Source organism: Numenius arquata, chromosome 8 (genome assembly GCF_964106895.1).
Source record: "Numenius arquata chromosome 8, bNumArq3.hap1.1, whole genome shotgun sequence".
Taxonomy (NCBI): domain Eukaryota; kingdom Metazoa; phylum Chordata; class Aves; order Charadriiformes; family Scolopacidae; genus Numenius; species Numenius arquata.
The window spans coordinates 45,592,851-45,663,942 of NC_133583.1; the positions used below are offsets into that span (position 1 = coordinate 45,592,851).

General features: G+C 37.7%; 2 protein-coding genes across 2 annotated transcripts; one reads left to right on the forward strand and one right to left on the reverse strand.

Annotated features, from left to right (window-relative positions):
* Positions 1–914: 914 nt before the first annotated feature.
* Positions 915–17,665, reverse strand: LOC141467642 (calcium-activated chloride channel regulator 1-like). The gene is made up of 14 exons (XM_074152268.1): positions 17,507–17,665; positions 15,834–15,974; positions 15,447–15,597; positions 14,671–14,788; positions 13,773–13,944; positions 12,076–12,303; positions 10,363–10,587; positions 8,701–8,878; positions 6,767–6,873; positions 5,696–5,920; positions 5,253–5,520; positions 3,904–4,068; positions 2,792–3,019; positions 915–1,444 (listed from the first exon to the last, which is right to left on the reverse strand). The coding sequence occupies exons 1-14, from the start codon at positions 17,663–17,665 to the stop codon at positions 915–917; spliced, it is 2,895 nt and encodes a 964-aa protein (XP_074008369.1).
* Positions 17,666–30,861: 13,196 nt separating this feature from the next.
* Positions 30,862–49,970, forward strand: ODF2L (outer dense fiber of sperm tails 2 like). The gene is made up of 14 exons (XM_074151896.1): positions 30,862–30,932; positions 34,308–34,377; positions 34,605–34,676; positions 36,500–36,616; positions 38,743–38,928; positions 39,420–39,529; positions 41,091–41,226; positions 41,787–41,897; positions 43,019–43,123; positions 44,288–44,446; positions 46,497–46,618; positions 46,705–46,867; positions 47,764–47,889; positions 49,807–49,970. Exons 1-14 carry the CDS (start codon positions 30,862–30,864, stop codon positions 49,933–49,935), a joined length of 1,677 nt encoding a protein of 558 aa, XP_074007997.1. The 3' UTR covers positions 49,936–49,970.
* Positions 49,971–71,092: the final 21,122 nt, after the last annotated feature.

Genomic DNA, 71,092 nt, shown 5'->3' on the forward strand with positions numbered 1-71,092 from the left:
AATTTGACTGTTGAATTTAACGTTTTTCCTGGTTTTTGGAAGGCAGAGGTAAAAAGTACTAGGCCATGTAAGAAGTCTCTGAAGCATTCTTGTTTGAGCCACTGTTAATTTGCTAGTCAGCAACCCAAGAGTCATGCAGATCACCCTTCTCCCTGTATCCCTCACACTCCTTCTCCATTAGCAGCCTTTAAATTACCTCTTGATATATAAAGGTTTGTTCTAGCTCCAAACTTATAGCTTTGTTTATTTTCCACCTAGGGTACATCTTCTGTGTGCTCATTTGCATATTCTCTGCAACTCTCATTCTGAAAGTATTTATATACTGAACTGTTCTACACACCTGTAGATATGCATACTTAAATATTTTTTTAAAAAAGTAATCAGCCTGGACATACGTATTTAAAAATATTTTTTAAAAAAAATAAACAGCCTGGAGGTGCATATTTTTGTTCTTGGCTCACAAAGCCTAACTGAAAACATGAGAAAGATACATAGGAAATCATTGCACTACTTGAAGATTTTTCTGATCTTTTTCACACTTTGCCTTACTTGATTGTTATGTGGAGAATAAAAATAAGGAAAGTATCTTATTCCTTTGCCTTCTTTATTTAAGAAAAAAACCCACACTACATTGGAAAAATCTTGCAGATAACAGAAGAGTTAAGTATTTTTATTACATAGATACAAATGACGATACACGTATTCTTTACTGTATTTCTGAGTACGCGCTTTCATGTTTAACATTTAATCAGTGTACATGTACTTGAATATATGGCACGCTTTTGATAATCTACATCTATAAGCCTCTTTAAAATCATTGCACTAATTTTTTTAATGTACAAATACCCCTTTCCCTGCTTTGAAACTTGTGTAGCAAAAATTACAGTAAATTCCTTCTATTCTTTAATTTTATTTTACACAAGCTTTTGCATTGCTTCAATATTCAGACTTCCCCTTTTCTTTCGTGAAACATACAGAGTTGAAGTTACAGTAGTACAAACAACTGCTACACACAGAGCTACTATTGCCGCTGTTACCGTACTGTTATCATTGTTGGCGTCATAATCTAAAGGCACCACTATTACCTTACTGTTAGTACTATCATTGTTGCTGTTGTAATTTAAAGGCACCGCTATAACTGTACTGTTAGCACTATCATTGTTGCCGTCATAATTTAAACGCACAGATGCTTTTGGAGGAATGAACCATGTGGCTTGTGCTATATTAGACACCTCTGAAATCAAGTTGATATCATCAACAGCACGTATAGCAAAGTAGATTATGGTGCCATTTTGTATTACGGAATGTTCTGGTTCAATTTTAAATGATTCTTCTCTACCAGCCTCCTTTGGTATGAGATTAGAGCAATCCACAGAAGTAGCATGATCAAAGTGATTTCTTAGGTCCAGAAGATTTTCACTGCTTTTTATTATGTAGTGATCAGCTAGGGAAAAAAAAAAAGCATGTTAAGAACAAATTAATATAGATGTTTTAATATCTCTGCTTGTGGTGACAGTATAGGATTTCTAGAGCCATTTTGTAAAAAAATGTGCTAATGATTCCTATTTCTGTACTGACTGTGTTGCTCAGCATGGATGGTTGGCAAGTTTGCTTTTAAACCTTAATTTACGCTGTCAAAGGTCTACTGTTGCTTATTCTGGGAATCCTTCTTTTCACTGGCCTTAAAAGTATTGTTTCACCAACACTCTTAGCTTTGGGCAGACCAGTACAAAATGTAGCTGAATGGGAAACTGTGCTGTCCAAATACAGACATAAGATGAAATGGCAATTTAAATATATGTGTAGACAGCAGGGGCGGGCCTTGCATCTGATCTGTATTTTCTCTCTCAGCATGAGGTTTTGATAGCAAAAACTGAAAGACACAAAATTATTCTCCCATTTGTAATCAAAGAATTGGTAGGTACATTGCTGTAAACATGTTTGATTAATTTTGGGGTGTTCTGCTGTTTTTATTTCAAGTCTGTAGCTTTTCAAGACTTTCTTTTCTTCCCTCTCTCTTCCTATTAAGCATATCTTTTCCTCTTCAGATAGTAGAAAGATGTGTATGGTATACCCAGCACCAAACAAGTGCTATCTTAAACTATAATGCAATAACTGACCACTTTAGCTATAAATGGTTTTAGATATATAGTTGGTAAATAGCAATAAAAGAAGTTGAGATTCTTTTTTTTTTTTTTTACTTTTTTCATTGTGTTGCTGGTTATTAAAAATTTTAGATAAATGTAACATTTTAATCTGAAATTCTAATCTGCATAACTGTAGATTGTATATTTTAACATACAAGACATAAAACTTTTTAAGTCTCTGCCTTATGCAAGGAAAGGCTTGTACATTTCATCTGGAATTTGATTTTTCCTGTACAACAACCTTAAAATGAGTATTTTTGATAGAACATTACTGCATCTCTCTAGTCCATTTACATCCTTGAAAATAGACTAAAGCTTTTTATTGTCCATGTTGGCTGATTTTTAAATTTTTTTTAATTTTGCACAGACTTGAACTTAGACACGTTGCTAAAGTCTCTGGTGCTTCTGTTATAATTTTATTTATTTGATTTGTTTGTTATAGTCCTTGGTTTACCTGGTTTGGCTTTTTTTAACATGAAAAAGTAGGGACTAAAACAGGTATCATGCAACAGGGTAACTTTCTGTTTGGTTACATTTTCAGGTGAGAAAGATGTAGCCCTCATCCCTGAGTGGTGGTCCTCAGGGTATGTCCTTTCAGACAAAAATATTAACCTCATCTCACAAAACTGTAGTGTCTCACTCACCTTTTCCATTGTCTAAGTCACCTCCTGGAGCTGTCCAAGACAAGACTATTGTTTTGTTTTCTATACGAGCACGAAGGTCTGTAATTTTACAGGGTGGATAAATAGGAGAAGAATCTTCTCTTGTCTTCACTACAAGGGAACTTACTGAAATTCTGCTGAAACTTCCCAGCTTGGCTTGGATTTCTTTATCAGTAAATTCAGGTCTTGGTGCATTCATATAAATTTTACCTGTTTAAAACATTTTTCAACTTTCATCATGACAGAACTCTGGATTGCATTTTCTTTTACTATGTGTTATTGGCTTTTCTTATCCTATAAGTTTCCTTTAGCTTATTCAAATTTAGTGGAAAATTAGTGAGGTAAAGACAGAAAATAAGGTCATCTCAAGATTCTCAGCACAAAATTTAGGACACCCAAAAAGCAGACAAAGTCTGAGATGTGTAAAAGTTGGAAATGATGCAACCAGTAAAGCAGGTTGCAGATGTTTATGAGCTGTGCCTGAAATAAGGTAGTTCTATCCATCTCTTCACCCACACTGAAGGCATTAAGAGAGTTTCAGTTATACAGGCCATACTTGTGAGCTTTTTAGCCAATTTTTATGCTGTTTTTTCTAAATTTCGCAATGCATAAGTGTGAGAATGTTAAATTGCAACAACTAATATTTTTTTAAGCATTAAGATGAAAAAGTACTAAAAAATCAAGAAACCTCAAAAGCTAAGCTTTCTAGCAGCATTAGTTTGTATACTAATGCTGCAAACTGAATTTATTTACCCCCAATCCCTGTTTTAAAGTCTCAAGGATAATTACAGATTTGAAATTCCTGTTATGAGATGCTGAAATATATATTCTGAGCAATGTTTATCCTTCTCATGGCTGTAAGAGAAAATAATTTTTACATTAAAGACAACATTTTATGCTATTCTCATACACAAGAAACTGTAGTTGCAGCTGGTTTGTTTTGTTTGGGCTTTTTTGTAGTGGAAATGGTAGAAGGAACATCTTTTAACATAAAATGGAATTTTTGTGAATCTAAATGAGCCCATTTGCTAAAGCGTTATGCTCCCCTACATCAAATCATGCAAAGAATTGTCTGATTCATAAATGCACTTTACCATGTTCTCTGTAGCCTGGTAAATATGACGCTCGATTTTGCCTGAGGCCAAATCTGGTGGTTATATTTCTCCCATGGGCATTCACTTTTACACTATATCTTCCAGTGCCTTGTAAAGCAGTAAAGTATCTTGAGTAAATTCCATCATTCTTTATCGTGTCAGCACCTTGGTATAGAATTATTGAGGATTAATACTTCAAAGAAGATGCCTGCTGGTAAACAAGGTTATTTTTGCTGTTCATACATAAAAACAAAACCTGAACATTACAATGCAGAAAGTCTGGCAGTGTTTTTGTAATGTAGACATCTTTAAAAATGGGTGTGGTCCCACCATGACAGTCATATGTATTTTGTTAAAAAGAACCATTTTGCATTATCACTTTAAACTCGGTATGTTGTTACTATATGAAACCACCAAGTTAATACTTATTTGCTATCTACTACATAAAGCACCTGTAAAATAGAAAAATGTCATGGTTTAACCTTTGGCCAGGAATTCATCAAGACAGGATTCCTTCTCTTTAAGCTAACTTGTGAACTTGTACCTGACTGGCAGCAGTAGATGATCTGCTGGTGGCATTCAAGCTAACTATTTTAAAGCTTGGCAGCAATGTAAAAATAACCTCATGGGTTCAGAAAATAGAAGATGTTTAAGAAACACAGGATAATACATTGAAAACTTATTTTTTTAAGTACAGCAATGTGAAAGCAAGGACAGAATGAGACACTGTTGGCTACTACTGAACTCATAAAGCTACAGACCTGCAGCAGTGGTAAGAGAAAAGAGGAAAGATGAAAGGAGATCAAGAGATGCTGAATTCCATAAATGTCTTGCTATTGCTCTAAGAAAGAGGATTCTTGAAAAGAATAATGCACATACTTAACATACAAAAGAGATAAAGCTAACGTTTGTTGAGCTTTAATGTTAAGACTGTAGTCCAGCTTCATAGTGTATGAGATGGACTAACAAACCAGCTTATTTTCTTTTTGCCGTGCCTCTTGAGGGCAGCTGACTACATGAAGCACACTTTCAGAAAGTAGATATGAGCAATGTACCCTCTACCATGCACATTTCTTATGGTTTCAGCCTCAATAACAGCACAGGAAAGAATGCAGAAAAATTTTTCAGGTAAAGGCCCATGTCTTTGTTTTCCTTACCAAGAAAACGCTTTGTAGCTTACTTCCATCCTAAAGCAAGCAGTAGGATTCTTTGTCTCCCTTTTATTTTTTTTTCTTAATTTAGGGCATAGCTATGACTCAGTCCTTAGTGATAAATCTGAGGGAAGCATGCAGACTTGGATTCCAAAGTGCATAAATGTAAAGGTTTTTACTATGTGTATGAAACCTTACCTGCTCCGTTATCAAGAAGTTCAAGGGTTACTGCTGCAGCACCATCCTTCTCTATGGTGGCTATCACAGCTGCACCAAGAAGAGGCAAAGACCCTTGGCTAACCTCTGCATAAACAACAACTGGATTAAATGCGCTATTTGCCCTGCTCACGTGAGCTGCAGTCCTCACAGGAGGAACATCAGAAGATGCTGGTCGAGAGGTAGCTGTTACTGATATACTTTGAGTTGCTGTATGAACATTTTTAATACAAAACTGCCAGTCACCCACCTGCAAATAAAATACAAAAGTTATAAAAAACTAAAAAACTAGTGAAAAAGCTTCATGTTCTAACAGGGTCTAACATTGTTTCCCTTACATAATAAAAAAATAATTAAAGAAAAGCTGTAGTCTAGTTTATAGGAAATGTTAATTCAGAAAATAAAAGAAAATGTTCAGTCTTTACCTCTGCACTGCCACTTATACTGAGTCTAGCTGTTTTTCGGTTTGAATTATTGATTGTAAAGTCTAAGCTTCCATATTCTCTTCCTTTGGGGTCCCTCAGGAAAAAAAAAGGCTGAGATTGACTCCACGAAATGCTGAAGAAGGTGTCATTTCCCACAGTTCTGTCAACAGGCACAGTAGCATTCATCCATCCAGAATGCTGAACAACTAGCTCTGTGTTTTCAAGCTGGTGTTAGAGAAATAAAATTTGTCTTATTGCTATTTAGTAAAGAAGCATGTAACATATTTTCAGAGTGATTCCTCATCCATTGTACAATATTGTATCCATTCATTGCTGACTTAAAATGGATTAGTCTTGGAGGAGAGAACTGAACAGCATTTATGCCTTTTGGAAACTACCATGAGCAAAAGGTCTCTGCTTACTTATTTAGAACTCAGAACAATATAGAGAAGATGGCAGGCTTTCTAGTTCTGCTGTCTCTACCCACAGGAAAAGAGCCATTTGACACAACTATTGAATGAAGAAAACTAATAAAACCCCAGATTCACTTTATGAGATGGCTGCTTGCATAGTAACTGATTTTAAGTGTAAACTTATGGTAAACAATAAGTTACAGTAAGGGTAAGTCCTTATGTATTGATTGTTCATAAATAATCCTTTAGACATAAACTGTTGACCAAATCTGGGACTAGGATTGGATCCAGCCATACCTGGCCTACTCTCTGAGAAGGAGTTTAGAAAGCAAGGGGGTCCTTTCTGAAACCTTGTCTCAACGGAAGGATCTCCCTGACAGTTCTGTCTGACCCTGTTCTCTCTGCAGTGAATAACCAAGTGTGCCTTGCCATCAAATCTTGTTAAAACACTGTCTCTTTTACCATCAAATTTTCTTAAATCCCTGTTTTATATTAATAAATGTATTGCTGCTTCTCTCTATGGGTGAAGTGCGTCGCTCCATCAGAAAATGCTCCTATTTCCACATTGAGCCACTGAGAATTATGATCATTAATGTCTAGATTAATTCAGTTACTGATCTAGTAAAAGCTTAGGAGTAAAAAGTGTTGAAATTCAGACCTGAATAGATTGTTCAGAAATATCTCCGCTCCCTGATGTAATTGCACTGAATATCCTGGATAATTTACTGGGGGTGGCTCCATCTGCAGCAAAAAGCATTAAACCTCCTGAAAGACAAGAGAAAAAGAATTAGAAATACTATTTTTTTAACTCTAAAATTGCTAAATTTTATGTGAGTTCTGGTACTGAATCTTCAAATGAGACAGCCAATTTGTTACAAAATTCAAAAAAAGAAATGTATCTTTTTATTATTGTGTTAATGCATGTGTCATAGTAAATTCTGGATCGTGTGATCAACTCATTTTATCTGTCATTGGCATAGTTTGTAAAAAAATCACTCCCTGAAGCATATCATCAACTTTTCAGATTTTTAAATTTTAAAGTTTTAAACTTTTCCTAGTACAGTTGGGTCACATATTATCCCTTTAGGGAAATTCTGCTCTGAAAATACCTCTGTAGAAAAGACACAGTGACATTCCGTGGTTTTTGATTCTTAAAATCCAGGTCATCTTTATTTCCAAATGTGAAGTTTAGATCTCTTTTCATGCATACTTTCATGTTCAGGTAGCTCTAGTCCATTGGAGGTTCTCATACTCGGCACAGGTCCGTTAATGACTATGGTTTCATACTGCTCTACTGAATGAATATTGCAAACAGGACTTCATACTGCTCTACTGAAGCATCTGTGCTTCATGCATTTGTGTCAATTCTCTCTCAAACTTGGATCATATGTGCCAGACATAAATTGAACCACCACTGTGCTCCTAAGGCACAGGTCACTGGAATCCCAGAGCAGGGGAGAGACTGCTGTACCCTGGGGAGCCTACTCGGGGTGTGCCAAGGCTACCCACAGCTTCTCCCTACCACCAAACGCCTCTCGCCCTTCTCCCTCGCGCACAGATTGACATAAGGTGTGCAGGTTATATCAGGTGTATGGCTCTGTCTCATGAGAGAACATGTGGAGTCATATGGGCTGGAGGAGGTGTTAGCTCAGAGATCTATTCAGTCTCTTTGGAAAAATGATTTTGTTTTTCCTAAGCAGGGAGGCCTGCTGGTTGAAGACTACGTGCTGAAGGACCACCTAGGTTCTTCTGGCTCACAAATCATTCTTAAAAAATACTCTGCATGTGAGCTTAAACAAATTCTGTCTTAAAACAGACCAGATTCAACTGTGGACTCTTCCTTAGTCATGTTGATCTAATGATGTTGAAGAGTGCATAAGGGCACTCCAAGTTATTTAAATTGCTAAAACAAGTGGATTGTGGTCTGAAAATGCACAGCATGGGCACCTCTCAAAAAAGAATACTTATTCACCATATTTGTTTGGAGTCAGCTTGCTTTCTAGATCTACGCAAGGAGTTTTCATTCTTCCATGGCATTTGCAGGTGCTGTAGCATGAAACATCACCCCTACAGATAGTTTTTATATGGTTGTTTTCAAACTAATTATGTAGCTCCAGCTCAGCCGAGAGCTATGCTTGCTAATGACAAGGGTAGTCACTGTGTTTACAATTTTCTAGCCAGTGCACTCCAGCTGCAACAGTTGGAGAAAATTATTATTCCTTATGTAATAAAAATACTTAGAAGTTGAAGAATATAAAATGTTCTAGTCATTGCATGTAATGCCAGAGATAAAATTCTAGAGATTTCCTTTTTATGTTGTATAACAATATCATAATTAAATCTCCTTAGTGATAGGGTATTGTCATGTTATTGCATTTTTTAAATCAAGACAGCTTTTGAAGCAAATCTATGGTTCTAAAGAGTTTTGCTTGTTTGTATTAAAACAGCCTGCTATGAAAACCAGATTTCTTTAACATTAAATTTGTTTTAAATTTCTTAAATTTATTTTTTCTAGAGCAATGAATTGCCATGCTTTTACGTTTTCATACTTGAATATGCATGCCAGAAAAAGAGTGGACTTAGAATATTTACCTGTTAGTTTTGAAAATTCTTCTAATTCTTTGGCTGCCTCTGGCCCCAGTGCAATGGTGTGAATTTTTGCCCCGCTTTGTTTCACCAAATCAAGGCAAGCTGCCATACGTGTGTCCTCTCCATCTGTCAGTAACAAAATTTCTGAACCATGTGTAGTAGTCATTTTATCTGCAATTAACTGCATCAAGAAAAGGATTATTTATATAAGCACCAGAATAGTTTTTAAATACTAGTTTATCCCAGAGCAGTCAATGTATGCGTTTAAAACTATTAACTTCAAATACAAGACAAATTTATTCTTTAATAAGCATTTGAATTTTTAACACTAAAACTATTACAATATTTATTGCAATTGATATTGCAACATCTAATTGAGTAGATTTAGTAAGCATTATTTATAAAAATAATGAGTATTGAATATATATTTTCCTAGAGAAGGAACCTGGCCCAAAGTGAAGATGTCAGAAGCATTTTGCCTGTATATGCTTTGCCGGCTCAGGGACTAGATGTTTAAGGACATCATATTAAAAATTTATGTCCACTGTCTGGAACTACTTTTTATTCTCCAATCAAAATTTCAGGAGTGAAAAAGGACAGACTTGTGTCCAAGGGTGGACTCTGAGGTAACTGAAGGTGGGGCAGAAAGGGGTAAGGAGTACCCATGGTGTAGGCCTCTGTCCTGGCTGTTCCATCCCTGTCTGGTTGTCAGGCTTCCATCTGACAATGCCCCTGTCCTGAGCCTCCTCTCTGCCCTGGACTCTCAGCTACCTCAGCAGTCTCATCCTTCTTTGTGCAATTTCTCTCTTTCTCTTTCTTCCCTTTTCCTACACGTTGCTCCTGATTTTCAGTTTGCATCTGAATTAGGTGATATCTTCTGGGACTTAAGACTGCCAGGCCAAGGAAGTAAAACAGACAAATAAATAATATCTATCCATCACTATTTCCCAATCTCATGATTCGTATGGGGTTTCACAGTTTTCATGATTAGTGAACTGTGGGAATTAACAATACTACCATTGCACAGCTTTCCACTTTAACGCTTATTTATTCTATATGTTCATTGTAATTCATGAGTCAGATCTCTGGTTTTTCCCCGGTCCACATTTTGCCAGAAAAAAATCTTTGCAGCAATACAATATGAGGTGCATTGGTGTGTTGGTCTGCAGTCTTTTCTCTGTATATACAACCAGAAATGTGACTGGGCTGTGAGTTTATCCAGTCATGTGAGACTTTGGACTGCAGTACTGCATATTTCTTTCCACTAGAAGTAATTAAATAACTGTATTACAATAACCTCTTAACTTTCTCTTAAGCAACTAAATAGAATAAGCTTCATATGTTTCCAACTAGAAATTTGATTTTCCAAAATTTAGATCATTCTTTTAGTTAATTTTGGAATTTAATCCTATTTTTCAATATCATTTTTGAAGCATTGACATCACATCTGGCCTGTTTTCTGGTAATACTCTTTCTAATGCCATATAATGGTAATGCCAAATAGTTTCTATAGCAAATTTTTTCCTGATATATTCAAGAATCATATTATCTTTCTTAATTCTGCCATTGCATAAGAAATCCATGTTCAGTGAGCTATCAAGTATGTTTCTAGCTTCTTCCTCATTTTCCATACATTCCAGGAGATATTTCCACATTGTACTTTACCTCAAGTCCTTTACGTATGCCTGCACAGATATTGGTTTTTCCTCTAGCAACTGTGGGCAAATATTGAACAAGTTTTTGGCGTGCTGCATCATTGGTTATTTGTTGCAAAGGAGCTTTTTCAGATGCATCAGAGTCAAATGTGACAATTGCAACCCAGGAAGTTATTTCAATAATACGGAGCAGAAAATCCTCTGCAGCAATATAGAGATGTCCGATGCGGTCATGCTGTATGTGAAGAAAAACAACATCCTTAGAATGCAATCTCTTCTGAAAAGCTATGACTATGAACAAAATACAGGATTTTTGGATGATGATCAGGTTGCAATTAGGAATTGAAAACTATCTCTCATAAGATAATTCATATCTTATGAATATACGCTCAGCGGTATGCAAACCGTATTCTGGCATTTGTGAAAGTGCAGTAAACCTGCAGTTTACAGAAAAGATGTCACCAGGCCAAGTCCATCTTCTGATGCTAGGACTTCATTCCTAATCAAGATTTTTGTCACTTTTTTTTTTTTTCGATAGCGTAATGACAATGCAAAAGGACAACACCTATGATGATGCCTGAGGAGTAGGTTAGTCTAGAGCCTAAGTATTTTGAAAATATCAGTTATATTAAAATAAAAGTATGGCTATTTTAATACAAATATTCAAAGGGATTACTGAGAAAAAAAAAAAAGGTTATATTTGAAAACATTTATCTCTAGAGCTAGCTATTCTTGCAGTACTCATTTCATAATTACATAATTTTGCTTTTTGGCATTCCATTATTTACTAACTGATTTACTAAAATGTACTATGATAGGTAGACACATGTATTATAAAAAGAATATAATTTATTACAGTTGCAGGTCTTTGCTGAACATCAGTCTCAAGGACAGCTCTGGACTAGAACAGAATGTCTGGAAATAGGTCTGTTGATGGAGCACTATGGGAGAATCCCACAATTATTGCATGTATGCCACAACTAAAGAATTGGAGCATATACTACTTTATGTTTCTTCATGTATATTTTAGTTTAAGGTATGACTGTCAAATATTTAAGAATATTTCTCAACGTTTGAGCTTTTTGAATTACCTTCTTTAGATGAATAGTTTTATTTTTAGGCTTGAATTCCTGTGAGAAATGAAACACTGAACTTGCAGTATTTTCAATGAGAGGGTAATGGTCATTGGCTCACTACAGAACAGCGGAAGAGGTAAGTTACGGATAAGAAAATGCAGTATGCCATCAAAAGAACATATAGGCTGATTTTTAAAAGCTGTTAGAGTATGCATGGAGGTTTGAAGTCTATTCATAAATCATGAGATAGCTGCCTTACCTAGGCAGATAATTTTGTCATATTTACTTTAAATTTTAGAATCATTCATAACAAAAATACAATGTGAAACTCCATCTATGATACATTTTCTGCTTGGAAGAAATATAATGGCATTGTCATCCTAGGTCTGAAACAGAGGAAAGAAAGTATATAAAATTGAGATTTTACAAGGAAAAAAAAAAGACCAAGTCTGGCCTACAACTCTCAGTATTTTTGTGTAATATCTTGTAGGAATTCCTAAATGAAATTACCAAGGAGAATGAGAGCAGTACACTTTTTTTTTTTCCTAAAATAATCAAGTTAATTACAGAATTGACTGGTTTTTTTTCTTTTGTAAATTTTTCTTACATTTTTGGCTAAAAATTGCTTATAAAATAAGTATTCATACCACTGACATGCTTGCAGAAACATCCAGTACTAAAGCAACTGCTCTGTCTTGAGTCTGCAGTAATGTGAAGGTAGTCTCAGAGGGGGGTGCAGGAGCATTTACAGCAGCCGAGTTGCGAAAGTCGTCAGATTCCATTATTACTTCCCACGTGCTTTTGTAGTTGCATATCTTATTCTGCATATTTGGAGCCTCACTATTGTGAGTGTTTTTATCACAAAATTCAACCACCTAAAAAGTCAGATAATAATTCTGAAGCCAACAGTATGAGCATAAGAAAATATCTCAGAAAATATGACGTTTATGGTGGGGGACAGGACAAATGGAGGTGGTGTTCTCCAGTGAATGGCCTCTGTGCCATGGTACCTGGCCAGCTAGGGTCTTAGAAAAGGCAAGCAAAGAAAGTGCTCCCAAAGAACTTATCTCAGATTTTACATAAACACAAGCATGTTGTGACATGCAGAAACAAAGCTTTCAGTCTATGAGTACTGAGATCCTTGGAGTGACTGATTCATGAAAGTCCTACTAGATTTAAGCCTACTAACATAGGTAGTGTAGCTGAACAGCATGCATAAGTTAGCATGCTCCTTCCCTGTAGGACAGTAGAAGAGGAAAGAAAGAATAGAAGAAAAAACCTTTAGAGTCAAGATAAAACATACAAACAAAAAAGCAAAAAGGCCTTTTTAATAAGTGAAGGATAAGTGAAAAAGAGAGAAGAAACAAAAAAAGTGATGCGAAGACTATGAGTCACCACCTCCCATGGGTAGACCAATGCCCAGCCAGTTCCCAAGCATAAGATAACTAACCCTACTAAAAACCCCTTTTTTCCTTTTAATGCTGAGCATGACTTTATATGGTGTAGAATATCTCTTAGGTTAGTGCGGGTCATCTGCCTGGTTATGTCCCCTTCCAGCCTTCTGCACACCCCCTGGTCTATTCACTAGGTGGGGCAGGGTGAGAAACAGAGGCAGCCTTGATGCTATTCAGCTGAATCTCGAACATTAGTGTGATATCGGTATTGCTTTGGTCAAAAATCTAAAACACAGCAGCATATGATCCATTATGAAGAAAATTAATTGTATCCTAGCCAGGCCTAGTACACCCATAAAGTTCTTGGAAAGAGCTTGCCCAAAGAAATAAGGTCAATAGCTGGAGGAATTGTGATCCTGTACCACAGACCTCTAGCCTGCAGGGAGACTGTCTGTCCTGCTAATCCCTGTCCCAGCACACTCCGCCAGACACTGGAACAGTACAGAACAGGCATGAAGAGGCTGGCCTAGTTGTCCTGGCTGCTTTCAAGAGAGGTGGGCTGCTTCTTCTGTGTTAGGGGTAGACAGAGAGGCTCAGTTGCTCTGCAATGGAGTGTAATAGAGCTAACCAGGTAACACAGTTCAGGTGCCAGTTTACATAAGGAGTGATGAAAAGCTACAGTTTTTGATCTTATGGACAAGGCATTTGTCATTCTATACTTCATTTTTATGCCTGTTGACCTGATTCTCCAAACATGGAGCAAGAAGAATGCTGAGACTGAAGTACATCTCACCCTCATTGACAGGAAACAGCTGTTAAATCATTTCCAATAGTCCTTTGTCTTTCTTTTTGAACAGATTTCAATAGAACTGATTCTCCCCATCAGAAATAACTGACTAGACCCCAAATGTTACTAAACTCTCAGTCCAGAAAGGAATAGTAATACTTACAGGACGTATGCTTTGCATCCACATAACAGAACATGAGACATTTTGTTGTATATCTGGAATAAATACACATCCTTTTTCATATAGCTGACCATCGTATCTACAGTCTCTTGGCTCACACTTGTTTCCACTGCACTCTGAAAAAATAGGTCTGCCAGTCACACTAGCTGGACAGCTAAGGGAAGAGAAGACAGGCAGGACTGATTAGGAACCCATATATAGTCTGTGACTGGTTATATATTTAAATTTTGGCTGCCCAAAGCCAAACTGCTGTTGACACAGCACTGTACTAGACACTGCACAAGTACATAGGTAGGCTGTCTCTGTGCTTCACAGGGTCCTCAAACTAATCTAGAAATAGTTAAAATCATAAAACACTTGCGGTCTTTTGTGATCTTCCTTGTGATAATTACAGACTATGCAGGAAAGATCTTGCTAGTAGTTGCAATAAAAAAGACTGTATTGGTATGCCTGAGCTAGGAAAAAAGGCAAGCCTGAACTAATTCTCTACAGTTATTGTCCCTCTTTGTAGGAGCTGTTTAAAATCACAATGGTTTCAGCAGGCAGTTTTAGTGTTGTTGATAACTGCTCTTTAATAAAATTATATTAAATAAGTATGAAGCAAATGGTGGCTGAAGTCTGCAGTTGCAACAGAGCACAAGGTTATCCAGCCTGGTCTCCCGTGCCTCTTACAAAACTTCACTGAAGGCAGCTGTGGTTTTCTGGGCTGCAAAGCAGGCAATAGATGTTGCTGACTAAGCATCTTTTAATCATATGAACAGGTCATGGACACTCTACAAAGTACAAACTCAGCACGATGAGTATGTGAGAATATTGAAAACATTATTGAAATGTTTAAACCTGTGTAATGTAAAAGCAGAAATATGAAAAAAAAAAATACCTTGTTGCTTCAACACTTGCTTTTTTAGAATTTCTAGACACATAAAAAGGCACATCATTATTATATTCATCGAACACCCCCCACCGGAAATGAGCCCATTCGTGGACAAAAACTCGACCTGTTGAAAAAGAGTAGCACATGCACATTCTTAATGCAACTGTTTAAAAGCTAATCAGTGTTTTACTTAGACATTGTAACAATTTAAAATAATTCTTATCTGAGGTAACACGGGAAGATTATGAAATATATAAGCAATTGGGATAATACTTTTTCCTTGAGGTAAAACTGGGAAGGCATCAGTTCAGCAACCAGATCTGGAATTTTTATTCATATTTGACTCTCAGAAATGCAGGAACTGTTGTAGAGGCTTTCTCCTAAGTTAGGAAAAGTCACCTTAGGAAATTTAGATTTTGTGAGGTTTCTGTCCCACAGAGCAGCAAACCTTATATTTTTGACACAGTGTAGTACAAAATTGGATACACAAACACTAGATAGTTTATTTAGTAAATGGTCATAAAAGGAAAGCTACTGCTAGTGGCAGTAGTTATGTGCAAAGAAATATCCATTTAAGGTTTTCAAAGGGATGAACAACTTCTGGATCCACTGTTTGAATATTTAACTTCAGACATTTCACAGGCATTAACTACTTCTGAAAAATATGTTTCTCAAAGTTTTTTTCATTTTAGCAAGCAAATTAAAGTACCCAAATTCATTAATCACTGAGAGAAGTCTTGGTCATTTCATAGGAACAATAAAACGGGCAATAGTAATATTACCTTTTTCTCCATAAACTTTAGTCAAACTGTCATTTAACAGGAAGTTAGGTGTGAAATGGATGTATTGTCCTTTCTCCTTACATCCTCCATACCGTAAGGTAAAAGGATCATCTACATGTTTCATATAATGGTCTGCTATGATGACATCTGCCTGAAAAAGTAAGGCCAGAGTTATACATAACAAGGGTGTAGAGAAGAGTTAGGTGATTCTTGTTGAATAAATTCAGTCCTGCAATTTTTTTTTTTAATCTTATGAACACTCTCAACACTTTTCAGTAAGAACTTGCAGGGTTAGTCCTAAATTTTGCTGTGATTTGTAATGTAGCCTTATCAGTCAGTCTAGCTTTTCCTTGTTCTTCTAATCATAAAGAGTTCTCTAAATCATACCTTATCATATGATTCTGTTTTTAATCTTGAATACTGGGTGTTTTTCTTCCACGTTTTAGGAATTATAATTTTTACAGACTTGAAGAAAAATCGATGTTTTGTCATTTCAAACAAGTAATTAGAAGCACTTTTAATCATGTTCTACAGAATGAAAGAAAATAAAATATTAATATTAATATTAATATTTTGGTTGTATATGCAATGAATAATTTAGCCTTATAAAGAAACACTAAAGTAGAACTAAGCACATAACACAAAACTAAGAAATTATTACAATCTTCACTAAGAAAGGAATAAACAAAGAAGCCAAAGACTAAGCTGTAATTCTTGGAATCTCTCACTGGTTCTATAAAATTGCTCTTAATCAGAGATTATGATAAAATTCACACTCTAGCCTGTGTATGAGATAAAAACTACTAAATACAAGGATTTTACTTAAATTAATACTGGCCTGACAGCAAGTGTGGGCAAGATTCAACACTGCACCTGCTTTTCATTTCTCTGAATAATGCCATCATTTTTCTTTCAGATTCGCTGTTTCACATTTCTTCTTATTTGTATTACAGCTACTGTGGTGCCATAACTTTCCTTTCTTCTTGCTCTTTTATCACCTTTCTTGGAGTAGAGGCATCAGAAAAGGTATTCCCTTTATTTATTTTTGTCTCCAGTAAGTGTTTAGTGGAAAAAAGCCAAAGGAGGGAACTAAAATCTGTCCCATAGGCTTTTCATAAACTAAGAAAAAAGCTGTGACAGAACCTTTGGAATCAAATATCCATGTTATGTGTACATAAAATTCAGCTAAATGTGATTTCTTGAAGAGGTTAACTTTGCCAGGACTGAGAGTGATAGTGAGTGCTAACCCATGAGAAGCTGAGCAGTGTGCCACTATGCCATGTGCCATTTCAGCTGTCCCCATGCCACCCCTTGCCTGCTCTGCAGGTAGAACAGAGCAGTTTTAACTAGTTCAAGGGAACTGAAGGAATGTTATAAGAGCAAGTTCTCATAAGGTCAGTTACAATGTGAATTTAATATGTGGTAGATATCTCACAGTAACAGTAACTGTCACTTGTACACGTCTACCCCAAAAAACACGCAGTGGTTTGTCCCTTAAAGAAAATGGAGTGATCTAAACTCTACTTATTGTTAAAGGGGACAGTCAGTGATTGATGGTAAAAAACAAACTATCACTTTTACTTCATGTAAACTTCATGCAAGATGAAAGAAAGCTGGAAATGTTAAAAAATGTATGTCTGACAGAAGGATAATATCCTTTGTACTTGATCTTAGAGATTACATGGAGCTGAGTTAATCCTACATAAGGGTCTAGTATGCATTAGACATACTGCAGAACCTGGGCGTTTGTCAAAAGTGTCCCATTCAGCAGGTTTTCTCTAAAAGGATTTTACTTTGTAGTCAAACAATTTCTTTGCTTTGAGACCTGGCCAGCATCCTATTCTAGGCAAATTTATCCATTGAGGCATCTGTGTGGATTGCAATAAAAGCTAACCCCAGAAATGCCACTAAACCTAACCTTTTTATTTCTTTTTCCTTTACAATTTTTAACAGAACATTATGAGACACACTAGCTAATGACAAAAAGTAGTATAATCAATGCATATTAAACAAGCATTCAGATGATGTTCTTTCAGGTAAACATAATTAAATATTCTTACCTTCGTGTTCAGGATGATGTTGTCATCTTCTGGCACCTGGGGATCAATTGCAACAACCAAATCCTCATAGCCATTCTCACTTAGCCATACCATCGAACCTTTTGCCACATTCAGGAGCTGAAAAGACAGCAAAAATATCAAACTCCTAGTCACTCCCATTACTTGTCTCTGTCTGTGAGGGTCTTGGTTAGAAAAGCGATGGCTTATCAGTCTTATTTATATGACTGCCTGTAGGTCATGAGAAGACTTCCTTATTGTAAGCCAGGATAGTTTGCCTCTCCCATCTGAGTATGTAGAGTCCCAAGCCCATCTTATCTTGTTACACAACCTGGGATAGCTTGCTTCTTCCCATCTGAGTACGTAGAGTCCCAGGCGTGGCTTATCTTATTGTCACAGTAACCCAAGGTCCTTCAATTCCCCACCATTGCACGGCTGCCAACGTGATGGCCAGCTGCTGATCTCAGCGTTCAGACAACAGGATCTGCATTACATCAGCAAGCTTCCTAACGGGCCAAACGGGACATTGCATATGTATGATATGCTAATCAGCACAAGTTTTATTATCCACCCCTGCGGTGCTCTCACTTGAGCTTCACTCCTGAGCAGACCTCTACTGTGTCAGGTCCCCTATTCGATTAGCATCAGTGTCCTGGGGCTCCCACCATGGTAACGCTACACAAAGTCAAAGCTCCCACTTGCTGAGTGTTGTGCCTCATCCCTGACGGATTTATATAAGTGCTCTTCACTCCTAACACTGCCTTTGTGTTGAAAAGAGGTGTCAATTTGCAAAAAGACACTGATGTTCTATGCAAGTACAGTTTACTGGATGTGTTGCCTGCATTTAGTTATGTGTTAATTTTAGGAGGAAATCCTTGATATTTTATTGTGAACTAAAAAACCACAGTTTAATGTTCTTATGCCTCTTCAGGTGATCTATGCTCTGCTATTCATTTTAGAAGGGCAAAATAATTGCAAAAACATAATTGGAATTTCCTGGAAAAAAATCTGAACAATGCAATAACTACCTAAGATAGAACTGAAACAATAGAAAAAGTAAGATTAGATAGTGAGATAGCAAAATGCTGCTAAATTCTGTATACAATATTTGGTATGTAAAATCTCCCCTTTTAAATGGCGTTATTTGGCTTTAGATTAATAACCATCCCATTTGGAATAAAATGTTTTTTTCTTGAGTGGGAACAGTTTGTCAAGCAAGCCAGATTACTCTGTGTGGCTGTCCTATCGCTCTTCATCATTTCTCACTTCATACTTAAAGAAGCCTGTCTAGAAGTGACTTTATATTTTATTCCAATTCCTTGATAAAGTATTTAATAGCATCATGTCTATCACTGATTTGCAGTCCTTTGAGAAATGTCTGTTAGATGTTGATTCTCTACCCGCTACCTTTTGAGATCTTTCAGCGAGGTAGTTCCTAATATGTTAAGGAGGTGCTTGGTTAATCCCACATAGTACTATATTTTGAACTGGACTATCACATAGTAATCAGCTCACAAATATCTCAGGATATAGCTATATTGTTAGTTAAAATTGTAATTGCATTAAAATAATAAAAATGGAATAAATGTGGTAGTGATTGACACTGATTATATTTTCATCCTTTAATTCATTATTGATTGAATTCTGTATCAGCTTTTCTATTATTTTTGTGGAACAGATGTTAAGCAGATTTTCCAATAATTTTGCAGGTCATGCCCTCTACCTTTTTAAAAAGTACTATGTCTTCCCAGTGATGTTGTAAGAGTCATTCATAATCAAGAGAGTAACCTGCTGCTGAAGGTTTTAAAATTACCGTGTGAAATTTATAGAGGCACATGCATTTAAAAGTACTTCAGGCTGAAGATTTACCTCCCATCTGTTTTCCTAGTGTATCAGAAAATAACTTCTGATGGTCATGGTATGAAATTATATCATCTCACTTTTTGGCCAGATATTGGCCAGAAAAATTATGTAAATTCTTCTGTGTGTGGTTTGGGTTTTTTTTTTCATACCAACATGAAATAATGATTGGGTTTAGTTTGTCTTTAGCAGTCACTGAAGCGTTGGAAATAGTAATGACTAGTTCCTTTTTAAACACCTCCATGCTACTGGTTAGTGAAACTTTTCAATTTACCTTTGCAGCCAGCATGCTCAGGTGATAGAGAGGAAGTATTCACAAATGCAATGTTATAAAAATTGCCTCTTAGCTCCAGTCTCATTTTTCATAACTTGCAGCTGAAAAGATAAATAATAGAAGATATTGTCATGTGTGTTAGCTATCATTTAAACTTTTGATCTTTCAAAATACTTTCATTTCAAAATACTTTCAAAATACTACTTACTTAGTACCAGTTTCATTAGTTACTTCAGCTATGGCAAAAATAAATGCAGCGTGGTGGTCAGATCTGCAAAAAACTCGATTACCTATACCGAGTGCTTGAATGATTAAATTTCGACAGCACAACACAGAAATGAATAGATGATGGCAGTCACCATGAACCCACACTGAAGTTTCTCAGTATTTCTGACATCACTGAATTTGACTTCACACTAAATGAAGCAAAATTCCTATTTCTTGTCCAAATTTGATGTTTCTTTCCACTCTTTCCTTACATTCACAGAGTATATGTCTCTTCCATGAATAGCAAACTACTGCAACATAGTAAAAGTGAGCATTCCATCAAAATTGGAAGAAGCTCTTCCTAAAAACATATTGGCTAATTCTATTTAAAATCTTTGCAAGAGCAGAGCAAAAATAAAGCCCTGGAACCACTGCACAAAATTCCTACTGATGTTAGTGAGATTAAACTCCTTTACAGATGCTGTGTTTGGTGATGTGTATCACACTGAGTTACTAGAGTAGCACATTTAAGTCATTTATAGTTGACAAAAATTTAATTAATGATGAAGAATGATAAATGTTGAGTCTTCAGTTTCTGCTACAAAGCACAGACAAAAAATGACCTGGCACTTCTACAGGTGCTTCCAGATGGAATAAAATACAGTTGATAAAAGCTGGGAGCTCACCTAAAATGCCCACAGAAAATGTATCCATTTTGCAATTTCTCCTTGTGCAGGAGGCAGGATAGCAAGCCAAAAATATACCTCAGCCTTCATCAAAATAAGTTCCTCAGACAGTCCATGATAAAATGACCTTATCATCTATTCTGGTGTAAGGATCAATAATTTTACATGGTGGAAACAAATCAGCCTTAGGTCCATTGGAACTGCAGATATTATGAGGGAGCCTCTTGCAGCTGTACTATGGAAACCTCCTCTTCTTATCTGAGTATAATTTTTAATAGCTGATGGTCTTGATGGGTTCATCTTGATTTTACCTAAAGGATTAAAAAATGATGATTAATCTTTAACTATATACATAATCTATACGCATAGTATGCAGGTGACCTAAACTTCACCTCATTTATATGATTTTAAATCTCAAAAATCCATTAACCTCAATTAAGTCCAATACTTTCTACTGCAATAGCTATTTCTTTACAGTTTCAAGAGTGCTAATTACTAAGAAAGCTAATATGAAATTGAAGTAACTGTTACTTGCTATAAAATAATTACAGGGGAGTTTAATTTACTAAAACTTCAACAGTTTTAATTTAAGATGACTGATTAAAGTACTCTAGTTAATAAACCTACAGTTATTCTTTTCACAGACAAAACACAAACCCTGTCTGTCTGTATTACACAGATACTGCTCTATTATAGCTGTTTACACTCTACTTTAAATATTCTTCTGGACAATACTGACTTTTCAGGGTTTGAAAAGTGTTGAAAACTAAACAACTCTTAGCTGGGCTGTTGTTGCTCTAATGCCTACTCTTAGTATTTATGAAGGGACTTGATGTATACAGGTGCTGGAATACATAGCCACACAATTTCCTCTGCATTACTTTGCTGTATTGTTTTCTGCATGACCTGGTACAGACACGGCTTGACTCCATGGCATTGCAGTTTGTGGCACGATTGCTCTTTTTGCTTGGATGTGAACCTTCAGGCTATATCTGCCATTCTCAGGGAAAGCAAACAAGTACTTGGAATAGATCCCATCATTCTTAACCATGTCACAACCTAGACATAAAAATGACATAAATTAACATCAAAGAAAAATGGTTGTACTTATTTTTCTAGCTTTCTAGAGTCATTTATCTGGAATATAAGAATAACAGGAAAATTATTCTCTGTTATGCAATCTGTGCAGCTCTGTTTTTGATGCTATGTTAAAACTGTTAGAGAAGACTGCAGTCTGAAGCTGATGCCTTTTTGTGCTGTGTTTTAACTCAAGGAAATGCTAATTTCTTAGCAAAATCATATATTATTTCATTAGAAAGATAAAGAATATATTATTTTCAAAATCTGTACAATTTTTAATTACTTCCCATGTGCTTCTGTAGTCACACATTCGATTCTGCAGATTGAGTGCTTCTCTGTTCTGGTTATGCTCATTACAGAATGATAAATGAATAGACAAAAATCAGAGGTAAGCAACAAAAGAGTAACAAATAAAAATAGAGATGGAAATAAATCTTCACTGCTGTTTTATGTAGTTGGGACATCAGCTGATGAAAAACTTCATTTTGCATTAATAATGCATTACAGTTTATTTACTTACATAAAAGTTGAAATAAATGTTACATTTCAAAAAGGAGGATATAGCAAATTTTATAACAGTATGTTTCATTGAAAGAAATCTGTTCTTATATTTGTGCTTACAGATTATAAACTTTGCATATACATTAGTGACGATTCTGCAGTTTGATTTCTTTCAGAAATAAATGTGCATCATTCCTTAAAAAGCTGTGTTAGCCTATTAACAACACAATTACCTTCAATGCAGGATTTTTTTTCACAGAATCGATGCCAGTAAGATCAGAGAAACACCTAAGGATAAAACAGAATACATTTCCACTTAAGAACTCTATGTGAATATACTGCTGACATTAATGGTGCTTGGAGCGTAGTGTGCACTCTGCCCACATAAAAGTTATCCCTGTAAAAATATATGAATATATATTGCAAAGTGACACAAAGAATAATAATCAATTTGTTTACTTCTCTGTCACTTCAGTCTATTGCCTGACAAAAAATATTACAGTTACAGGTTTAAAGTTTGCAACTGCAGAAGTATTCTCATTAATTCAGTAGTTAACACTTCCAAATGCTGCTGCACCCTGGAAAATGCCTGTTAAATAGCATTCTCGTTTACCATATGAACAGGCACTTGGGCAGTGAGTTGCAGGTCAAATATGCTGTAATAACACTTGGTTTCTCAAGGTCCGTTGGCCACATGGACAGAGAGGAAAAGCAGATAGTGAGCCAGGCACTCCTGCAGTGGTGAGAGCATGGGGTGGAGTTGTGCAGAGGTAGCAAAGATGAAAAAAAAGAGTTTGAAGCAAGAGAGATCCAGAAGCTAAACAGGAAAGCCCCGAAGTTGCACTGTACTCGGAGAAGGGAGAGGTGAGAGGAAGAGAAAAAGCTTAGACAAACACAGTGAGCAGGGAGGAAGGAGGATTTCTGTATAAGCACCATTTCCTCTCCGGTGACAGAGCACAGAAGTGATTAAGTTTCCGGCGTCAGTTCAGAAGAAAGTCATGCCCACGAACACTGCCAAACTATCAACCACAAAAAGGTGTGAAGATGAATACAGAGATATATTGGGTTTGAGTGGCAAAGGGAGGCTACAGGGGTGCCTTCTCTGAGAAGCTGCTAGAAGCTTCCTCCATTTCTGATACAGTCAATGCCAGCCGGCTACAAGACGGACCCACCACTGGCCAAGGCTGAGCCCATCAGCAGTGGTGGTAGCGCCTCTGGGATAATATATTTAAGAAGGGGGAAAAGTTTCTGTGCAACAGTAACCAGAGAGAGGAGTGAGAATATGTGAGAGAAACAATTCTGCAAACACCAAGGTCAGTGAAGAAGGAGGGAGAAGAGATGCTCCAGGTGCCAGAGCAGTGATTCCTCTGCAGCCCATGGTGAAGACTATGGTGAGGCAGGTTGTCCCCCTGCAGCCCATGGTGGTTAATGGTGGAGCAGATATCCACCTGCAGCCTGTGGAGGACTCCATGCCGGAGCAGGTGGATGTGCTGTGACCGTGGACCAGGCTCTTGGCAGGACCTGTGGAGAGAGGAGCTCATGCTGGAGCAGGTTTGCTGGCAGGATGTGTGACCCTGTGGGGGACCCACACTGGAGCAGTACATGCAGAACTGCAGCCCGTGGGAAGGACTCATGTTGGAGAAGTTCGTGGAGGACTGTCTCCTGTAGGAGGGACCCCACATTGGAGCAGGGGAAGAGTGTGAGGAGTCCTCCCCCTGAGGAGGAAGGAGCAGCAGAAACAACATGTGATGAACTAACCACAACCCCCATTCCCCATCCCCCTGCACCACTTGGAGGGAGGAGGGAGAGAAAAACTGCGAATAAAGTTAAGCCCAGAAAGAAGGGAGGGGTGGAGGTAAGGTATTTTAAGATTTGGTTTTATTTCTCATTATCCTACTCTGATTTGATTGGTCCTAAATTAAATTAATTTTCCCCAAGTTGAATCTGTTTTGCCTGTGATGGTAATTGGTGAGTAATCTCCCTGTCCTCAATCCACGAGCTTTTTGTTATAATCTCCCCTGTCCAGTTGAGGAGGGGAGTGATAGAGCAGCTTTGGTGGGCACCTGGTGTCCAGCCAGGGTCAACCCACCACAAGAGAAAATCACACGATCTATTAATAAAGTAGGAAAGATATTTAATAAGGAATAAAATAAGGACTAAAAGAAAAAGGCATACCTCAAAATTTTATAGAAACAGACCAGTCAGGTTTCCAAAGCCTGCCACAAATGGCCTGTAGAAGGAGGAAAAGGCTAGATTAGCTTGTAACTTTAACCTGATTCTGCCCAGTTGCATAGAAATGTCTGTCACTCTCATACTCATCAAACACCCCAATCAAAGGTGGGGCCACTCATGAACAGAGGCTCTGCCTGCAGGGAGAACAGGGCAAATACATGGTAACTGTAGTCAGCCATTATATCACAGTAGGTAAAGTTAGCCAGCAAAATTATACAGGGGACTTTCTGAACAGCAACTTTCCAGCAACACTCGACCTTAGGCAGTTTTAATATCAATTAATTCATTTTTGTAGCTAAGTGTGACTAGCTTTAAATAACACCATTTGAAGGTCTTAGCTTTTATGTCTTTTAAAATTGGCTTTTTTACCACTACGTGTTTAAACTTGAATTCCATCTGTAGAAATGTATGATAAAACAGTGACGCTTTTTAATACACTTACATGAAAGCAAACCATGCATCAAATTGTAATTTAATATTTGACATTGTAAGTGGAACTAACCTCAACAAACCAGTGCTTTGTTTTCCATTAGCTGCACTGCTGAGGGATGAGGAACAAAAGGCTACCCTTATACATTTAACACAGGTTTTGCACAGCAGTACATGCTACTGAGATGTGGGGGAAGCATACAGTATGAGCAGTACATGCTACTGAGATGTGGGGGAAGAAAGGGTTAAACAACATATGCTTCATGTTCTTCAGTCTTTTGTTGTAGGCAACTCAGGGCAAACCAGAAAATTAAAACGGTTTAGGCAATTTACCCTGTGAGCCTTAGATATCTATCAAATAATTGTTTACAAGGCAGTTAGATGTGAAATGGATGTATTTTCCCATTTTTCCACCTGCTTCAAGTTGTGGGGTGTACAGGTCATCACCATGATTCCAAGAAGGAGCTGTCACTATGTACATAGAGAACAGCAGTCATTCAAAGGAGGAAGAGGAGGGAGGGAGTTGGCACTTGCAAATAAGAGGGTTTGGTAGTGAGCATCTACCTCTGCTTCAGATAGAGTGGAAGGCAAACCTGGGACGTGTCTCTTACCGTCCAGTCAGCTTTTGATAGCTACAAGTGAAGGGTGGCACATAGACAAGCAAGGCTACCTAACCACCGACTCTTATGAACTAGTCCCTGCTTCTTTTTCTGCCTCTGTAGCAACAAGCTGCCTTTTGTCTCCTTGGATTTCTTGCCAGGCCTTTCCTAATGACTCCAACACTCCACCTAGAAAAGTATTACTGCTGTCCCCAGCACAATTGCCAGCCAGGAGTTATTAGGGGGTTGATGGGTTAAGAAAGCAAGAGGGGGAAAAAAGGAAAACATTTGAACTCATAAGCAAAGGTTTCTGACTTGTGTAACAAATGTGGAGAAATGAAACTGCGTATCAAGGGTATTCAGATCAGACATGCTACTCAGACCAAGACTATTCAGACCAGTCACAGGCCACATTTCTAAAATGATTGAATAGCTTGCAAGGACTCCATTTATGGACTACGATAGATTTAACCTGGAGCTTCTCACAGTCCGTCACTCTCATTGTTCATTTATAACCAACAGGATGGCACAGCTCTTATTGGTGTTGTTACTGATGCTTGTTATTTATGTATTTACTAATAGTGGTTCACAGATCATGATTTTGCTGGTTCTTAAGGGCATTCTCATGTGAAAACTTTTTCACATCACTTTTTAAAATTAAAAACTTTAAAATTTAAGGTGCCAATGCACTAATAAATGTGTGTAAAAGAGCTTGTGCTCTATTCCCTGCTGCAGGCTTGTAGCTGCACCTTTTCATAGGACTCATGTTTTGATTTCTCATTGGTGATAACCAGAAATGCCAAAACCAAATCCTGCACATGAGAGTGAAGGATGCCCAAGTGGAGCTGGCACAGGCTGGAGCCCCACGCATGGGAGGGCGAGGTGGGTGCCTGCCAGGCTCCCTCCTCCCTGGCTGGATCTGCCCCAGGAGCAGCCCCCAAGTGGGCAGCGATTCCCAGCTTCCCAGCTTGGGATGAGTCAGGGCCTTCCTGTCCCATCTTTCTCCTGAATAGCCATCCTTGGCCAAGTGCTGCCAAAATCCCAAGAGCCGGAGCCCACCAGTGTCCTGGGTGGGCCTGGCCTCTGCAAAGGCATGGCCAGGCTGTGCTAACAGTGGGCAAGGTCAGCCCTCCCACCATGGTCAGCCCTCCTGCCACGGAAAAGCTAGAGTTTTTAGCCATGGGGACTGCTACTCCCACAGAGAGTGCTTGGGACTGGGGAACCCATAGGCTACTGGAGCTTGAGCAGAAGTTTGGTAAATCTAAGAGCATCTTCCCTGAGCAGCACGAAGAACAAGCAGCTGAGTATGGGATCCCTGCTTTTACACGGGGAGAATGGCTTCACTTTTGTTATGGTGTGTTACATCCAGCCAGGCTTCCGCTCACAGTTCCAGCTGGCCATGTTAAGCACTTCCAAGGAACTTCTCCTTTTCCTGTAGATATTGTTTATGTCCCTCTAACCGCAGCCCAGCTGTCTGCTCCACCCGTGAACAAAAGGGTCTCTGCCTTCGCTCACTGCAAGGCAGAACTTCCAGGGCTACTTTTTAATGGGCTGTCACTGGTAAGAAAGAGAATTTGGCCAGACAAAGAATCAGGCTTTCCAAAATCTGTCTAAAATTGAAGTTACAAGTTTGAGCACGCCCCTTCCTCTTGGAAAGGAATTTCGGTAACTAAACTGTATTTATACAAATTAAGCTACCTTAATCTTGAAAATACAATGTGTGCTCAGTTGTTTCTACTCTTTTGCTTGGAATTCCACTCTGTGATGTGTTCTCTTTCTCTTTCTTCCACCCTTAAGGTCTCTATCCCATTTCCCAAGTCTTGAACAAACTCCTGTGGTACCTGCCCTAGTTCTGGGACCTCACCCTGCTCTGGCCATTTTGCAGTGTAAGGAAGGGGCTGTAGCAATTTAGGAACTGGAGCAAACAGTTTCACAGGAGATGCGCACTGTAAGGAAGGGGAACAAATGGGGCTCATACTCACCCTGGGTTGCATTGTACAGGGAGAAAGTCTAAATTGAAGAATGAATGCAAGTGGATTTAAAGACTGTTTAGTAAAAGAGAAATAAATTAAATCTATTTTTGCCTCCTTCGAAGAGGTAAAAAGTCTCCTGCAAATACCTGAGATGTCTGACTGAGCTGGAAGTGACTCACCTGGAAATGAGGAGTGGCACCTGTACAGCTGGAGTTATGGTGAACAATTAGCACTGGGAACACTGATCTGGGCAGGTCAATACATGGAATAAGGGAGTTCTGCATCACTGTAGCTGCTATAACCTGCATCTGGGGTAAGATGTTCCCAAACGTCCTTGGCCAAAACCTAGGAAGTCCAACACTGAATCCGCAATCTCCAAACGAAGGACACGCAGCCCTGCTGCCATGTAAAAAGCTGTTCAGGAGAAAGCACTCCCTGCTACTTTCCTGTACCTTGGAATTGGCTTATATTTCTTCCATGCCTTAAGTGGGTGCAGGAACACCCACTGTTGCTCTTTGTGCAGTGAAGATGATCTACTGCTCCTGCTACGTCATCCAGGCAGAGATGAGGTTCCTTGAGTGGGTGACTGTCTGTGGAGAACTCAACAGCACTACAGCATCATAACTGCATGGGGCAGTTCGCCCTGCTGCCCGCTGACCCCATGCACTATAGAGCAAAGGACTTTCCTGTCTCCCTGCTGGAAAAGCTGGCATGCTGCAACAGGGAGTGGGAGATGCCGAGAAACAGGCTGGGGAAATAGCAAAACCCACCACACCTATTTTACAAGAGTGTGTGGGAAGAAATGTTGTCATCTCTCCATCTCTGCTGGATATATGTATTTCTGTGTAAAGTAGTGAGTGTCTCAGGACTGCTGGGAGAGAGAAATTCTGGTCAGTATTACACCATGTGGTACATAAAAGGATGGGGAAGGAACAACATATAAACAGGGTTGCAGCAAATCTGCTGCTTTTGTGAGACTGTTGTGATAGCAGGCTATTGCCAAAACCAAACAACGAACAAAGAAAGGCACTGGAGTCGAATTTCTGACACAGCAATGAAAGGTTCAGTTATACCTTTAGAGCAGATAAAGTCATAAGCTGTGACAAACGCTCAGCAGAGTTCCTGTGGTTTCTAAAGAAGCCTCTCTCCAGCACAAGACTTGTAATTATGCCATCGTGGAACTGTGTGACATATTTCCTTTAATTATTTTCCACTCTGTGGATTGTACCACAGTTATTAAAATGTGGTTTTGAGGACTGAAACTTGTAATTCATTCTTTGTTTATGAGGTACAGAGTGAAATGCTAATTATCATGCTAATTAGCACTCACTAATTGATAGTGGTTGCTATATTGTATAAGCAATCACCACATTTTTAGGTAACTCCAATAATTTATTGCTTTCTTTTAAAAATAAGCCGATCATATAGCAAGTTCTGGGAAGCTAAAATTAAGAATTCTGTCTGGGCTGACTATGAGACACCAAAGCCACAGCTCATAAACTGTGGTGCCAAAGCAAAGGTCTGATAGAGATGGTTAATTCACAATTCAGGGCTATGGGTCCTACAGAGAACAAAACATTAGGCCTCTTGCACATGCAAAGAAAAAATCTCCCTTCTAATTCAGGAACAAACAGGCACTCATTACAGAATGGATAATGGAATGATTACATCTCTACTAGAATTAAAAAGGTTGAAAATTAGCCTTTGATTTTTATTTTTATTACTGTGCACACATGGCTAGATAATATTCTCCGAAGAGTCTATAAAGGGAATAACTACTCTCACCTCTGAAACTCCATTGCCAGCAAGAGAAGAAAATACAAACGTGCTGGCATGTTTACAAATTATGCCAAAGGATATGTTTTATAGTGATTTTTGATTATTTCTCCCAACGCCAAGGTATTTTTTTAATGTAAGTCTCCAACACGTATCTTTACCTAGCATATTAAAAAGCAGTATTTCTATCAGTATTTCTCTAAACAAAATTAATGTGCAGATTGTCGTTGTGTATGATCATATGTATCTATGTACATATGTATATATCTATGGACACAGCTGTATGCATGTACATATGTGTCTACACATATCATATTCGTACCACATTGTCCTGGTTTGATAATGTGTGTCATTCTGTTTTGCACACTTCAGTGTCTGAAAGTGTCCTTTGCACACGCCTGTTGCGAAATCTCGGATATTCTATGAAGTGCCACCTCAAGTGTCATCAGTGTTTTCTGTGTGATGTGATGCAAGAGTGTTTGGTTTATTTTTCACCAGAATGCGATTATTTAAAAATATGTGGCTTTTCTACAAGGTTTGACAATGTGTGGCCAAAAAAAGCTTTGCATACAGTGTCACATCAATACTTATTGTTTAATGTCAGAAAAAAAATGTATTGATGGAAACACCCAGAAAGAAAACAAACAGAGGATCCAAAGTTCCCCAGAGCTCTCCAGGTTTCTCGTCCATCTGAAAATAACCTCCTGGGTGGGGATGAACGCGGCCCCGTCTGCACAAGCTATGGTATGGGCACAGCCACGTCCCCGAGCGCCTGTGAATTCTCACCGCAAGAACCTCCTTCCTTCGGGGAAGGAGCGACGCTGCTTCTCCAGGCCGGGGAGGCCGCAGGCACACGCTGCTCTGCATAGGCCGCAGCGGCCCGCACAGCTGCCTCCGATGCCCCCGTCTCACCGGGCCCCCGCCGGCCGCACCGGCCCCGGGCGGGGGGCGGTGGGTGCTTCCGGGGAGCGCCGGTACCCGCCGGGCCGCGGGGAGGAGTCGGGCTGTGGGGAGGCCGCCGCCTCCCGCCCGCCGCGGCGGGAGCAGGCGGCGGCAACGGCTGGTTGCCCCGGCAACGGCTCCCGGCGGGCAGCGGCGGCGGCGGTGGTGGTGAGGGGACGGTGTTCGCAGGAGCGGAGGCCAGGGAGGGGACACTGCCTCGTAGGAGGGGTGCTGAGGGGACACTGCCCCGCGGGATGGGGTGCAAGGGGACACTGCCCCGGAGGAGGGGTGCTGAGGGGACACTGCCCCGCGGGAGGGGTCTCAAAGGGACACTGCTCCGCGGGAGGGGGTGCTGAGGGGACATGGCCCCGACGGACCCCTCAGGGGCAGGAGCCGAGCGGCGTTTGGCGAGGAGAGAGGGATGGGGGCTGCTGTTGGGTGCCCTGGGTGCCCTCCACCCCTGCTCCTCACCTGCCGCGCCGGGGAGCGGGGAAGTGGGAAATCGCAGCTGCGAGCCTTACTCCGTCCTTTGTGTGTATTCAGTTTTCTGCTGTTGAGGGATTTGCTTTCTGTGCACCGAATGTGTGAATTCAGTGCTGCTTAAGCCATGAATACGCGTGCAAGATGTCAGTTGCATTAACTGTGTTAAATCTCTGATGAGACTGGGGTTTACTTGGTCTGGTACACTGTATTTTTTCCCAGGTAATAACCTGGGATGCCAGTAATGTTTCAGTTACTGATTCACAGAACACGAATATATGTTAACATATACTGTCTTTTTATACAGCATTAAAACAAAATGTCATTGTCATCACCGTCATCCTCATCTTTACCTGTACAAAACTGTACTGCTCCTTTATTGGACTTCGATCTTCAGGAAAAGTTTCTTCTTCCTCATGCTACTGAGGCGAGTTCATTCTGTTCCTGTTAAGCTTGATTTTTTTTCATTCTATTTACTTTGTTAACAAGACAGGCTGAGAGAGCTGGGGTTGTTCAGCCTGGAGAAGAGAAGGCTCCAGGGACACCTTATAGCAGCCTTCCAATATCTGAAGGGAGCCTACAGGAGAGCCGGAGAGGGACTCTTTGTCAGGAAGTGTAGTGACAGGACAAGGGGTAACGGTTTTAAATTGGAAGAGGGGAGATTCAGATTAGATACCAAAAAGAAATTCTTTACTGTGAGGGTGGTGAGGCACTGGAACAGGTTGCCCAGGGAGGTTGTGGATGCCCCATCCTTGGAAGTGTTCAAGGCCAGGCTGGATGGGGCTTTGAGCAACCTGGTCTAGTGGAGGTGTCCCTGCCTATGGCAGGGGGGTTGGAACTTGACGATCTTTAAGGTCCCTTCCAACTCTAACCATTCTATGGTTCTATGAAGATATTTCAAAACATACTTCTAAGCTACAGATGGGAAGTAGGTAATATTTCAAAAAATGGGTGAGAGTGCTGGACATAACAATGGTATACTGAAACTATGGAAGTTTGCATATTTGTTTTTTTCTGCTTACGTAGATGGGCTAGGATAAATGAAACATGATGTTTAATCTTCCAAGATGGTGTTTTCACTGGAAGTAATTAAATTCAAGAACTGAGTTTTGGTTATATAACCAAGAAAAAGCTGCACTGTGTTATACAAATTGAGGTCTGCCAGGAAATGTAGTCTCTAATAACCCAAGACACATAAATATATATTAAAAAAATAAAAAAAAAAAACAGTAGATGTTTGGAGTGTAGTTATTTACCTTATGGCAACAGTTGGAAGCAGAGCAGTCTACATTCTGATTTTGTGAGGAAGTGATGTTTTTAGTTGGGAACTTCTCAATTTCTGTTACTCATTTTCTCAATTATGCTAAGGAGATACGGATGTAAGAATATAAACTTGGTCTGACAAATCCTTTTGATGGAGAAGCACCTGGCACAGGCTGAAAGCAGGAGAAATGGATCCTGGTGGGTGGAGAAGGCAAGAAAATCCACTTCTCAAAAATAACGAGTAGTCAGTGGAGCATTGAGTGGAGTAAACAGATAACCTTGTGCTTGGCCAGGGTATCGATCGTGCTGGAGTGCGAGGGTAGAGGCCAGAGAGAGGTGGTTGGAGAAGGGGTGAGGGTGATGGCAGGTCCCTGGTGCTTGACAAAGAAGTGGTGGGGAATGGGATGCATTTAGGTAGTAGGCACTGATACTTGGCTCTTGACTTGCCAAGACATGGGCAGCATCCTGTTCCTGTGCAGCCCTCCCTGGTGAGGAGCTCTTCCAAACTGGGAAATGAGAAAAGCCATTGCTGCCTCCAAATTGGAAGAACTCTGCTATGAAACGTGGTATCAGTATCTGACCAGGACTTGGCCTCCAACTTCACTGGAGGTAACCTTTGCCTTGTAGATTAGGTGTGTTCTGTAAGCAATCAGTTTGAGGGTACATCCTGTGGTATCACAGGCTTTGGCCCTTGGAAGTCATAAATGAGCTCCTGAAGAGCTAACTTGTTTTATGTTGATATCCTTGAATTAGCAAGATCAGTGTTCTAACTGTGAGTGAGACTAAATGTTACATAATTGTGAAGGCTATTTCAGGGGTAAACGTATGTGCCACCTGGGGATGCAGGAAAACTCTGTTCACTGATTCAGCCATATAAAAAGGATACAAAAGCCACCTGAGATGGAAAATATTTTACTGATCTAAGCAAAGAATCTAACAGTCTAGAACACCAAGTATATGTAAGGCATAAACATGGAACCAATGCAAATGTACATTTCTTACATGACTCTTAAACTAACATTTAGTCTTACCATCTTCTTTAATAGGTGTATAAGGAAGATTTTTTTGTTATGTCCTGTGCATAGCCCTGCTCCTGCAAAGTTGGAAAGAATTTGTTGGGCTATGTATGTTAAAGCAGGAGGTGGATCACAATGAATTCCTGTTTAACAGTAGTGTCATATGGAATGGACACAGAAACCTGACGGAGTGAAGAATGTAGATTTCTTTTAAAATTAAATGTGATTTGTCATTGCTTACTGTCTTAGCTTTCTTTAAGAAGTCATAAAGCTAACCTTTTGTTCTTGTAATCTGAAAGATAGGGGTGTTTATTCTGAAGTTTTTTTTTTATTTTTAAAGATAATCTTAATTTTCAGGTTTTCATATACAATACTGTTTTACAGCATAAGGCTTTTTGTTGATCATTAGAGAGAAAGTTCAAAGAGAACTAACTGTGGGGAAGACAATTTCCTGAAAATGGAAAGATAGGATGAGTAATTTAGGTTCCAGTGACTTCTCAATTGTGGGAAGTCTTCTAAACTTCTAAACTTCTGGTTTTGCTAATAAATTACTGTGGGGTCATAAAACACCATTCCTGTTTATATATTAGTTTTTTGCTGATAGCGGATCTGACTCACTGTAATCAGGAAAGGATAGGACTACTACTGAATACAATGTTTATAAGTTTGCAGTGCATGCAGAGGTGGAAACCTGGATGTAGAATTGGGGTCCACCTACTGACTTTACAGATAAGCATGGGATCAAGATTACAGAACATTCTGAGAAATTACGTGCAGGCTGGGATAAGATGAATGTTTTGCAAGGAGTTGTAGTAAAACTTTTGATGCCAGAGTTTCCACCTTGAGGCAGGGGGTTTATTCTCTCATTAGTAAAATTAAAATGTTTAGGATTTACAATCTGAAAGTCCTACAAGTCTATTTTTTTTTAAATGGAAAGTAACTGCACCCCCGAATTCAGACATTTTAAAATGAGAAGTTCAGTTGACAATATTATAGGCACATAAATTCTTTTGGATTTGTAGTAACAGTTAATGTAGGTTGATTTTTGTGATCTCCCAGCCTATGCTTTCTTGTTCGGTCTTCGAATTCTCCTATCTAACTTAAGTTTCTGAAAATTTTTAATACTTAATATTAATCTTTAAAATATTATGAGTTGTAAAAATGCTTTTACTATTTGACTACATTTTTAAATAACACTTAAGTGTTTATAGTATTTAGAGTCCTTTTAGCTAAAATAAAAAATGAAATTTGTGTATGGAATGAGCCTACTTTGTTTTCTTCAGCTACAAAGATCTGTGCACGAAATAAATTGAATCTTTAGGGTTTAAACCACCAACTCTAAGTAGCTCATGAGTATGCAGGCTTTTATATTCATATGTACCAAATTTGAAAATGTAGCAAATTATATGTACCAAATTCAAAACTGTTGAAAAACTGCTAAATCAATTATAATTGGAAGTAATTTTTTAATGTTTCCTGCTTTTGTCTTGCAGTTAAACAGTAAAAACCTTGACACTTTGATGCAGAAGTTAAGTGAAAACAAAACCCAAAATACTGTAAGTAAATTAAAATTTCTGTCTCTTTTTGTTCTAAGCTGTAACATCTGAAAATGGCTACATCATGGGATTGTACAATTTCAAGTGACAGTGGCAAAGTGGGTGTATTTGTGGTTTATCATCACAAAATGGAGTCAGTTTTACAGCTGAAATGTTCATCAGTGTGCATTACTGTTGCATTGCTGTGTACAGACATTAAGATAATTTATTATTTTTTTTCCATGAAGAATCTCAGGAGAAAAATACTTGAAAGGGAGAAACATGTTAAAGAACTTTCATCCAGGCTTCAGCTTGAAAAAGTAAGTGACCAGTTCTGTGTAATTAATGTTTTCTCCCAATGTACTAGATTCTGATTTACAAATTTTAAATGTTGAGAAAAGCAATTATTTCAAAGATCTATGAGAAAAAAGGAAAATAGGAAAATCCAGAAAGATGTTTCCTACAGAAATGTCCTAAAACCTTAAAGACTGTATACAAACCTATTAGAGATACAGATTGTCCTTAAGACTAACGTCCCACAGTTCAGGGAGGGGCACACATCTAGACTAGTGGCTTTTGGCTTCTCATTTACGGATTTGCCATAGTTCTGGAAAAAAATAGTTATAATGAAGTAATACAGAGTAAACTAAAGCGATACTGTTGACAGTTTCCATGGCTCTTTGAGCTCAGGGAATAGGAAAAGGTAGTACTGACAGCAGAGCTGGTATCATCAAAGGCTGACAAGACCTCATTTATTCTCTGAACCAAAGGAAGGGGCTCAGCATGGAAACCAACATAGGAAGAGAAGAATTGTCTGTCCTGTATAAGAAGGTACTATAAAAGTTTCAAAAGTTTGAAAATTATTTTACTGCTAGGTTCGCAATCTGTGTTACAGTACTTGTATACCTGAAGTGCACTTTATGTGTAAGCAATGCAGTGTGGCTCAGTGTTAGTGAGGGACAGAGTAGGTTCCCTTAAACCTTTAAGGAGACAATGGTGTACTTTGATTTTTGTAACTCCTTGGAGTTTGTTGAGAGCCATGGTTGTTCTTTAAGAATTCTTCTTTGCTTAACCAAGAGGACAAAACACTTGGCTGCAGGATAAACTTAGCCAGTGAATCATAATAAAGGAGCTGTGGGGGTGCCCACTTGCACACCTGCAATTGGCGTGTCCTTGTCATTATATTGAAGTGAAGCATCATGTTTGCACAGAAGCATCTTTTGCTTGAAAGTAGAAATGCTGAACAGAAAAGTCTATAAAGACTCTGAATGCCACAGTGTCAGCAAATGTCAGTATTTATGGTATCTGTGCAGCATGCTGTGCCCTGACTAGAGATCTGTCTCTGTCTCTAGAGATCTCTCTAGAGATTTGTGGTGCCCAGCATCTGAAGGGATAAATGATTATCTATATCCCCTTGTTCCTTCTTATGTTATCTCCAATAAATGGCATTTTCATCAATACCTGACTGAGTCTGAGACTGCCTTTCTTACTGGTATCTATAACAAACATCTGCAGTGGTGCATTAAAATGTTATTTTTGTCTATAGTGATAATATGACTTCTTTCTGCCTGTTTTCATTATTTCTTATTTAGAATGAGCCAAAGGAATCAAGTTGCAAGAAATTTCATAGAATCATCTGACCAAAGTTCTGGTGACATAAGTTGGCTCTTCCCTTATGCTTTATGTATTGCCCCCAAATTAGAGTTTGAATTAAGTGTATCAATACTTCTAATAGCAGGTGGTGATCTTTGGTATTTAATGAAGATCAGTTCAGGTCTAATTAGTCTGGACAGAGCTGATCAGCGTGGCTTAATTTTGGTCAAACTGGTAGCTAGATGCCTTTGCTCAGCCCGGATTTCTGAGTTTGTGTTTCCAGGCCTCGTTCATACTACTTAAAGAGTCAGATTAAATGAGACATCAATTATACATACATTCTTTCAAGTTTGTGATTTATGTTTAACATTAAAACATTAGTAACAAGTCACTGCTTGTGAATATACTTGTAAAGCATGTTTTATCTTTTCCAGGTTTTGCAAACATTCAAATGTCAGCTAGAAACTACGGCAAAGTAGAAAGACTATACGTAGCATTATACAGCCTGTCTCCATAGACCAATAGAATTGTGTTTATTTCTCTTTCTTAGGTCAATGTACAGAAAGAAGGCCACCTGTCAAGATCAGTAAAGGCAGTACAAGCTCACCTACAGTGTCAGATTGAAAGAAAAGAAGTGGAAAATTATAAACTAAAAGTGAAAATACAGGTCAACATATTTTTTCTTGTGTTTCAGTTTATTTGAAAAAATTAGCAAAGCCTTATTGTGATCAGAGTTTAACTCAGATATGAGAGTTAAATCTTAAAGTATCCCTTGAAATCAAACTCTTGGTGAAAGAAAAATCCCAAACAGTAAAAATCATTAGCATTTATATTTTGCACAGTCTGCTTGACCACGCTATCTTAATTGCAAGGGGTTTTTTTTTGTTATTCTTTTATCAACTTGTGCATACTAACAGTTCTGTTGAAGAGAAGTTAAGCACACATAGAAGCATTTGCAGTCACCTAACTGTGCTATCTAGAAGACAGATATCGATCCTGAGGCGGTCTCCGTATAGTCAATACAAAGAGATACGCAAGTCCCCAGGATGAGTTTCTGTTGTAAGATAGGGGTGATGAATCACCACCTGTTTCCTTTTATTGACTGTGAAGGAATCAATAAACTTCTTAATACTGACTGAAAGAGAAACACTTAAAACTAATGTCTAGCCTAACTGTGTTTAAACTAGGTGAAATTATTTCCATTTTCTGTGCAAAAAAGCAAGAGGTAAGTGTGGGCATTTGCATCAGTTATTGGCTTTAGAACAAGGCAAGGAAGAGGTTGTGTCAGAGGCTGGAGCTGTATGTGGCTTCAGATTTCAGTATTTGAAACTTGTCAAGAACATAGGCATGAATGACCAAACATTGGCTAAAAAATAATGTATTTCTAATTTTTGAACTTTTTTTAGTAACATATAATCCCTATTAATTGTATCATCTGAAGTTGTTGAAGAACCTATAGCAACTCAATTTCAAAAAAGGTCATATACGTCCATAAATACCTCATTTTATTCTGAACAAAAATTGCTTTCTTGTTCTAGCTAGTATAATTATAGAATTCCAACATTTTCATTAGATACAGTAGCTTGATATGCAACTGTATTTTCATTCAATCTTTATTTAAAAGTTTTTTTTGTTTGCTTTTCAAATAATGCTGAAGTCAGTTGCTAGCTTAAATCCTGGTGATGGTTTTATTAATACCTGGACAAAAGCTTGCAAAAACTTAGCATTACCCTTATGAAATTAGTTCTTAATTTAAATTTACCGCAGCAACTGAATAATGCCCAAAGCACTTATTCTTAGTGTGATTGTGACCTCCTGCGGTTATAACAGGGGATAACAGTCGTTTACTTATACCAACAGTTAAAGAAGTTCATACATAAACTGAGATTTCCTCTTTGGTCTATTTATTGAAGGTGTTCTTCTGCTGTCCCCCCCTGCAAGTGATATCTTTGTTTATTAAATGCCCTGTAAGCATCTGTATATGAAAACTGCTTCCTTCATATTTGGGTTTTTTTATAATTTCATTTTTTGAAGTAGTACTATTACCTTTTGGTGAGTCTCAGTACCTGAGACCATCTTTTACTTGGAAAACCACATGCAGTGAATAAAGCTGGCACATTAACGTAGTCAGTAGGTAAATGCCATGTCATTCTGGTGTTTATTCATGTAGAACGTAATTAAGTGTCAGACCTAGACTCAAATGTAGGAAACATGCATTAATTGTTCTTACAATTACTATATTTATCCAATTAGGATATAAATCCAAGATCTTAATTTTCATATTCAAATTTCATATGCAGTTATACTGATTTCCAGCCCTAGTTACGTGTGTGCGCACTATAGGTTCAGAATACAGATTACTACTACATCAGTGGATATTACTAGGAGCATCGTTAAGGTGATATTCTTTATATAAATCAGTCACTAGGGTTGATGAAACCACTTTTATTTTCCTTGTCATAAAAATGGGCCACGCCTTCTATGTTGAAATTCGGCATTCATATCCAAGAGCACACAGCAACGGTTAGATTGCTCTCTTTCTCCCTACTCCTGCCTGCTTCTGCACCTCCTCAGCCTCTTCTCTTTATCACCTTAATAATGAGTTTCTCAACATGTATTTTCTCTTGCCTGCTGTTGTACATACCTTGGCTAGCTCCTTGTATCCACAAGATTTGAGATACAAAGACGTTATGGAAACAGATTATAAATGTAATTGGTACTCCTGATTATGTTATGTCACAAAATGATCTGTAAAGTATAGAATTTGAAAACAGTTGATTAATTATGCTGCAGATTCTAGAAAAGAAAATAGCAGAGTGGAAACTTCAAGTTCGTGAATACAAGCGCCAGATGCTAGCCTTAAGGGAAACAAGTAAGCAAAAGAAGACTGCTCTGAAAAAAGCAATCAGGTCCCAGAAACAAAGAGCTGAATGCTTTGAAGCAGCTGTGGAAAATTTAACCTCCAGAATAAGAGAACGTGTGAGTGACTACGCTGTGAGCAATGATGTTGTACTATACTCCTGAACTTTTGATGTTTTGTAGTTGAACTGTTGTTTTCTTTACCCATTGAAGACCTGGTGTACTTTCAAGTGTGTGTTGGTTAATTATCCGTACTTCTTTGAGGGATTTATATGTAGTAGAGAAGTATTAGAGACAAATATTTTTGTTTTAAGAAAAGATTTTCATCTTAAATTTTGAAATATTGTTGTATATTACTGTTGATATACAATGCCAATTTACCATGTCTCTTGAAAGTAAGTCTGTACTTAGACTATAGTTTTTTAAAATGTGGGTAGTTTTGTTTATTTTCTTCTGAGACAAGACAAAATTTAAATGCTTTGTTCTAGGGAGATCCAAAAAAAGCCACCTCATATTAAATAGCTCTTGTGTTTAGAAAAAATTGTAGAACTAGATGGCATTCTTCAGTGACATTCTTTTGTTACATAATTCGTAATTCCTGTATTCTCTAGGAAGTCAAACTGTCTGAGATACTGTCAGCTTCTGATGTCTGGAAAAGCCAGCATGATAGAATGGTTGAAGGAAAGACAACATTAGAAATTCAAATAGAAGATCTTAAGAAGTAAGTTAAAGTGCTGATCTATTTTTTTTTGTTTCTGTAGGCAGACAGTGTTGATATTTAGCAGTGTAGTACTCAGTGTTGGAATGTGGTCAAATTTATGTATTATTTTAAAACTCTGGGCAGAATTTAGAAGTTGGAAACTAGAACAAATTTAAGATTTTTAGCCCTTCTTTCTGCTGCATTTCACAACTTTTAAAAAAAATTCATTCCCCAATACAAGAAACATATTCTTGCCCCTGTATACTTCTGATTAGCCTGAACTTGCAAGTACCTACCATGCTGCTTCCTCAGAACCACTTATTTAGTAACTGATTCAACAGCTTGAGTGTCAACCCTTGCGTCTACTGCAGTATAAAGGAGGGTTCTTGGGCTTGTAGTTTCTACTTCAGACTTATGATGGCAAAATTATGTCAGTTCCACTAATGTCTCACCCCATTAGAGGATAGAGAAGCGTTCCTCTCAGAGTCATGTTTGAACAATTTATTCTTGTAAGGAAAAGCAACACAAAATTGTCCAATGCTATTCAAACTATGCAGTCAAATCTTAATTTACATGAAGGATGTATCATTTTCTTTGGCAGACAATGACAAATATCGTTTTACCTTTTCTGTCGGTAGTTCAAAATAAGAAAAAGAAACCTGTAGGTGCCTTTATGCTAGGTCTAAGGCGGAATTTCACTTTACAGAGAACTTGATTCATACTCAAATATGTAACAGCTCAAATTAAATTGGCTTGACTCTTTTGGTTTTGTTTCAGAAAATCTGATGTTTCTGAAAACATTTTCAGCATATTTTAAATTTAACAGGAGCGCAGGTACATGACATCAGTCCAGAAATTTGTATAGCCCACTATTGGTGCAGTGTATATGAGGAGGCATCTAGGAAAGAATAAGAAAAGGGAAGCATCTGTGATACTTCCCTCAAGTACTCATTCTTCCTCCAGTTGTTTTTTGCTGTTTTTATTTTAGCTGAACATATAAGTCTTTGCTTGAAATGTACCGTTTTAACAAGACTTGTTCTACTAGGCAGTGTATGACTAACTAAACAGCAAAACAAATTTCGTTGTTTAACTTTATTAACATGAAAAGCAAATGGTGAGGCATAGCACAAGTTGTTGCTTTTAATAATGGAGAGTATCATTCCTAAACTAGTTATGGAATGTTCTTAGCAGGGCATTATCTGATAGACCCTATAAATTCAATGTAATTCCATTTTGTCAAGTATGTGTATACATAGTTGTCTTGGAAGTATGCTTGGGTGTTCTAAGTAATGAATTCATTTGGACTCGATGATCTCAAAGGTCCCTTCCAACCACTAAGATTCTGTGATTCTGTGTGATTTATAAATGAGCTAGGACCACTTCCTTGGTGGACCACTCTTTTGGATAGTTTTTTATTTCAATAGATACTCCTTTCTTGGGATGCTTAAATGCATTCTCCCCCTTTATGTTTTTAAATAAACTAAGAGCAATGAAGGAGTATGAGTTAAGATACAATTTAATTTGCATAGTGAGAGTTTTGGAAGCATTGTATATTATGCAGAGTTCTTGCCTATCTAACAAGGCAGATCACAAGCCTTTTGGAAGACCTGAAAAAAAAGCAGGAATGGAGAAGAAACTCAGATGAGGAAATTCTTGGAAAGCTAAATTCTGTTAACTCTGAAAATGAAAAGATTTACCTTGAAAATGAAAAATTAAAGGTGAGATCATTATAAATCATTGTTGAATGGCTCTGCATTTCTGATATATTAACGAAGTAACCACATTAATTCCCTTTGGGCCTTCTGTCTAGAGATCCCAAACCCGTAGAATAAATTTTGTCGCCCCTTTTTTACAGTAAGTGAAAATGAGACATTAAAAATTTATCAGTGGAAATCTATGGCAAACCTAGGAACAGGGTTGTCTAATCATCTGATTAATGAGGATGCCATTTATTTTACTGTTGGTAGCCACAAAATTGCTTAACTAGAAAATGTTCTTTTATGTTTATAAAACTTCCTTTCAAATTAAAGAACTGAGTTTAGCTCAATTATTAATTTCAAGTTTTAAAGAGTTTACAGATTTTGTATTGTATTTATCCTCCAAAATAAATGTTCTCATGGAGCTGACAAATTGTGGGCTATCATTTTTGTTTGACAAGATAAATAATTGTGTCACTCTTTTTAATGCCTGCAGGTCACTTCCTAGTAATATCATATTGTAGATTGTGTTATTTCAATAACACTTTTACAATTTTTACATTGTCCATGTTTTGATCAAGGTTTACCTTGCTACATTGGAAAACAGTGCTGTTTCTGTTGAAAATGAGCTGCTAAATCTGCAAGAAAAGGCAAAGCTGCAGGAAAACCTTGTTGAACAGTACAAAAATCAGGTGACTAGAATAATTGAAATGTTCAAGTATGGTTTTTGAATTTGTAAGCAGTTTTGAGGAAATGATAAAGGTTTTGTTTGTAATAAAAGAGATCATGGCGATTGTAATACTGTTGTAACATCGAGGATGATAGAAGAGAGTGCCATTACAAACCACATCCGAGAATAGTCTCCACACTATTACTAGTACACATAATCCTTACTGAATTTTGTGGCACCCAGTTGAAGCTCACTGAAGCAGAGCTATTTACATACTTGCTTAGAAAAGATTTGCTTCCTAAAAAGCAAGTTGGCAACCCAGTAAAATATATTTTAAAAGTAAACTTTGAGTCCGATGTCTTTAGTGGACACATCCAACGATATTTTACCTCTCCTTGGTAATATCTTTATTTCCACATTCCTAAGAACAGTAAACCAGCATTCAAATACCGTTGTAAGAGTCTTTTTATTTACATAGATAGCTCCACATTGAAACTATAGGCAAAACATAAATCAGACTGAAAATGGGCTTTTTATCAATTCCTTTTTTGTATTTGGCTTTATTTATCAAGAAGACATTTTTGAACATTGATTCGAAGTTTTATATATTTCTGTAATAATATAGACACCATTTCACTGACAATCTTTGCATACCTCTTTTTAAAATCACTGACAAGAGAAAATACATGATACGAAATCTAAGTACAGTCAGTGTGCCTTGCCTGTGGAATGCATCACCACGATTAAAGTTGTTGCCAGCTTTAGGATGGAAGATGTAGTTCCAGGCAGCCTTAAGCAGTGAGTGCGATGAAGTTCCCTAGCTCATACCTGTGGTGAGTCCAGGCGGGAACTGTCGGCGATACTTGTTATTTGGGAAGAGAAAGGTGAGTCATACAGGCTGCTTCTCTAGCACAACTCTAGCTCATTCTCTGTTGTTGAAAACAAAATGTTGATATCACAGTGCTTTTACCAGGTTACCTTTTATATTTGCTGTGGTGAGTAGGATAATGAAAATAAATAACTTCATATAATGACAAATATTGAAAATCTACTTCGAAATCAAAGGTTTTCCTTTATGCTTCATACTAATGAAGTATCTTTTCTATATTTAAAAATGTATGCGAAAAATGTATGTTGTCCTAGGTACAAAAACTACAAACAGCAGTAGAAGAATTGAAATCCAGATGTGGAACAGTCTTAAATGAAAACAAAAGAATAACAGAAAACAAATGCTTAGAAGTAGTTAAGGTAAGTTTTGCAGTAATAAAGCATGTTTCCAAACAATTCTGTAGGACATAAATCTTTCCTACATTATTGTGATCCTCTTATTAGAAGTCACAAGGTACTGGCTCTTTTTCTTTTCTTTTTTCTTTTCCTTGTATAAAATTGTTTTTAAATTCACTAAATGTTTTACTAACTCTTACTTGTGAGCTGGGAGTTTTTTGGATACTACACAATTGCAAACACTTGAGAAATGGTTCCTAGAGTAATGACTAAGGAATTGGCCTGCTATTTTAGGATTCAAGAATTCTTTTATCACTTTTAAATGTGATTTTGTTGTTGATGATTTTAAAACTAAATCCCTCAACAGAACAGCTGTGAAAGTTGTGTGGGGAAGCAAACCTAATATAAAACTGCTTTGTTGTAACTAGCAGTTAAAACAGGGAATCCACACAGAGATGAGTTTTAAGTTTTTCAGCAGATGGATCTGAATACTGGAATACAGTTAGCACATTCTTAAGCATCAGAAAACAATACAAAATTGTTAGGGAAATCACTTTCCTCAGTTCCACAGTTCAGTAAAATACATATTATTTTAAGTAATAAAGCTGAGGCAGGGACACGTTTTGCATTGCCTGCCATGTTCTGTTTTAGAGAACAGAATTAGTCCTCACAGAGAAGGATCTTAGGTGTTCATTTTACTCCATACTAACTTTATTTTTCCGTGGTTGAGTTGTAGAATGGAGAAAAATATTTTCTGATCCCGTAACTCATATTTGCACAGCATTGTGTGTGGCTTCAGATGGCATTAGGTGTTGCCCTCTTTTCAAATACTGCAATAGTTGTATGGTCAGAATTTTTCCTATAAGCTGCTTAGTGTGTCTGCATGCCATCTCCTAAAATATATTGCAATAAAAATGCAATCAAAATTTGGGTATTGCATGATGAACTGCTAGTACTTGCATAGTTTTTTAAATTGTTATTTTGAATGTTATTGAGTCACTTAATGAAATGTAGTCAGAGATGGAAATTTCTCCAATGGTGAACTCGTAACTTTGTCAGTATTCTATATAATAGGTGATATTATGCAACTTGTGTAGAATTTCAGATTTATTACTGACATGGAAAGCCATTAAGTATAACAACAATTAATTTATGGTTACATTTTTCTCCTGTGATGCTACTATACAGGTGAGGGACAAAACAGAGGCTGAACTAAAGGAGTTAGAACAAGTTTGTGACTTGCTGAAAGCAGCTGAGGAGAAGCAACAAGAATATCAGGAAAATCTCATATCCTGGGAAACGATCCATACACAGAAATGCAAAACCCTTAAGGAGCTGCAGGTTCAGGTGCTTAAACATGCTGATTTTTAAAGAAAAATGAGAAAATTATGTGGAAGAAGAAGTCTCTGGAACATTTTTTTCCTATTAGCGTGTGTGACAGTTGTGCGGCTTCCTTTGTTATTTGCTTCATAAATCAAAAGCTTCTTCTGTAGAAATAGCATAATGCAAATAAAACTATTGCCAACTGTATTTATGTGAATTCTGTATGTGACAAGACTAATTACTTTTAGATTTGTGTCTTTTAAGTGATTATATTCTTGATCCTATTGAATACTTATGTCCTGAGATGTGTTGCAGAATTCTTCCCTGGAAATAAATGTGCAAGTCTAGTTATTGTTTTTATCTAGTGGAATAATTTAATTCCACATTAGTTTTGTTTTTAATGACTAATTTATAAACCAGACAATATTTGCTCAGATACATAGTCATAAATTATATTGTTGATGATGTAGAACCATAACATATTAATGATTACATTGTGTTGGTGGATAAAATATTCTTAAAAATATGCTTTAATGGGTTCATTTCTATTTTTAGCAGTATTTTAGCACTCCTGCTTGTATTTTCTCTTAAGCCTGAATATGAATATTCCTCAGGTTTTTTTTCTGTGACACCAGTTTCAATGGCAGGGCTAAGTTGGGGGAGTTTTGTTGTTCTCTTTTCTTTCTTTTTTTTTTTTAATGTGCTTTTGAGTTAGAAGAGAATATTCTACTAGCACGAATGACAAAGGTTTTTGAATCAGTAGGGTGGGAAAGGGGCTTAATCTTCCTGTGTCAGTGGGAAAATTGCAGCAGAAACATAGGGGTTCTCTGTGTCCCTATAGACTGCATATGCTTTAAAAAAAAATAGCTCTTGATTTTGTTTTAAATTTCCAAGATGATCTTTATAGCATCAGATTTTGTTCTTGTTTGTATGATTTTAATTATTCCTTACAGGAATGCTCATAAGCTCATAAATTCATCTTTGCTTAGCAAAGTACTTAAGCAACAGTTATTTTTTGAGGTGCATATATAAAATTATGTATGTGATTTTAATCTAAGGACGTTTTACTAACTAAAAGCAAAAAAATTTCTTTAAGTATAGTGAAGTATTTGGGAATATAATCACTAGTCTGGTGGAACAGCAATTAAATTTCAGCATTAAATCTTGGTGACGTCTTTCAGAAATTCTAACCCTTGATCTTGTGACCAGAATTTAGAAGAATTCCTTTTGAAGTAACTGAACCATCTGCAGAAACCCTCTTCTGGGTTCAGCTGGACCAGGACATGTTTACTACCCCTCTGCTGGTAGTTTCTGCTAATACCAGTCTGCTGGTTGTGCAACCTGTAATTCACATAAAATCAGCCAGATTAGCTCAAATTGCTGGATCGAACTGCTTGAGGTAGTCCGATGAATGATGGAGGTTTCCGCTTAAATAACAGTGCCAGCAGGCTGGTGATGTGGCTATTTATTGCTAACCTAGTGTTGATGGATGGTAGGAAGAGCAATAATCTCATCACTACTGTTACAAGATTTAAAAGAAAACATGTAAAAGTTTGTCAGTCTGGATGCTGGGCAGGGGAAGACAGTTTGGATTCTTGCTTTCTTCAGCATCTGCTGCTGATATACCTTTTTTTAGGAACTTGATTGTCTTTTTTGATATTCACTACTTTCTGAAATTCTTCGCCAGTGCTAGACTGTTCTGTGATAACTATATATACGCAGTATTATTTCTGTGCTTCCTGTGACTGTAGCATGAGGCAACTTATTTTTGCTGGAATCTAAAGCTTAAGAGTCAAAGTTCACAAGGAGGTAAACCCAGCCGACTCCTAATGCACAAGGCTACATGAGCAGCATATGGGTTTTGTTAGGACTTCACTTTGTTACATAGCAGGTTTTCAGTCTTAAAGCGTTCACACAAAGTTTTAGTCTGCTACTTTGGCTGTATTTTATTTGTTTTAAATACAAGATAATGTTAACTTGGATATAATATAGTGTTTACCTGAAACTACGGTTAAATTATTTGATTGGATTTTAATAGGCAAGCTTACTTTACTCTGTAATATCCTGTGTATAGGCCTCTTCAACTAGAAATGAATTGCCATTTTCACATGAGGAAGACAGTGTAACTTCCATGGGCAGTCATTCCTTAGAAGAAGAAAAACATAACATTCAGAAGAAATATGAAGATCTTAAAAGGTAACTTTTTAAAAATCTGACTGCAATTCTTTCCTACACTTTTCTGCTATAGTGAATTATAATGCATTAATTTGTTTTGCATAAAGGCAATTAGAAAAGATGGAATTTCAAAATGAAGAACTTGCTTGTCAGCTCAAAAAAGAAGATGAGAATCTTCAGTGCAGTAAATTGCAGCTTGAAGAGAAAATTGCAGAATATAATGGATTAACCAGACAACTGGAATCTGCTTTAGAAGAAGGGAGAAAAATGGTATTGATGATTTAATACATCTGTTAATCGTGTTTGCCATTTTCTATTTAAAAATAGCTTTAAAAACAAATGTGCTTGAGAAGAAAAGATGGAACAAGATTATTTTGCATGTAGGGAGCAATACTAAAAAGTTACTGGGAATTTCTGCATCTTTAAGTATGGATTGCCCAATTCAACTTCTTTATGGAATTTGGATGCTATTGAAATTAACAGCAAAGTTCAGTGGGCCAACATTTCACTATCATTTTTTTGGTGACAAATCAAGGTGCTTTAACCACCTAATATTAAATCCCACACACATGGCAAAAGGCTTCTGAAAAAAAGGTTAATCTTGACTTTTTCTTATTTTCTTTGTAATAGGCAGCCCACAAGAATTTTGGTGTTGAAATCTTTCTCATTTTAGAGGAAGGCTTTGCACACTTTTAATATTAAACAGAGATTTGTCATTTATATAAAGGATGCAAAGAGTAAATCAAATGGAAGAGGAAATGTAGGAATTTAGATTGTAGTGCATTATCTTATTTTAATCAGAAAATATGTATGAAGCTATAATTTCTGTCTCATTAATTATGTTGAAATAAACCATATGAATTTTCACAATACTGTCTGAGGATATTGATTCTGTTTTGAAAAAATAACACATTTGGCTTAACTTACAAATGAGTTACAAAAGTGTCTCCCTCCCAGTAACATTACATTTTTTTCCAAATTTAAACTTCTTTCAAATTTAGCCAGAATGTTCCCAGGTTTGTTTAATTTCTGTGCATGAGAAATAACTAAAGTATTGATGACAGAATAGGAAATAGAGCTATTAATGCTAAGGCTCACGAAAATAATTTCGTTTGGGCTTTAAGTGAAAGTAACTAAGCATCATTTCTCTCTCATTACTGTTATAGATAGCTGAAGAACTGGAAAAAATGTCCTACAAAGAACAAGCCCTTCAGACAAAAATATTAGTTCTTGAAACTGAAGTGAGAGAAGGGCAAGAAGAGAAAAAACAGCTCCTCTGCATATTTCACCGTGTGAGTAAATAATAGTGCTTATGACTTAAGAAATTACCACGTCACTGTTTACAGTAAAAGTCCCTTTTACTGAAAACCACACTACGAATAGCATTGATACTCACTTTCAGGAACAGCAAAGTAATTCAACTTGACAATATACTTTGTATATTGACATTTCTAATAGACTTAACAGATGCCCAGTCTAAGTAAGTCAGTGGAATAATATTGAGTTTACATCTCTTATTCAATCCAGTTTTCCCAGCAAGGCAAAAATCAAAAAATATGTATGAAGTTGTAATTTCCCTTTCAGATTAATCATGTTCAGTAAACATACCTAGATTTGAATAAATCCATAACAGTTCAATATACTGGTATTTTTTTTTTCCCTGAGTTGATTACAAGAATCTGATCTTACTGGAATTTGTGAAAAGCTTTCAGTTTATATATGGATGTTGCACATAAACATAGTTAGTAACAAAAGAGATATTCTGATTTTTCAAAGTGTCAAAGTGTTTAAATGCCCATGTTTTGATATTCAGCAAAGCCACAGCCTAAGATTGTATTTGGATGAGTGATATTTTCTGAAAACAAACAAACAAACAAGTCTGATTTATTCTTTTAGCTAATCTAGAAAATTTCAGCACATTTGCTATTAATAAAATGTCAGACATAGATGAATTCCCTAGACTAGTGATGGCAAATAATTTTCTTTAGTCAAAGTTTTGATACAGTTAGAGATTTGTACAGTGATCAGTGATAATAAGCTACAAAGCTATTTAAAATAAATATAAAGACATTGAAAAGGTTTACTATCATTCTCCTAGACTTTCAAAAACAATATTCTGTGTTCCGACTTGAAGCATTCAAGATTAAAATCAAGCCAACCTAAGTGCAAACTCTTTTCAAGATTTAAATAAGACATCTGAGATATGGTTCTGAATACAGGATGCTTTGATTAATTTTTATCTGTATCAAGTATGATTTAAAGTCTGCATTTACCCAAAGACAAAAGTGTTCCTAAAACAAAATCAGACATTGGCTAGTGTTTTATTCTACTTCAAATATTTTTTCATAGGAATTTCTTACTATGTTAAAGTAAAATGGAAAATACAGAAAATTTTCTTTGAAGCTTACAGTTAAAAATATAAATGTGAAAGATATAGATGTCTGAGAGAACTGTTCTAAATTAAATAATTGCTTTTTATTCCAATTACATTTACATATAACTGAGAATGGATTATGGAAAATGATAAAATGGTCTTATTGCTGTTGCTGTAGTGAAACTGGAAACAAAATAGGACTGTGAAGGTAACTTTATTCAGTTATTCATTCTAACCTGATTATGTTTTTCTAAGGCTGGATTTAAATCTGACGACTACAATTCCATGTCTTAAAAACTGAATTTATTTTAACCAACTAGCTTCTGACATCTGTAATAGACATAATAGGAAATACCTGAATATCTGTAGTATTTATATAACAGATGATCTATGGTGTGCATCAGGTACGGAACTAATGAGCTATCGATCATCTTTCTTATATAAGGAACTGTAGACATCAGAAATCACGTTGCATCAGAAATAAATAACAGATGTTTCTTTGAAAAATTAACATGAGAAAGAGTGTTAAGTCCATAATAGATTTAAGATGCTAGGAATCTTTCATGATAAAAATTCAGAAGGTTAGTTTTTACATTCCCAGGTCTTTCTTTGGATTATAAGCCTATTCAAACATGTTCAGTTTGGTCCTGACTGAATATAAATAAAGCTTTGATATTTTGAGACCTTTTTGGGAACCTTCAGTTTTATGGAGCCTCTGAAAACTTTCACAGGTAAATAAGACAACTAGTACCTAATTTTTATAAGCCTTACACTATTCTTTTGATTGATTTGTATTTTATTTCTAATTTGCATTGCATTTCTCTTTTTTCTTTAGAATGGAAAGCACCATGAAGTATGTTTGAAAGAGCTGGAGAACAGCCTGCAGAAGTCAGAGAACAAGAACCACAGCATCCAGAATTATGTGCAGTTTTTGAAAGCTTCATATGTAACAATGTTTGGCTGAATTCTTTAGTTTATTTAATAATAAAGAAAATTTTCAATATTTGGCTCTAACTCTTGTTGGAGGCACGACTATTGAGGCCTTATAGTATTTTGCAGGATTGAGTACTATAATGTTAGTTCTTGCCTAGGAAAACCTCTGCTGTGGGCAGGGAAAAGCAGGTCAGTCATTATGTTATATCCTACTGGCTGGTCACATATGAGAAATTTATCTGGGGTTACTGATATAAAAAATTGTATTATTCATGGAACAGAAGTGACAAGGCAGACTGCATGACAATAGGGACAGGTGTGTAAGTGTGGGGTATGCGTACAAAGTCGTAAATTGGACTGTGAATTTACCACGTGTTAGGTCCCATGCTGTAAAATCTTACATGTGTCCTTTTAGCCCATGGAAAATGCAGATGATCACAGATTACCTTTCAATTCACATCAGGTAAGACAACACCCATGGACTGGTTGCATAATAATTCATGTATTTTAATTATTTATACACATATAAAATTTATTAGCCATTATACTTTTGTTAGTGTAGAAATCTAGTTGCCCAAGATAATGATACCTATTCTATCAAGACAGGCAAAAATTTAGAGAGCATTAGGTTCCCTTCCTTTCTTTCCCCTATAGTTTAGCACCAATGTAGCAGGTCCTGCTATGCTGCGTGGAGTATTTGTCGCCACAAGGCTGTCCCATCCAGCCTTTTTTCCCTATATCCCGTTATGATCAGAAGTATACTATAGAAATATTTTACAAATATAACTAGGAAAGTATTTTAGATACAGATACAGTTTAAACTCTGAATACGTTGATATACCCTTTCACAGTGACACAGCTCCAGTAAGGTATTTAAATACTTGTCTGTGTTTGAGTACAAGAGCTGCTGTTCACTGAAGTAAGACTGACTTATGCCTCAGGTTAAGCATGTAAATATTCAGCTGATACGGGGCTAATAGAAAAACCAATTCTGATTGAGAAAGTAATTGGTTTTATAGATATATGCTGTGATGTTTTTTGACAAGTAGTACATTCAGGTAAATATATGTAATTTAGAATGTGTATTTAAATAATTATTTTTTTTTTGACTGAGAACACAGATTAATTCATGCATAGACAATACCTGCTTGTTAGACATATTATGTTATTGTTAGTTATTTATAATGTGTAGAATGTTGATTTTTTTTATTTTTTGCAAATGGTTATTCATCCTAACAAATACTCATATATGTGCTAATGATCTGCTTGTGTGCACTTTTTAAAAATAATCATTTATTATATATGACAGTAGTTTTAGGGCTTTAGTTTAGTAGAGTTTTGCATTACACACACACACACTTACAACCTTATTTGTATTCATTTAGTTCTGCTTGTGCTGCTTATAAGCTATCAAAACCTTTTTGAAAGGCATCACCTATGAAGGAAAGATTTCAGAAATAAAGAGTTGAATCCAGTCCATGAGTAGTTTTTAAAAGGCCATTATGGAAAATTTTATGCTTTTCATTGATAAATGATACAAAGATGTACAGTAACTTGATTTCAGTACATCTTTTGCTATCCAGGAAATTAGATTTTTTTTTTTTTTTTTTTAATTCCTGTGTCATTTGCAAGAAATAGATCAGGAATTATTAAAGTTGCTGACAGCTTCAGGTACTTCTTTACTTCTAAATGTCTACAAACAGAATAAACGTAAGATATGTCAAAGTATATGTGATTTGATTTGTTAAAAAATAAGGAATTTGTATTGTTTCAGCTCAACCCTTAGTTTCCATTCTATTAATCTAGTCTTTCTCTCCTTTTCTTCATATTCAATCACTGGAATATACATTTTCCATTCTATTAATCTAGTCTTTCTCTCCTTTTCTTCATATTCAGTCACTGGAATATACATTTGTGATCTTGGAATCTTAGAAATATCATAAAAATGAAGACAGCATTTTCCAAATGATGGTGATTTTTTTATGGCTCTCCATTACTGATTGTTTTTTTGCACGGTAGAAATAGGGCTATTAGTCACATTTTTTTCTCAGTTTCGTTTTTGAACTGGTGTTAGCTGATCATGTTATCCGCATTTTAAATTTTTTTAGCTCATTTTGAGACAGAAGTTGCTGTGTTTTTTTTTTAATAAAGAAAAGAATTAAATTATTTTTCTAGTACCTAAGGAGCTGGCATTTACTCTAGATTGCTGCTTGTATTTTTAGTAACTGTGTAAAATACAGCTGAAGTGGTTCTTGCCTTGTTAATTTTAAAACATAGAAAGCTGCGTGTCGTGCTGCAGAATTCATGGATACAGCTATACTGAATTGACTGTATTTTGGAATGCTGATATTTTTCTTTAAAGCAATTTATTTTTACTGTCTGCGTCACATAGCAAAGTGACACTCAATTTTCTAGGAAGAAACAGGCTCCTTATTTTTGCTTTTCTGGAATTTTTCATCTCCAGATGATTTTAGAAGCCCTTGATAGTGATTGTGTTACCGGCATCTCACCTTTCAGCCATTTTTCAAATGAAATTTTGATTTAGCATTTCCCCCTAAAAATGCTTAATATGCTGTTGCAGTTTTCAAATACAGTCAGATAAAACATCTTACTGCTACAAATTTGTACAGAAAAACTATCGAAACAACATATACTGGTCCTTACTGTACTTGCTTATGTGACGGTGTTTTCAGTCTGCTAGTGCTCATTCACAGCGCCCTTAGCAAGCAGGAAGGTTTCTCTTCTGCTGCTCAGGAAGTCCTTGGCCAGAGAAGCAGCAGAAGTCAGAGATTCTATGTAAAAGCTTGAGCATGCCTTCAATGACGAGCTTATTCAGTAGAAAGTCTTAGAGATTTTAGCTGGGTAGGAACAGGATAGAGAACACTAGTGTTTTAATCTTCTAGTTTTTTTCTCTAACTCACTGTATTTAGATTTTCTAGTAATAAGACATTTTTACCCTAGACTTACTAAGGTACACAGTCAAATCTTATGCACTGTATATAGAATTTTTTTATAAGATTCACAAAGGCTGACTCAGGATGATCCAAGGTACATAAGACAGCCCATGGCTGAACTGACAGTAGTGTTCTTTTTGTAAATCAAATCAAAGCCACCTACAATGTTACCATTTTCCCTCAACATCTGTATATTGCTTCATTTGCTACCCATGTTAAATAATTATTTAGATCTTTTTCTGTAGAGTTTTCCAGGAATGGCTTAAGTGTGATTGCTACGGCCCTGCTTTTGAGTCAGTTTGGTTTGTCATTTAGAGCTGGGTGCAGAGAGACTCTGCCAGCAGGACACACACAATTTAAAAGCGTACAGCAGTTATTTATTGGCTGGCACACACAGGAGATAGCCAGGATTTAATGAGCTATTAGGCTAAGGACTCGCATGCTCTCCACCCCTTGTCAGCCCTGTGCTGCATCAGCCGGGCAGGCAGAGTCAAGCGGGAAGAGTTGGAATCGGGCGAACAGATCCCCCTGTTGCTGGTTTTCCCCCTTCCATCAGCTTTGTCCGCACTGGTGGCTTTCAAAATTGCACTTTAAAATGCCATTTAGAGATCATGCTGCATTTAAATCTGTATGGTGCTCCTTGCCACTGTGGTGTGTACTGCTGCAGGCGTCTCTTAATGGGACAGCATTTCAGAGTTAGGAAAAACCAAGTGCTTTGAGGTTGGCAGATTCACTTGCTAGTCAGTGCGTTTCCATATTCAATCATAATTTCTGAGCTTTAATTAGGTTAAATTGTAAGCGTGTAGAGTCCTGAAATTGGCAGACCTTAAAGAGTTGACCTGAACTCTCTACCCGTGCGATTCTTTATCTGTGATACAATGGACAGTAACACATTGGTGCCTCATTTCTTTTTGGGTTTTGAGAAAGAAAGGATTTGAAGTAGAAGATCATTATCTTATCATATGCTTTAGATTTGTTAATGTATGGGAACACAGAATTTAAAGCAGCAGCATAAGTCTTAGGGCTACTTGAGGCCCTAGTCCCTTTAATCCTGTCTGCCAAGTAGCTTATTATTAGTGGCTTAAGGTTGATTGAAGAACTTTATCTGGTTCCTATCCATGGCACAAAAACTGCTATAAATCCTCTTGTAAGATGGAGTCTTTCCAGTAAGAGCACAGAAACTCAATAATTTCTCTCTGGATGCTTGCCTCATTAAGCGGTATCTTTATAGAAGATCTGTAGTGATCGCTGAGCTCTGTATGGATGACTCCTCAGCCGAGTGTGATAGGTTACTAGCACAGCATTTCTTTTGACTAGTCCTTTTATCCATTTAACGGTGAATGAAATCAACACTTGGATTTTTGTGAAAAGTTTAAGGAGGGACCATTCTCATTCAGCTCAAAATGTCTTCTGCCAGAATCGTGTCCGGCGTCTTGCCTTGGAAAAGAGCCAGATAAGACTTTTTGTGACAAAATCACTTCATCGGGGATTTTCCTACAGGAAAAGTGACTTGGCTTCCTCCGCTGACAAGCTGTTTGGCAACATAACATCTGCGTGCAGCCCTTCCAGCGCTGGGAGGCCCAGAGCCGGCCAGCACAAACAGGGATCAAAGCAGGGCCCGATAGGAAAGGGTTGTGCGGGGCATGAAGTAGATGCAGTGATTTCATACAGATTTCTATTTGCTTTTTCAACGAAAGCTTCCTGTGGATCGCTTTAAGGCTGACATAGCTCAAGCATGTTCCTTAAGGCCAGAGAAGTGAGAGCACTGTCTTGATGTCCACTGATGGGGAATTCAAGCTGTCAAAAACATGAATTTATTGCAGTCACGCAGGTCACCCTGTTACACATTTGGGTTCAGAATATTCTCATGTCTCCTTATGTCTGAGCAGAAACCCTATAGCAGCTGTCACTCAGTAGCAAAGCTTCCAAACATTTGAAGGTGGAGTGTGTTTTATATTGCCATCCACATCTATCTGCACCTTTCACTCAGGATTCTTGAGGTCACGCTGTTGGTTTACAACCTTTGGATAAGGCTTTTACAGCTACTAACAGTAGGAATATCATCCTAGCGGTAAATAAGTCATTCCCACTCAGACCAATCTACTGTCTTTAAAATGCTGGTTTTATTGAGAACAATAATATTGTTTCCAGGAAGTAACTGACTTATAAACAGACTGTTTCTGTTTGTTTGACAGACCAGATCAAATACCTGATTAACATATCGTAAGACTTTTATGGCAGATTAATCTACTTCATTTAAAAGCGGTAAGAAAAAGGATGTTTTTATGTGTAGAGACTCTGCTGCAATCTTGCCTCTCTCTTACAGCAGAATAAACAGCATTTTGTCGGCTGTAAAACTGTACCTTCCAATTTATCGACAACGTAAGTATTTCATATGCCACTCTCCCTTTCGGTGGTACTACTAAAAATTGAAACCAGGTCTTCTTGGTTAAGCTTTGCATGCTTTTCATCCAATTGAACCTTTCAAAAAAAAAGTCTTTGATAACATCTAATTTCTAGAGCAGCTGTTACATGTCTAACAACCATCTCCAGATCTCCCATCAACGTTTCAGGCAAACCGAGCCCCTGTTCATTATCACCGTGACCACATTCCTATTCTTAGCAGCGATTCTCCCTTGCAGAGCAGCAGCCGGCTCTGCTGTGGCAGCAGTCCACTTACTAATTTACAACTCCACCCACTAAATGCCACTGTGAATTATAAACTACTCAAGTAAACCATGTATTTTTAACAGCCTCAATTTTACCACCGTGCCTGTTTATAAAAGTCAAAGATATTTTTTGAAGTGCAAAAATGCTAAGTTGGCATTTCAGGTTATTCTCAGGACATTGGTTGTTCCTACATAGTAAGGTCTTCTCCTTGTCTCCCCGCTTGAGAAAACAGGTACATTTAATATGCTGCAAAACCCAAACTGTTTTGTACCATTTCATTCTTTTTCTAGAGGGAAAAATCTTGAGAAATCTGAAGAAAGAACCCAACGTAGGAGTTTTCAAGTCTTTGTGCAAATCCTTTGCTGGACTGCAGGCAAACTTTCCTAATTCTGTCCTAGGTTTATGTCCAATTTGTTTCTGAATTTCTTATCATGCAGCAGAATATTAGGTCCTGTGCTTTATGAGCCACATAAAACATGGTAATGACATCAATGTTTACATGCCACTGTTTAGGTTTTGGTTGTTGCTTTTTTTTTAAATTGGGTTGTGTTGTAACAGAGATGATATTTGAACTTAAGTAGAATTTGCTGCAGCAAATTTCAGCCACAGTCTGGTAGTCATTTATGTGTACTTAGCTTGAAGCACACAAGTAACCCTTTTGAGATAGCCAGTGATTCAGAAGCCAACTTTTTTTCTTACAGATTACTTTGTAAAGACAAGCAATATACTTCATGGGTTGCCATATTTGATAACAATTTGATAATAAATACAATTAAACTATGTAAAACACAAAATCTACCTCGTCTGCAGCACCCTATCAAAGATGTGAAGTATTACTGAGTCATAAGTAGTGCTAGTTTATTTTTTTTAAACTGATAAGGCTGTGTAATTGTTTAAAACCAGCAAGTACCAGAAGCATGACACATAAGATTTTAAATAACCTGTTTCTCTTCTACCTTTGGTGCTCATTGTCTGCCCACAATGTAGACTACTTTAATTTTGAAAAAGAGTAAAATGACAGATGAATAGTGTCATAATAAAATTTTAGAACCATGGTACTTTTTAGAACTATGATAAAGGATCAGATCATTGCCCATGATATTCTTGAAAATCATTAAATTACTCAGAAAGCTTGCTTGGAGACCTGGTTGAAAATTGCTACAGGCAGACAAAGTGGTCTAGGATTGCTAAACTTTCTTCAGTAGCTTCTGGCCTCCATCTTTTGATGAAACCTGAGAGCTTGAGTATGGTTTTGGAAAGCAAGGATGGTGGCTCTGGAAGAGGTTCAGCAGGATCAGAAGATCCTGGAATTAGCGGAAGAGAGCATCTCTGTGGGTGACAGCCTGTTGTTGATAGGGAGAATCAAGAGAGAGGAGAGTGCCTTTAAATAATATAAAATTAGATGCTTGCATTTCTCTGGAATTAAGTGTAAACTGAATGATCTGGTTTATCTTGTAAGAATTTTAACTCTAAATATATTTTTAAAAATCTGGTTTCTTTCCATTTCAAATAATTTTCCTACTTTTATTAAGTCTTGTTTTACTAAGATTATGGGTTAGGAGAAATTTCACGTGATATTTCTGAAGAGATAAAATCCTACAGTGTCTCTGTAGAGAAAAATGGAGTTCAAGTTCTATAAATGGAGAGTTCAAATATTGTTCTGACATTTACTGATGACATTCCAACCATTAGTAATTGGATGCAGCTATACTCAAGCACCAGCGAATTTTATGAAGCATGTGTGATGCAGAAATAGACATTTAAATACTTCTTTGGATACTTGTATTTCATAGGAGATTTCCCCAGACAGAAGCACTCAGAGGTGGTAGTCTTGCTGATTTCTCTTTCAGTGCGTGCATATAATAATGGAGGGGAAATGCGGTTGTCTTCTAATGACATGTTTCTTGCAGACCCATCATCCCAAGATCTGAAACAAAAACAAGCTCCCCGGAATGAAATAAATCCCGGTTACAGAAACAAAACCTCCATGCTGTTGTTTTGCGGAAGGCATCCTTTGAATCCTGCTAGGTACTGCTTGTTGATAGCATTCTTGGCATGGTTCCACCCCCGAACTTAGTGTGCTTAAGCAATGCTCACATCTGCTGGGGATACTGGGAACAGTGGTATCAACTGCAGTTCCTGCTTTTTATAAAATACTGATTGCCAAGATTCAGCTCTTCTTGCTTTGGTTACCAAGCCAGTATCTGGAAACAGGATGACTTTATGATTTTTATACGATAAGTCTTGTTTCTTTCTAGCAGTCTAATAATTTCTCAGTTCTTGGCATCATCTCTGGCTTTGTATAGTGAATATCAAGAACTTCCTTTCCCTTCTGCCTTCTCGCTATATATAATGAACTAAAATTCTGTGTTAAATTAGGAACCTTGCTCCATCCATCCAATTCTGCCCCCTTTGGAGCAGTTTTAAGTATCACGTAATGGAATAATAGTGTCTCTGTCTGTGAAGGTGTCTCTTGTGAAGGTACTTTATTTGAACAGTCAAAGAAAGTGTGAAAACTTCAAGTGCCCAAGCACCCAGTTTGTCACAAGCCGTCTAAGCATCCTTTCTCATTGTGCCTTTTAGCAAACTCACATTACTGGATCTAACCACTCTCCACAGTTTCTAAAGGACACACTGATGGTTTGGCTGTCCTTTCTTTGAACAATATCGAAACTTGTGAAGTTACTTCCTTCCTTCAAACTTTTTTCCAGGCAGGAACAAACACATTTTTAAAAAATCTTCTAAACTCTATATTGGAAGTCAGATCAGAGTTAGATTAGAAATACCTTTGCACACATTAGAGTCTAATGTCTGAGTTTTCTATTCGCTGCAGCTGCAACAGTCCAAGTGAAGACGTAATTTAGCCCCAAGCCTTGCTGTTCATTTCCATTTTTTTTTTTTTTTTGCTTTACATCTTGCTATTTACATTAGCTGTGGAAGTTATAGAAACTCTGGATGATGTACTTCCCGGGGATTATACAGCTCTACAGTGAGGACTTTGTTTTGAATAGCCATTTCATTTTTCTCACAAATGGCACATTTCAGTGACAGCTGTAATTTGGCCAATCAAGTACTGGAAACAAGACAACCACGTCAGAAAGACCTCAGTGTGAACTCAGTAATTTTTCTCTGGTGCTAATTTTGTCTGTTTGCCTCCAGCTCAAGTAGCCCAAATCTTACAGGAAGACTGAAACAGCAACCGCCCTCCTCAACGTAATCTCTACAAATCTCCTTACTTAATCAGGACCATCGTAAATTTGCTGGGTTTTCCTTTTTTGGCTACAACTTATGTTTAATCTTACAGTTATGAGTCTCACAATATCATTTACTTAAATAAGGGAAAAGTGTATTTTAATGTAACTATTACCTTCTGGATAAATATTGGTTTACAGTATTGAACCTCATATTTCATTTTGCAAGTCAGACCTCTCTTCCCAAAGTATGAAGAGATGCATCTACGAACTGTACATATGGATGAATTATTTAAGGGTATGTCCAAGGTTGCCAGATTTGATTCTAGATTTTAGTGATTTAACATCTACTTTGGTCTGGGATGATATAAATCAAGTGCTTCGAACAGGAGATCATAATGAAGAATCATATAAACTTGCAAAGTTGTGTGAAAGAGCATGAGGATTACAGAAATCCTTCCAAGGTGAATGCCCAAGCAGTTTGTTTTGGATGATGGCTAGATGTGGGATGGACACATTTCTTTTATGATAGATGAGGCCTCTGGTGGGGTGTGTGAGATGTGATCAGACTTCCTGAATTATCTTACCGTTGCATGTATTTGATTAACCATTCAGAAGCTTAAATTCTTGAATCTAAAAATCTGGTATTAATTATCCTTGCTTAACGTTTATCACACTGGAACGGATTAATCATCCTTTGAACTAGATTGTTTCCATACCAATACATTACTCAAGATCAACTTAGACTTATCAAAATTTTATTAACTAAAAATCCATAGGCCATTAATAAAGGCTTTATGGGTCAGTTGTAGTCTCAGACATTTCCTTCAAAGCAGTAAACTGCTCTCAGTAAACTGCTTTGTTGATTCTGCTTCTGCAATGGCTTTTGCTGGTGTCCTGTTTGCTCATGGAAGGTGCTCCTGGCCACTGCTAGCAGAGACCATGTTTCCAGCGCTCAGAGATGAAGGCACATGTGGTGGCAATTCACAGTCCCACACTTGTATGAGAAATGTGTGGACATGTAACATATTTCAGGCATGCAGACAAAGATTAAAAAAAAAAAAAAAGGGTTTTGTGAGCAAAGTGAGAGTGTGAATGTTTGTGACTGCAGTTACTGTGCCCTCATTTCAAAACACGCTCCTTTTGTCTGGCCTACCCACTATTCCTAGCTAAATGAGATAGTACTCATAGAGAAATACCTTAGAATGCTTGGTTTCATTCCTCTACTTCCTCTCCCTTCCTTCTTTAAAAATAATGTGTGTGCACAAGTGCGTGGGAAAAGAAACTCACAAATTTGTGAACTTCAGTATTGTTATTTGAAGTTGTACACAGCTTTTTCTGCATGTCCTCAGACATGCTGTTGTTATTAGTTGAGAAGAAACAAAGACAAAAAGTAGGTTTTAAGTCACACTGTGTTACATTAAATGAAATAACTCCTACTCCTCTGCTCAGACTCTATCTAATTCATTTTTTGATATTCCAACAGTACCTGTTAGAGTGAATGGCGAGAGTTTTATTAAAACTTCATAGGAATTTTGCCAGTGACATCAACGTGGCCAAGAAAGACTTTGTCATATACTTTTCTACTCACTGTACATGAAGTAAAAGTCTGTAGCTGGTTTCTGAAGCTGGGGTTTTTCTTTTATTCAGAACTATAGAGAATTGTGGACAGATTCAACCTGGCCATAAGCAAGTGCAGCACTTTTGTAGCCAGTGATCCTGTTCCAGATCCTTAGCTTGCCCACTTGAAAATATCTGTATTAAGTGCTCACAGAGCCCATAGGACAAAAATAACTTCCACACGTTAAGCCACTTAAATCCATCAAACGTGAGAAATTATTTTACCCAACATAATTCAACGTTTGAATTTGGCAGTTTCAGTGACATATTGCACCACAAATCATGTTTCTTAAATATGTCCCTAATGATGTAAAATTCGTAGGGTAAGGCACCTGGTAACCATCTGACAGTGTCAAGGCATTTGATATTAATTTTCGAGCTCTTACTGTTCCACTGTGTAAAACTTAGTATTACCATCTTCATATTTAATGTGCATATGTGCTGGCAAATACAAAATTTATATTTGGACTGCACACCTGTCTGCGGGTGACTATTGACTATGGCCATATTTTTGAAATTAGGAACAGCAGACAGTGTTCATAAGAACGCTTCTCAGAACATATTGCTGACAGCTGTTTTATTCGCTAGGTACTAAAACATTAAAAGAAGCTATATTTAGATTCCTTTAAATAAATAATTGGGTGGGTTGTAGTTCTTAACATAACCTTAAACTCTGTGAAACTAAATGATAAATTGGGGTTGATTCTCTGGAGCATCTGCTTGAGAAAAGGATGCTGAATACCCTTTCAATTATATTGACCTAATTAGCTGAAACTCTCCTTGTTAATGAGTAAATTGATCTTATAGAAGAAAGGAAGTAATGGTTGAAATTGGTAAAATTAGATTAAAATTATACTTACACATTGAACAGTAAAACTATGTACAGCACCCAGGAAGTCCCAGACTGATGGCCAGTACCCTGGAGAAATTGCCGTTTTGTTATTCTGCTTTATTCTTCCTGAATACTCACACATATCAGACTTCGCTCATTTGCCTCCATTTGCTTTGAGATGATCTATGCTTCCTACACTGGACAAAGACACTCTTGAAAAGCTGTACTTGCAAGTGAACAGGCCCTAATTTTAGCAAAATTGCATCTAGTGCATTTTTCAATGTTAGCAGCTCAGGCACATGCCATGTCCTTTGTCTTTCCCACCAGGGCAGCACAGCAGAGTAGAATAACTGGAAAAAAAATGGGACTAAAATATTGCAAAACGAAGAAAAGATAATCCTGCAGAGGACCAAATGCCCACTTGTCAGACTACTGAAGTAGGTCCAATAAGAGTGCTGGTGAGAGGCACGAATATTCTTTTTTTTGGTGAACTCTCTTTCACCCTTGAGAAACTGTCCTGCCCCACCAAGGACATCCTCTGAGCACCGGGCACAGCCAGCCATAGTAAGCAAAACCAGCCAACTCTTTTCTTCCTTCTCAACAAGAGCTTGAACCATCTGAGCAACCCTTCACTCTTACTTGCCACTGAACATTCTGTCCCTTGCATCACTAGTGGTGGCTGGGAAGAAGTTTTGCCGCAGGGAAGGACAGTCTGCTTGAATCTGAAAGGCTTCTTTGCCTCCCTCACAATTTCAAGTGGACCTTCAGAGCTGGAGAGCTTGTGAACTGGAGAAAATTGGACAAAGTGGATGTTTCTCTCTGCTGTTTTTTCAGTGACAAGGAGTTCATTGCAGTCAGTAAGGCCAGGAATCAGTCCTCAAGAATAAATACCAAGCACCTGGCTGAACCTAGAACCTTGTTTTTTTCCTTTCCATCCCCAAACAACCCCAAATTTTGAAGAATTTTTACATTTTCCAAACGCAGGTGTATGATAGGAGTTCAGTGGGTGTGTTAAGTGCACACGCACGGCATCCAGTCTGTACCTTGGAAATGTTGGTATATCTTCTTTTTAAAAAACAATTTGTCATTCAATACAACCTTGTGAATGGTTTCTATGATCTTTTCAGCTGTGTGCTAGTGTCAGTAGCTCTCTTTAAAATATACCTCTAGTCATCCAAAACCAGAAATACAGCAGACTGGGAATAAAACTAAATCCCTGGGGCGGCTTGTTTGTTACTCCCATATCTAAACGCGTTGTTTGTGGTGGATTTGAACAGGCGGCCCAGGGAACTGGTGGAATCATCGTCCCTGGAGGTATTTAAAAGATGGGTAGACATGGTGCTTAGTGATATGGTTTAGTGATGGATTTTGTCCATGGTAGGTTGATGGTTGGACTTGATGATCTGAAAGGTCCCTTCCAACCTAGACAATTACATGATTCTATGATTCCCTGATTTTCTCCTTAAAGCTACTATCACTTTCTAGACAGCTCTACAGTCTGCCTCTTCCACAGTTGTTGCTCTTTACAGAAATATTCACAGGGGCAGAATCATTTTAGAGGTGTTAATAGCGTGTATTCACAGCAGGAGTAATGAAAACAACCAAATTTGCCACAAAGCCACAAAGGTATGACAGCAAAATACTTCCAAAGGGAAGTTGTTTGATTCAGTTTCAGGAAAGTATTTATTATGTCTTTGGTCTGCATACTTCTCATTTTTTCTGCACAATATAAGGGTTTATATCATTGTGATACCTTGGTGGCTCTTGCAGGAAGAGTCTTGGTAGTATTGTTTTAGTACTAGCATTGGAAATGGGGGAGGAAATGAAGCGAAGCACAGTATTATTTCTGTCTTTTATCTGCATGAACTCTCAGATCAGGTTGATCCTGTTCAAATTTCCAAAACATAGTTTCCTTCCTATGGGTATCAGGATTCAATTCTCTAAGCTGCTGTGTCACAGTATCCAATGAAATTAACTATAGTCCAATATTATTAATAATTTGTGATAATAGTGGTACCAAAAATGGCCATAACAACTCTTAGCTGTGAAAAGTTTGGCAGCTGTAACATCGATGGAAAGGTCTCGGTCCAAATGGAAGAAAGCTTGATTATTCTCCATTCTGCATTAAACTATATATCAATAGCTTTTCTACAGTAAGTTAAAGCTGATTCAGGCTGGATGTGATTTATGTCATATTCATTTATACCAGATGTTAATTTAATGTTAATTTAATGTTAAAAAAATTGTTTGCTTAATATTCTGTAGACTTCCTTTAACCATCATATGCAATTATATATATTTTCATATATATATTCAGAGCTCATTCACGTTTCCCCAACATAAAACAAAGAACACATTGGTGTGAAAATAATCTGCCCAAGAAGTCCAGAGAATACAACTGTATTAAGCAGTTCCCAAAGATGATGTAGGCTCTCCATTTATGATTAGTGTTCAAAGCAAGCACTCGCATACATGTCGTATTTTTAAGAGCTTTTACACATTCCCTGCCACAAAACTTGCAGGTATTTTCAGCAGCACCCAATTTTTGAAGATATATGTGGGCAATGAAGAATATATTTTTACACCAAATTCATTGGAAATGAAATATAGTCCTGACCAGTTCCTTATTATTTACTCATTTCTGGCAGATCTCAGAGTCTGAGCGGCGTGACAGCAGGTCCTCAGGCATGGAGGATTTCTGCATTCAGAGCGAGTGGCTGCCTCACATCTGGTTTTGTACCCGTGCTTTGGTTCGCTCATGAATCCCCAGCTCCTCTCTGCAGGCAGCTTTTACAGAGGTGTTTGACTGGAAATACAGGGAAAAATGGGTTTTTGCTGGTGCACCCAGTCAGTGTAGAGGAACATCCTTGGTCCTTTGGCAATCAGCTGGGAACAGATGCATATTAGGTGAAAGTTGCATCTTTTTAAATGTCCTCAATGTCTTGCTTCTTATTTTGTTTCTAGCATTCCATAGTAAAATGCTGATTCTTATTCCCACAAGTAGAATGATGCTCCTGGGGAAGCCTAAACATTTTTGTGACTATATACGATTACCATACTTGCTGTTTTTATTCAGGGATGCACTCTTGCAGGAATTATCATAACCAATAACCATATCTGATTGAATCATAGATATTTAATCCAGTGATGACAACCAATTTCTGTCTAGTGTTAGCTTTGAACTTCTGTCAGTCTATAAAACATAATGAAGCATTTGTGATCTCATTCTGGTGGAGAAAAACTCCAGATCAAACGAAAGTCTTTCATGTATCCTTCATTTTATTATTCACAGTTTTAATTCTATAGGCTGTGGTCCACCGGATGAAGATGCTTAATTAACAGTTAGTGAGCTGTGTTGATTTCAGTGAAATCATTAAAGAACTTTCTTCAAAGATACCAGATGGATTATGTTTACAGCTAAATTAGCACCACTGATCTATTTTTAAGTGAGGATCCTTGAAAAATATATGTACATTTACAAGAGGGAGTTAAGCATGGGCTGTGATAAAATGAAAAGGAATGACAAGTAGAAAAGTGTACCGCTGCGCTGTGCCTTAAAGCTGAGCATCGCTGACTCCATTTTGCTAGAGTAAAGGTGCTCTCTCCTGCCTACTGGTTATCTTCTGTGATACTGGAAATAAAAGTATTACATTAATATTATCATATTCCACTAACCTGTGTAATAAAAAGACTTTTGTCCATAAATAGCTATTTACCTCTTGGGGTGCAGATGACACTGGCACAGCCTGGGCTCCCGCCTGTGGCACTGGCAGGGCAGCAGGGACCCTGTGGACCACTTGCACGGGATTTTCAGCAGCAGATGATGGTGCCAGTGCGCACGGTGCTGACCAAGACGATGCCCAGTGGTGAAGCAGGTGAGGCTGAGGGCTGTGGCCGTGTCCCAGGAGAGGGAAGGGGAAGGCAGAGCCCCAGGGTGAGGCTACGCACCACTGGGCACTGAGGAAAAAACAGTGCTCCCGGTGGGCCCAGCACTGGAGTGAGGACAGACCTGCACCATTCTGGGATAACACATTTACACTCAGGTGGGACTTCTTGCTTTTTCCAGCCCATGGTTATCCTTCTAGCAAAGCTAAAATATGAGATAAATAAACATAAACTTCATACTTGGAGGTAGTTTCCACTACACATATTCTTTTGTCACAGGACAAAGAAAAGGGATCATACAAAGGACTTTGAGACAAACTTTTTCTTGTTTTTATCTTTTGGTTTGCATTTTTGTGTTGACTTAAACCCACCAATACATCTTTCATTTTTGATTAGCTGACAAACATTGCTCTCAAGAACACCAGGAGGAAAAAAATGATTTATTTTATAATAAGGCAAAGCCCTGCACTGCCTGGAAAAGTGAAAACTCTGGACAACGTCAGTCCAAACAGTCTCCCATTTCTTTCTGAGCAAGAACAGCACAAGAGGAAGGAGGCTCTGCTCAAAGACATGATGTATGAACAGCAACAGTAAGTCTAGCAGAAGTGTAAGCAGAAAAATCAAACCGAACATTGTAAGTCTGGCCGTTAACAAGTGCTGCTTCTTTGCTCACTGGATGGAAGATCATTGTTTGGTATGGTGGGAAGACAGTAGAAGCTGTGTAAAAACAATTGCCATCAAGCATCGGATCAACACTCACTGTGGAGGCAGACTGAAGAACCACTTTATAAAAATATCAGAAAATTTCCATGTTTATTTGTTCTGAATGTCTAATTTACTCACCATTAGCTTTTCAGAGCTAATTGCTGGCCCTGTTATTCCCCCCCAGTGAACCAAAGGCTCAGCTTCCCTCTTATTCACATATGGTTTAAAAAAAATCCTACTGGATTATTATTAAAAATCCAACTGGTGTAAAAACTAGGGGTCATTCAGTTCCCATAGTTATTTATGCTGCATGGATACTGCTTGACAAAACATTAACTAATAGAAAGGGCCAGTAGAAATACACCTCTATCAGTAAAGGAAAAATTGCTGCTGCTTCTTCTCAGACAGAAGAAGGATTTTGATGTATTTGCTCTATCACAGGAGTGAAATCTCATTCAGAAATGTAAGAAAAGTAGTTCCTTGGTCAATCTGACATTTCAGCCTTTTCAGATCCCTGTGCCTTTATAGCTTACTCCCTGATTTTCCACTGTATGCCAAAATATCGACACTCAGTCCATTCAAGGAGGACAGGAGAAATGTAAAAAGTCTTCTGTGGTGGCTGTCAGTTTCAGCCCTTCACTTCAGACTATTTATGACAATTTATGCGCACTAATTTACTTCTGCTGCTGCAATCTCAGTATGATTAATTACACAAAGCATACTTCTTTTTACTAAAAGATGCGCTCCAGTGTCCCACGCTATCAGCTGGAAACAGCCTCCAAGGGAGGTTTTCTCCCAAGTTGAATACGGAAGGTCATCAGAAAACCAAGTTAATGTTCATTATTCCATGTTTGCTCTGTTCTGTTAGTTTAGGTTTCAGTAAATCAGGCTCATCAGCTGTTACTTTTCTCTACTGACAGATACCAGATAAAAAATGCAAGGGACGTCTTAGTTCTGAATTGTCACAGAAGGAGGATCCCAGCTGTAATGAAGGGGTATGTTATGGGGAAGGCACAGCACTAGAAAGTTCCTTGTGCTCCGCGTCTAATAGAAAATGGTTTGTGGGGAAAACTGTAAATAAGAGAACATATGGCACAAATTATACCATAAGCACTAAACAAATCTTAAACTGTAAACATCCTCTTGGGTTAGATCTTCTTAGCAACCTTCTGCTGTCTCTGGCATAAGTTGATGACTCCAGTAAATGTTATTTTACTAAAAGAGTTTATTTTGTGTAGAAGCTTTATGTAAGAAAAGTGACTTGGTTGTTATAAGAGGCTTCTCAGCAGTGGCATTACTTGCACATCCCCACGTGTAGGAGGAATGGCCAGCCCAGCCTCTGTCCTGAAAGGCTTCGGGCAAATGGGTGGTTGTGTGAGAGTAGAAGGTGCCTCAGCTCCAGCTCTGCTGGAAATAGTCAGCAGGCGCTTGTCTTCAAGATAGAGCTGCAGCTGTGAGTCTAATCTGACTTTCTATGGACATGGATTATGTCCTCCCATGCAGAGGAACCTTTCTCAAATCTTTTAAGCTGTTGCCAATTAACTGCAAATCTTATTCCTAACATATGTGGAGTTCCCAGCTGGACTCAGTCAAATAAAGGCACTATAATAGTGTTTCTTGAGTACTTTTGGTTGACAAAGTGTATCCCATAGTAAGCAGGATCGTTACCTGCACTGTGCATTCTATCTAAATACATTCGATTTTCAGCAAAGTCATCATTAAAATTTACTAAACTCAGGGAAAGTTTTTCTGTAGAATCTTTGCAGATGATTTAGTATTAGTAACATCTCTCTGATAAACAGCACAAACCAGCTTCTGTTGATGTTCCTACTGACTGGAATGATTTAGTTTTATGTTTAGAGCACTTTTTTCTTTATTAACTATTATTTATTGTGAATAAAAATCCCATGTATGGCACAATACCTCTATATAATGTTCTGAAAATAAAAGACACATGTTCCCTTGACAAAAAACTTTACAGCAGCAGGAATCCCTTAAGATTTTTGTAGTCTGTAAAAATAAACAGAGAAAACCATTTTATTTCTTAGCTGGAAAAAAAGAGTTTTGAAAAAAAGAGTTTTAAAAAAAATGTTAAAAAAAAAAAAGCTAAAATCTTCAGATACACATGGTCCTCCAAACAGACACTAATAACTGAAAATAGGTTGAGGCCTCTGATCTAGAATACAAAGTTAATTTCACTAGACAGATAGTAACTAACTAAAAAGAAATTCAAGGCTATGAGAAAACAAGTGAAAATTTCACATACTTGATACTATTCATTAATAATTACTGACAGCGGAGTGATGTATGAAATTGCCACAAACATCTTGCCAAGGCAAGACTGTGACCTCTTCTTCACTCTGGTTAAAATGTTCATATTGCTTCTATCTGTCTCCTTTATTTGTCATTTTAAATTTATTTGTGCTTTAGTTGTAGAAGACTGAATCCCAAAGGGCACAGCTTGCAGTGAACTACATCTTTGGGGTATCACGCTTAGGACAGATGCTTTCAAGTCCTTGATAGTGAAATGTGAAGAGGGAGGTCCACCCTCGACCAGGTCTGGATGTGGAGATGCTTCCCCAGGGCCCCACGAGCCGAGGCCACCGCGCTGGTACCAGCCACTGCCAAAGCATCCTCAGAAGCAGCTGGAAATGTAAAGGCAGGCTCTGCCGTAGCTTTCACAGGCTGACAGGAGTTCATCCCCTCTCACACACATCTGGTGTGTATTTATGTGCTCTAGAATGTGGAAAAGTAAAAGCTAAACATATGGACTTAACCCATTTCACCTAGAGAGGTGAAAAGTGGGTGTTTAGATATTATCAGGTCTGTAGCTGGCAGTCATATACACACTGTGTAAATCTCCCCGCACCGGAGGCACCTGGCGTGGAAAGGCGTCCTCTGAGAGCAGCCAGCAGAGCCCAGAGATGCCTGTGCGTGCTCAGCGCCACCAGACCCTGAGGGTGGGCGGCGCGAGGAGGACAACTTGCACAGATGCACGATGTGTCCATGGCGAAGGTAGTAACATCCCAGCATGAAATATCCTCATGTTCTTCCAATGCACAGGTGCAAAAAGATCCAGGATAAATAGTTTGGGCACAGCTTCTTTTGTGCAGCACATGTTTTAGGTTTCAGTGCATACTGCCCAGTGGCCTGTCAGTAGAGAAATCTCCTCCGTAGTTTTGAGTAATGTCACCTTTAGTGAGACAAACCCGGGTTATCAACCAATTGTCCTATTTTGGCCTCAGACTCAGTTTAGCTAAGCAAACCCAGGACTGGAGGACATGCAGCAGGACCTGTTTTTGCTGTTATTCAGCTCAGCACAGTGTACTTTGTTCAGAGAAGCCTTTTTGATTTCTGCAGGTCCCAGAAAACCACCAGTATGACAACAAATATCATATTGGCAGATACTGTGATGATGCCCGACATCAGATGTAATTCTGAACCTACTTTGAAACGTGCCATTTACACTGAGCCATGTTCACTGATGGTATAGGGTGTATTGGTGCTGTGGACTGAAACAGAGCTGCACCTGCTTACACCTATGTATTTTATCCATCTCTCTGAACAGCTGCTTTATTAGCAATTGTTGATTCTACTTTAGGAGGTGCTTAAAGGCAGATGGTTTTACCTCATAAATCACTTTAGCATAAAGATGGATGTGCTTTATGCAGAAGTGGAGTTTGTACCTTCTTTTTGTGCTTACTTATATTAACAGGAATGTGTATGCAAATTTCCTATCTCCCAGCAGCTACCATAAATTGCTCTTGGGCACTTGAGCCCCTTCCAGCTTGATTTAAAAGTTCAAAAGAAATGTAAATATGTGTATTTCCCCCCTCCAAAAAAAAAGCTGGGGCAAGGGAAGTTGACTGTTTGGGTAAAGGTTTTAACCCCACATTAGCAGTTTGTGAAGGTGCTATGGTTTTGATGAGATAGGGGTGCCTTCTCCCCACCACCTTGTGTGTGGGCTGCTGTTCAGTAAAGCCAGAAAAATGTAAATAGTACAGATATGAATAAGACATAAAATATAGATTAATGATTAAACAATTATGGCCTTCTGTATGAGAAAGAGCCTCAGCAGAAGCCCTGGGTAAAGCTCCAGCTGAGATATATTGTCCCTAATTACAATGATTAGTCCCAAACAATCAGCTGGTTTCCATATATACCCTCCCCCAGCCTGTAGTAGCCCCCCTTGCTACTGGGAGGAGGCTGCTGAGATGTTCCTCTGCAGAACTGCATCTCTTCAGCTGGATGAATGCTGGCCCTGGGCAGCTATTTTGGGTGTCTCTATAAGAAGCAATCTGTAAGAAAGGCTGTTATTACGTGTTGCGGCTGGAGTGTCATGCTTAGTGGGGTCAGTATGTTTTAACGAAGTTGATTCTCTGTAAAATGATGTTATTTTTCTCTTCTTGGGGAGAAATGCTGTGCTTCATCCTGCAGTTTCTGGTGGTTGGTTGAATGCAGCTGCCAATGCAGATGTTGCCTGTGGATGGGGGCTTTGAGTCCTTACTTGGTTCCTCTCTGCTATTTTCTTTCTCTGCAATGATACATATGAATATCTAGAAACCCATTCTATGCAGTTAAATGGATTGGTTTGCTACCTCGGTGCTCTGCCACTGTATGTGACTCTAGCTGTAGACACGTGTGAATATTGCAAAGTGTTTGTACATAGACTTGTGATTGCAGATGCGTGCTTGGGTTTTTTTTTTTACTGTCCTTTCTTTCTTGTAGTCCTGGAGTAGAATAAAGGCAGAAAACCAGCGTTATTGCTTCGTTGTAAAACTTCGGAAAATATCTGAAAGTGTGGGATGCTTAGATTGTCTGTGCTGTGTAACTGCTCACGTGATGCACTGTTTATTCCCCTCTGTCAATTGTAGGATACTTGTAAAAGGAAATCCAGATATAAACTTTGGTTTCTGTAGCTGGTGAAAAGCAAAAAGAATGGTCCAATAGGTAAAATACACCGTGCTCTGTGTTGTTTCTAAATCCTTCCTGCTAATTACCTTGTCACATAGCAAATGACTATTAGATGAAAGGGAAGAACCGTTTCTGCCCGTTCTGGTTGTGGGCAGCTTTGCACCCTGAGTTCTCGCCACTGAAATCAGTCATGCTACACCACACAGAGTTGAAGTTCTGCATTATAACTAAATCCTAGCAATCTGTCTTGAAGCTCATCTCATATTGGACAAATGAAGGTGTGTCTGTGTCTCCAGCACAGACTCTATGCTCTGAGGGGCATGTGTGGAGTCAGAGCTATTTCCCCAGATCCTCCTGTATTTGAGTAATTTAGCTTTGTGCGAACAGGCAAAGCATTTGGACTTCTGCCTGCTGAAA

Bases quoted from the DNA above. Each gene is read 5' to 3' on its own strand.
- LOC141467642 (XM_074152268.1), bottom strand. From the start codon at position 17,665: ATGGGAGTGACTAGGAGTTTGATATTTTTGCTGTCTTTTCAGCTCCTG. The intron at 6,874-8,700 runs GTAAATATTCTA...CTTGTCTTTCAG, and splicing joins AGAATTTTCAAAACTAACAG to GAGGTTTAATGCTTTTTGCT. The intron at 3,020-3,903 runs GTAAAGTGCATT...TGTTTTAAACAG, and splicing joins ACCAGGCTACAGAGAACATG to GTAAAATTTATATGAATGCA.
- ODF2L (XM_074151896.1), top strand. From the start codon at position 30,862: ATGTCATTGTCATCACCGTCATCCTCATCTTTACCTGTACAAAACTGT. The intron at 43,124-44,287 runs GTAAGTTTTGCA...GCTACTATACAG, and splicing joins AATGCTTAGAAGTAGTTAAG to GTGAGGGACAAAACAGAGGC. The intron at 46,619-46,704 runs GTAACTTTTTAA...TTTTGCATAAAG, and splicing joins AAATATGAAGATCTTAAAAG to GCAATTAGAAAAGATGGAAT.